Source organism: Phragmites australis, chromosome 3 (genome assembly GCF_958298935.1).
Source record: "Phragmites australis chromosome 3, lpPhrAust1.1, whole genome shotgun sequence".
NCBI lineage: Eukaryota > Viridiplantae > Streptophyta > Magnoliopsida > Poales > Poaceae > Phragmites > Phragmites australis.
Window position 1 is genome coordinate 45031820 of NC_084923.1, and position 71205 is coordinate 45103024.

Here is a 71205-nt window from a genome sequence, read left to right on the forward strand (position 1 = left end):
ATCGCGCGGAGATCGATTGCCGATTGCCGAAGCGGTAAGATTCCGCTGGCTCGTGGGTGGAGGGTGGGTCAAATGGCAGAGGAGGAAGATGACGGGGAGAAGACGGAAAGGGGGAACGTTTATGGGCTGTGAGCTCGGGACGGGCCCACGGATGACGTCTTTGGGCGGCCCGATAAGGATTGCACAAATCCTTTTTCTTTTGCAATCTAGTTTTCATTTTTATTATTGACACTGGACTTGTACAAAGGCTTTGTTTGCGTCTTTGTTTTCTTTTTTAAAGGTGTTTGTGGGAGTTTATGCTTCCTCAAAAGCCAATCTTTGCCAGCAAGCAGCTTCGTCTCAGCATTTCACTTCTGCTATGCCTAATAGATAAAATAACTGCAAATAAAGAATCAAACATGGGCTTGAGTGATCAGTGAAGTTGGTTATACCTTATCTATCAGGTTTGCTACTTGTTTATCTCACTAATACGAGATTTTTTTATAAGTGATATACCCGTCGATAATGAGATATCACATAACGTGTGAGGCCATCTGTCGGTGACACGGAAACCGAGGGTCTCCGAGTCCCGAGGTCAGGAAAGCAGAGTGCCACGTGGCGCCTTTCCTAGGGGACTTTTTCCCGAGATCCGAGAAGATCAAGTTCTGTGAGAGGGTGCTCGGGGCCATGAACAGTGGTCTCCGAGTACTCGAGTTTTCCGAGGATCCGAGAAGTACAAGTTCCGGGAGAGGACGCTCGGGGTCATGAACAGTGGTTCCCGAGCACCCGAGTTCCCTGATGACCCGAGCAGGCACAGTTCCAGGAGAGGACGCTCGGGGCCATGAACAGTGGTCCCGAGTACCCGAGTTCCCCGAGGATCAAGAAAGGGTATATCCGGAAGAGAGTGCTCGGGGCTATGAACAGTAGTCTTCGAGCACTCACAGTTTCCCGAGGACCTGAGAAGTCCTTCGCCGGTGGTCCCCACAGGGGCTCAGCGGTGAGGTGTCAATTGGTGAGAGGCCTGATGCTGCATTTAAGAGGGCGCGTGGCATGTCACTTCCAACCACTCCCCCCACGACTGCTGTTAGCCCCTGCTACTCCTTGGTATGAAGGTGTGAGGACATTTAATGCGGCAGGTCCCATCGCGCGTCATCCGGCGCGCCTCGGGATAACGTCGCAGGGCTTGAGGCATATCACCTGTCGCTCTGCTGTGTCAGGCTCGCTCTAACCGGGCAGGCACGCTAGGTTGCTCGGTGGCTGCCCGGTGGGCCCTCCCCGCAGCACCCACTGAAAAGCGGGATGATGACGACAGGATCGGACGGGGGTGCGTTTTCAACCCCCCGTCACATCAAACTGCAGCCCATGATAGTTGCTTTCCATTTATGATGCTTTGGAACTCGCGTCATCTTTTCTGAGCACGCTAACCGCCCCTGGCGGGGTATAAAAGGGGGGCGGGCTCCCCGGAGAGGCAGATCGAGTTCTTGAGATCGAGCACACGACAGATCAAGTTCTTCAGGATCGAGACAAGCTGATGAAGAATAAGAAGCACGAAGCTCTAGACTTAGACAAAAACCCTTGTAACACAAGAGATCCTCAGAGAGGCATTTCCAGAGCATTTATAACATACACACAGGAGTAGGGTATTACGCTCCGTGCGACCCGAACCTGCCTTAAAATCCCTTAAGCATTTATTTCCTCCTGCATCTGATCATCCAACCCACCTGTATGTCATTTACTCTCATTTATTTCACATACGAGGTAGATTCAGAATCATCCCCTCGGCCGAATCTCAAAGGGGTCCCTCCGAATCCCCGCTTGTGGAGTTCATCCTCCGACACCATCTCCAACGGAGACGGTATTTTTACCTTTTCAAGTGCTACAGTAGAATAGAGATGGATGAGAGCCAGCAAATCATCTTCGACAGAGGCTGCAAACCGTATTTTCCTTTGCTACAGTAAAACAGGATGTATGAGAGACACGGCAAATTTACAGTCAGAAAACGGCTCCCGCAATACTGTTCATATTGTATGCGTGTGGGTCGGAGAAGGAAAGGTAGAAAATATAGTGTCTGTTGGAGGCGAAAAAAATAGAAGATACTGCAATAGTGATAAGGGATGTTATAATAATATTATAGAGGATGCATTTTTAAAGTTTCTGTTGGAGATGACCTGAGTACGTAAGTGTTTCGCGTGATGTATTGGATTTCTAAAAAAACTGCAAATGAACCGTACCATCCACACTCAAGAGGGCGGAAGTCGGGAACCCCATCCCCATGAGAAAGGGGTGTTTCACCAAGGTCCATTCTTCCACGAACATGATTATCGAAAAGAAATCGGAAGAGCACGAAGAGCACGACCACCAGCAAGTTACAGACAACAACCGCTCCCAGTAGTAAGACTATCTTCTTTAGTAAGCATATCCTGGCAAAATGACATCATATTGCTACTATGTCTCATCCCAGAGTACACGAGAAGTTACATCAACATGCTTCTACATTTCATCCCGGAAACTACATCTAATTTTCCTACCAAGAGAAGCCAAGAAGGCAACACGGACGGCAGTGCATCATATGCTTCTATATTCCTACGCAGTCCAGCATTGCGCCACGCGGCTGCTGAAAACAGGGCAAAACAGGGGAAGATTTTGTTAGTTGTCACTGAACTGCTCTAGTTCAGTAAGCGACACTTGATGCTACTCAGCAAGTTCACTGGTGCTGCTGCAGCTCCGACGTGTTTCTTGACAGTCGTTGCGCAGGGGTTGGGCCTAGAATTGGAGGCGTTGCCCCCGTGTGGTTTAGCATATCCATGCGACTTTGCAAGATGATGGAGAATAGACAACCGCTCCAGGTACCCTAGCTCTGATTCCAGATCGTGTAACGTGGTTGCCTTCTCAGCGCTGAGATACACAGGAAAATTCATAAGAGTGACAAATCATGAAAGTATAGGAGCATCATTATTATTGCACTGATTGAACATCAAAATGGAATTGTGGAAATATCTATAGATGCATGCTTGCAAGTTAGTTATGACAAATTGAACAGCTCAAATGCTAAAGCATGCCCGTTGAAGTTGAACTATTGGTGTACCATACCTTGACAACGAACTTTCCAGCTCGCCAAACCTTGATTCAAAGGTTTCCAGAACTTCTGATAGAATTTTAGAGTCTTCCTTTCCTGAAGTGCTGGTCTGGTTCGGCAGCCTGGCCAAACACCACAAGATCAAGACTCAAGATCAATGTGAGATTGTAGTAGTGCCAAAATTTCACAGAAGTTAGAAATAAATCAACGGCTGGTTATGACATAGTTATAGCCTCTTAATTAACAAGTAATTACTTCTTTAGTCTTTTGTGTAACTCCTAACTCTGAAGACATTAAAACCTAGGAGAATGGCTTCAATTTTACAACCAGAAACCCATTCAAAAGAAAGAAAAAATGCTTACATGTTGTTATCCACAGAAGATAGAATGGCGTCACATGTGTCACTGAGTGCCAGTTTAGAAAGGTGGTACACAATGGTTTCACCAGAATCAGTAGCATTTGCCTCAAGAAGTCTAGCTGGCACAACAGGAAGGATACACTGAATAAGGCTAGTCGTCAAAACAAGTCTTTTCTGAGCTCGAGTCCCGAAGGTGCTACTTTTGATCGTTGCATTTTCACCATCTGCCTGCTATGCACAATAAATGTGTCAGATCACGGAAAAGAGATTTGCACAATAGAAGGGATTCTTACACAACATGGAGAAATCATATAACCTTCTCAACCAATCTTTTGGTAGCACGAGCCCAGTCCAACATAAATGTTCTACTATGCAAAAAGACACAACAAACATCAGCCCCCTAAAAATATGTATGTCAAGCGAAAAGGAGCTGCATAAACATTTTATATATATATATATATATAAAAAAGAAGCATGTCAAACTAAAAAACTCAAATGCATTGTTCATAGAAGGGTGGGTTCTAATTCAAAATCAACACCTTTTATGACGCATGCTCCCACACCCGATCATGACTTGTGCATGCCACGCTAAAAGATTTTCCGTTGCCCTTTTCCGCTTTTTTTGCTGTGAAACCACCTTGCCATGAAACTTGCCAGTGGGCAAAACACTTGAGTGTGAAGGTTTGCTTGCTGAGAGTATGATACTTTGCTGAGGACCAACAACCTGTCTATAATCATCATGTTGGCATATATCCGTTTTAATGCAGATATTCTCAGGAGCATTGTGTTCAAAAGACTTGGGCTGGGGGTCACCATTGCATTCAGAATTATCAAGTCCCAGGTGATTCTGGGTGGTACTGTATGTTGCTGTTAGCTCAACCTTCTTAAGCTCTGTTCCTCCAATATATGATGAGCTGGGGTCCTTGGACAAACTCAGGGAAGGCCCTTGAACATGAATAGTCTGTGTCATGGGTAGCTGCATGTCTGAATGTACAGTATTGTTTGAAGTATGTACACCAAAGGAGCAGTTTTCTATCATATCAGGTTGTGCTGACTGTACAGCTTTGGCTGCCATTGTCCCATCATGACATATGTAAGCCCCTTTTGGAAAAGATTGACTATCCAAACTAGTAGTGAACTCAAGATAAGGATTAGCAACACTGTCAGTCATTTCCAATCTAGTATCACTAGTGACACTCTGTTGTTGCTGTACTAAAGTATTGTCACTTGCGGGCAGCAAGGGACCTTTACCATTCAGGTTACTTTTTGAATTGGGCTCACTAATACTTTTGTGAAAACCCTGTAAAGGCAATCCAGAATTTGACATATTTTGCCACTGAGATGCTGAAGTGTAAAATAAACCACATGTTTGAGAAGTAGATCCATACTGTTCAGGAAAAGAAGAGCCATCAGATATAGCTGATTCGGGGGCCACAGTTTGCATATACGAGACGGCATTGATAAAGCATGTAGCAGAAACACTTTCCTCTAATTTGACCTTTCTATCAAGGTCGACGAAATTTTCACTGCATGTTAACACATTCAACATGATTACAATGCAATATACCAAATTGTGAAGGATGCTTAAGAACAGAGAATATTTTACTCAATAGAGATAGTGTGGACTATGTGCTAGTTTTAGTAGCAGAGTAAGCTACTATGGTCCAATCTAACTAGAAATAGCAAATGTCATTGGCAAATAAGTGTTTGGATCGTATATTTTTGTTACACACCAAAAATCTATCTATATAAACAGTAAAGACAATTAATATAGGTGGTAGACACCATCATGCTGATTCTGCTAAGACCAATATTAGTAATACAACATCACCAACTAACAGTTGTATCCATAAGTAGCACGACTTTAGATTTTATATTTAGAAGTACAATTCTAAACCTATGCATGGATTGCAGGTTTCTAATTTCAATTAAAAAATGAAATCAATGATATAAGGAAATTACAGCACTTCAGTTTACCTTTGCTGGAACATTCCATATGTTTGTGAAAAGGAATCAGTTGATACACCAAATGAATTTAGAAGCGAATCAATTTCCATTTGCTCTTCGCATTCATACAGAATGTGTGAGTTTTTTGAGCCACTATCCTCAGATCCATCCTTATTGTTCACAAATGAACTTGAAAGTTGATGTGATATATCATTTTGTCTGTTCTGCGTGCTTTGCATGAAACCAGAAGATTCTACCTGACCATGATTTGTTCCCCATTCAGCAGTTTGCATTTCATCTCGGTGTTCATAAACATGGCTTGTAGTGGACCCTTTCTGATGGGGCACTTCGAGCTCAAAAGATGGTCTGTGTTGCTCATTATTATTCATATTATGCGGGAGATCAGCAAAGCTCCGTAAGCCATAAACAGTGGAGGCATTTGTGAGGGTGGGCTCAGCATCTCCAGGGAAGGGCAAAAAATTTGAGGTGAAAGATGGGCTTGTTAAAGAGCCACTGTCCCAAACAACTTGATGTTGCGTGGTATTTCCACCTGAAAATTCTCCATGATTGAAAGTCAAGTCACTGCACTCTTCGTTAAGTCCATTATCACTGTTGGACGCTTCCAAAGCCTCTTGCATTTGCAAAAGAGCAGCCCAAGTCCCCTCCTGTGTCTCCGACATGCGGTTATTGCTTTGCAAAGGACTACTATGTGGGTAACCCGCAATTCCCGTGCTACAACTACTTCCAAATGAGATAGCTCTATCATCATTGTCAAAGGAAGTTATTTCGTCTGTATGATCAAGACAGGATGCATTGGAAGGTTTACGCCAGTGACCAATATTTACGTCAATATTTTGTGTTTGCATTCCTTGACATTCTCCAGGTCGAGGAGACCTCAAAAAGTGGTCAAATTGTTGGTATCCTCCCAGAGCAGGAGAATCATTATTCAGAACAAACTCTGGAGCACTCGCCAGAAAACCTTGGGATTCAAATCCCTGACTTGAAACTGAATAATTATACTGTAAAGCTCGGTTATAAAATTCCTGATTAGCATCTTGTGGAAAAACAAATGTACTTGAGTCAACTAACAAATCTTTTGCACCGGATCCATCTACATTTGCCAGAATTTCCACACAATTTCTAGACTGGGGCTGCAATTGCAAATAGGATGGGCCCCTAAAACTTGAAACAGGAGAGGTGTTCATGCTTTGACCAGCATCTGCAGACGATTGAACCGAAACATTTGCATAGAATAGTTAGAATTAAGAAGCTTAACAAAACCTGCACCAATCATAACACCCCAATCACTCATTTGCCATCTTATCACCTGCGAAAAAAATCACCTCACGTGCATCTAATAAGCAAGGAAAAGAGCAAATAACGCTTAACAAACTAGAACCGCGAGCTAGAAAATTATAAAGGAAAGCGTGCGCCATCCCCAACCCCAAGCTTCGCAACACATCACAAACCCCTTGAGCTCCAAAACGCACGATGGTGTCAACATTCGCACTGATGAACCAACAACTAGCCACCTCGAAGCTCAAGCTAATCAACCACTAGAACGGCTAGCTCAGCAACTAACCAACCACTATAACAGCTGAACAAGCCACCGACCGAAGTAAGCGTGCACGGGGAGCTGAAGCGAGGCCTTACCAGCAACGGGCGAGCCGGATGCGTAGGAGCGGAGCGCCGGCTCAGCGGCGAGCTCCTCGACCTGCTCCCAGCCGCGGGGCTGGCTCGCGGGGTTAGGGTTTTGGAGCTGGGAGCGGAGCAGCAGTGAAGGAAGCGGAGCGCAGTGGGAACGGGGAAGCTGCCGTGTGCCGACTCGTGCGCATTGACTTTCCTTTCAGTGTTCGGCGACCAGGCGGTGGGCCGCCCATCTGGGCCGTACCGGGCCCGGCCCAGAATGGTCCCGCTAATATACATATTTTTTTATCGGGAATATCTCTCCTCTCTCTTTTCTCTTCGATTTTTGCGTTGGATCTCCTGTGGGGGGGGGGGGGGAGAGTGTGTTTAGAGAGGGAGAGAGAGGGAGGGGACGTCGTCGGGTGGAGGGGGCGGGCGCGGGGGGCAGCGACCCGCGGCAGCCGTCGACTGCAATGTCGTACGCGCCGCCGAAGCTGTCGCCGCAGGACCTGCCCATCGACTACGCGGGCTTCCTCGCCGTCGTATTCGGCGTCGTCGGCGTCATGCTCTAAGTAGCGATCTCGCGCTACGCGCCTCCTCTCTCTCTCTCTCTCTCTCTCTCTCTCTCTCTCTCTCTCTACGCACCTATATCACTGCTCCGCTTCTAACGAAGTTTCATTCCGGGTACCGTGTAGATCTGGGCAAGTTAGCGGTAGATCTGTATGCTCCCTCGTGATTGCTTCGTTGCCTTGTAAGCGATGGATGGTGATGATGTGTTAAGGTTTACTGGGTGGGGCTGCGGCTATTTGGTTCGGTTGGTGTTGGTTACACGTGAAATTTGATCGGTATGTGTTTGCAGTACAAGGTGTGCTCGTGGATCGCGATCATCTTCTGCGCACAGTCGCTGGCAAACATGAAGAACTTTGAGAATGATCTCAAGCAGATCTCCATGGCTTTCATGTGAGTTTCCTTAACAGACATGGGGTTTATGCATTGAACTAGGGGTTTGGCTGGTAAGACAATCCTATACAGTTAGGATCTGGAGAGTTGTATAGCAACATATGCTACCTCAGTATGCCACTTGACCCTGACTGTCTGAATCATACTAAAAGCTAACCAATATATACGTCAGGAGCTCGTCTTTTACTTGTGTATACTTAATTCATTGTTAATATTTGTATGTAGCTTGTGCTTAAATTGTGCCCTATGAGCTCCTCAATTTGTGGGTTGTTTTAACGATGGATTGATGTGTGCCATATTTAAGTAAGAGTGTCTCCAACATAGCTATAAAAATTGCTCATGTCATCTATAGATAACACAATAGATAACCTTTCCAATGAACTAGCTATATCGTTTCCTCCTAATTTAATACAGGTCCAGATGTAATAGGGTATTTAAAGTATGCATGCGTCTTGGAATGCGCTATAGATTGACTACATGTTAGTAGCTAGCTTTTCTCTCTCCTCGCATTAACTCTCCTCCACATAGACAAAAATATGACGTGGAGATCCTTTTAGCTAGCTGACGTGGATTGTTGAAGACGCCCTAAGAATAACATTTCTGGCTATACAATACTGCTCTTGATGGGAGTTGGTGAGGATGTTATTGTAGGCATATTTTGCAAACTCTAGCATTTTTGTTGTTACTGATGTTAGAATGATGCTTCCTGACATCGATCTCACAATTACTTTTAACTTCAGCCATTGTGATTTTTACAAATTTAACACTCTACAACCAATAATGTCAATGTGTATTTGAGGGAAAATTTCCTGCCAGGGGCTGTCAGTTATGGCATCTCTGGAAGTTAAGGCCTCAGGTGAACGTGTCTCAACTTGTCCAATCTATTCTAAAATCTAGAGTTGCTGTGTTGCTACAAATTAATACTCCATTCAATCACAAGTTGTCATTTTAGAAATTCGTATGGCCTCCAAAACACTTTGGCCACCAATTTCTACTGTAATATATTTGTAAAACGAAAACTTAAGTAAGTTTGTAAAATTAGTATTTTTCTCAAGACAAATTTATTCATATAATTATGGTATGGCTGATCTAGATATTCACATTGGTCAAATTCAAAATAGCTTGACTGTGCACATTCTAGAAAGACACTTATTTTTTACCTAGGGAGTAGTAGGATTAATAACCTATATGTGCTTCACACTGTTTATCAAACTATCTTTCAACCAAAAGAAAGTATTAACCAGATGGGAAATCACATTGTGTTCTGTTGTTGTATGTTGCCTGAGCCAAAATTGAGCGACAGTTTGTCTTTACATTGCAAAAGAACTGTTATCAGCACCCACCATATATAGAGATTGGTACATATCATTGAACATTAGGTTATTAGTTAAGTTGGAGTGGTTGTTAGATTTCCCGAGTTAGCTTTATGGATATAATTTACTCTATTATGCAATCACAAACCGTTGATCTAATGCTTTGATATTACCATTGATCGTCGGTGTTCCATTGAGAGATAAAGAGGGGGGGGGGGTGTATATTACTGAAGAACGGTTACATGGCACAACTTAAATCAGCACTGTGGATTAAAAAACTTGGGCCTGTTTGGATTGCAACTATATTTGCCACGTCTAAGGTTAGCCAAGTGTGGCTTGCCACAAAAAGTGTGGCTAACAAATTCTTAGCCACAAAAAGTGTGGCTGTGGCAAAGTTAGTCGAAAAATTGAGTATATGACGTGTGGGCTAGGAGGCTAACAAAGTGTGACTTGCCACAGTTGTGGCAGTCAACTAAACAGTTGTCTAAAAATCTATGGTGTGACTAAGCTTAGGCGTGGCAAGATTAGGCTCAAACCAAACTTGAATTTTGACTGATCTGCAGTTTTTTTGCTCAAATTGATAGACATGGAAAGAACATGTTACGCTAGTTAGAATTAGTCTGACTTTATTTTTTGGTAACCACTGTTTATCAAACTATATATCCCAATGCTGTGTATTAATATAGTCACTTTATATTTTGCTAACCACTAGAAAATTATTGGTCAGTCCTGACATATGTATAGGTGATATGTTTGATTAATAGAGTAGATAAATGAAATATAAAGATTGCTTTCAAAAAGAATTGTCAAGCAACCAGATATACCTAGGAATAAGATAGGGAGGACCTACATAGCAGCACACTTTGTGTTTGCATGACTTTGCTTCTTTAGTTAGGATTTTACTTTCAAAAATAGTTTTGCTAAGATTATGCTTTTAAAATATTATATTTGCAGTAGTCTGTTTTCAGAAAGAGATCCCACCTGATCATCTTTCCTTAACCTAACTGCACTGCCAAACGTACTGTGCATGTATAATGCCATGTTAGCAAATCAAGAAATTAGTTATACTCCCACTGTTTCACAATATTATCCCATCCTCCTTGGAAGTGCGTTTCAAAACTGTTTGTCCATTTTAGAAAGCATAAGTGTAGTTATTTTAATATTTCCACTTTACCCTTACTTTAGCGATGTGAAAGAGGTAAATTGATTGTAGCATGTTGCTCAATAGGGTTATGTGTGGTCATTACTCATCAACCTTTTTTTAGTATTGATGTTTATATGTGCATGATGGGCATATACAGATATTGTGAAGGGGAATAAAGTACCTTGTTTTGCCAGTGAAAAGTAGTTTAGAATCAAGTTCGTCATGAAGTTAGGCTGCTTCTGTTTTCTACTTTTGGTCCTTAATTCCCTTGTATGTTCATAGATATTTTCTTTCTTTCTGAGAACCAGGATGTTTCTCTATGTAATTCCATATTTGGATTGAAAAGTTCACCAAAATTTCTAACATTTCCAGGTTCGCTGTTATGGGTTTGGTGACGAACTATTTTGCCCCCCCCCCCCCCCCTCGTCCAGGCAGTACAAAGCGCTAATCTGTGGATGCAAACCATGTGCCCCGTGAGACATCTAGTTGAATTTTTGGTACCTCAAGCTTTGCTTGCAATGCTCACATTTCTGAATGTCTAATTTGGGCACACATCAAATGTACCACATCAGTTGATGGACTGATACATGCATGATCCCCAATAATTTATTTGTGCAGCACTTGTTCTCCCAGGTATTATTTTTCTTGTAGATTCACTATTATCAACATATCTCCATGTGGTCAAAAGAGTTTTGGCGCCTTCCTCAGTATGTTGATCAATGCTTCTTGAACTTTCGGGTTGCTTCATGCCCCCTCCCCTTCTTTTCTTTCTTCTGTTTTGTTGGTTTCTCTTTTGTTGCTGCGATAACTCTCATTGCCGTCCTAAAAAAAACGTCCATTGTCATGCATTCTTCAATAGGTTACTTCTGATTTGTCGTCGTGTACATGCGTGCGCTCATGACCAGAGACAGTCCATTTCATTAAAAAAAAAAATCTACCTTGACTAATGTTTACATTATCGTTGCTATATTTCATTTGCTTTCTTTTATTGGATTGGACAAGCAATCACTTTCACTCTCGATCTTGCATGCTCAGTATTATCTGTACAGCCTCTTCCCCCCAGCTGCTTGGAAAGCATGAGCCATAAAAAAAGGTCATGGAAATCGCCATCCAAGAGAAGCGGTTTTGTCATTCTGGATACCGATGAGATCACAAGATATCAATCTTTAACCAAGAATCTCGAGACATGGCTACACGAGGTACTCTCTGTGAAGGCTTATCAGCTTAATAAGTACTACAAGATATCTCGGCAATCTCAGTATATAGTATATTGATTATGACCACGGGTAATTAGTAGACATTTTTGTTATGAATAGATATTTTTAGATATAACTATGTGATCAATTACTAAAAGTTATGTCTATTAAGAAGAGATATCTTCCTAATAGATATGTTTTTTTATCATATTTTTTCACCATATATAAGTATGTAAATACTATAATCAATAAATACAATAGTTCATTTGCTACTTTATTATCTCTCTACAATTCTACTTTGCAATACGTTATTAGCACGACCTGAGTCAATAAGTAATGCATCGCATTCAGCGATTCTCAAAATATTTCCTTGTCTCTTAGGAAGATTTTAGAAATATTTTGATTTCCTGTAGTGTAGAGTTTGTGGTGTATATGTCCACTATGTACATTTATTTCATCGGATTGACTCCTGTAAAAACCTATATATAGAATTGAATAATTTGATATGAATTTTTTTATCAGATATATAAAATATATACAAATTGTATGTAATATCATATTGGTGATACAATATTGTATTTTAATATTTAATGGGACGTAGATAATTTAGTATCTAAGGAATTGGAAGATTAGATAAGGTCTCCAAACATATCGTGTGAAGCAAATTCGATAAACATTTTTTCCTTACTCATGGGATCTTCTGGTTACAGAAGAGTCTGATTGTTACTTGGTTATTTTAGAATTTGTTGTGAACAACTAGTCTCCTTGGTGGAGTCAGTTTAAAGATTGAAGTGTGCTTTAAATCTTTTCTCTTGAACATGTCGGTTATGTTCAACAGATTACAAATACAGATCAACTAAATATCTTGAGTTGTGGTATTTCTTAGTGGAATGCTTGTAGCATACACACTTGCGACAAACATTAGATTTGTCAAGTTGTGAAAATGCACTGACCTTGATCCGGTGCGCAGTGCTTCTACTTCTTGTTGCGTTTGCGTTTACCATTGAAGTTCTTTGGATGACATCTAAAAGAGTCATCAAACTTGTTGTTATTCTGAATATTAGCATATACTTCAGGTAAAGGAGTAACGCAAATTAGACGCTAATGATGATTCCTTAGAAGGAGGTCATCATGCTTTTTGCCTTAAAGTAATACATGAATTAAGTGAGAATAAACTTAGTATTTTTGCACGGAATTGTTGCTGTAAGATCCTATCCCTGTGAAGCATAGTTGATAAAGTTTTATCTAGCATTTTTATATTTGTAGGTTTTTTTTTGCAAAAATCGTAATTTTAAGCAGATTTTATGAACAACATGATTGTGATTTCTGACGAACTTAAAGTCCTAGAGTCAGAGTTGTGTCAATGCATGACTTGCATCGGACAGAATGATTGCCTACTGCTGTTCATATCTGGTTTTGAGAGCTAGCCATATGGTGCTCCGATTTTCTTTTATCAGATACTCAGATTTGATATCCGGATGAATATGGTGTCTTATTATGTACAAAGCTCCATATTTAACTTGATCTTGTAGCGGTAGATCTCCCCCTTGAGAAGGTAGAAATGCTGCTACTATTATACGAGATGTAAGACTGACCTTAACATCTATTGCTCATGTTGTATAATTGTGAACATAAAATGCGAGTTCATCGAACTCTTGGACGGTCATTGTATCATACATGAATTTGACCATAGATTTGATTAATTTATTATAGGTAAATTAAAAATTATTATGGTAATGTTGTAATAATGATGCAAAATTTGTTAAAGTCAAGTTGAGACTTGAATTACATAGTGTAGATCTTAAATTATGTAGCTAACATGTTGAAGATAATCACCAAATGTAGTGTAGATTTTGCAGTAGTAGGAGACATAATTCGATATTTATCAGTAGATACCTATGTTCCTATTACCTTGTATTATGCTAAGTATAATATTTGGGAGAACACCTTGAAGGTAATCATTAAGTCAAGATAAAAAAAATGTAGACTTTATAGTAACGGTGGATAATCTGTAAATATGCAGTATATGTCATTGTTCTATTACCTTGTATTTCGTAAATATTAAATAGAGATAATCACATAAAAAGTAATCACCAAAATGGTGTAAACCTCAAAAGTAGTGATTTAACTCTTTGACGTTAGTCACCAAAATAGTGTAAACCATATAGCAATGGTTTAACACTTTGATGGTAGTCAAAAAAATGATGTAGATCGTATAGTAGTGGCGCGAGTAATTCACTGTTATGAGTATAATCTGTAAATATTGCAGTAGATTTCATAACATTCACGACCTTGTGTTATACCGATATTAGTTGAGGTAGTCACTTAAAATTTTGTATATTAATTTTGCTTGAATTAAGTACTTTTGAGCATAAAAACTCTTTATACTTAATTAAGGTGAATTAATATGTAATTTTGCAAGAAAAATCTTAATTGCAAAATTGTCACGATCGTTAATTCAATTGTATGTTATAGGGAATGCTTAATAGCTAACACATTGAACATTATAGATTTTCCATAAAAATATAGTCTGGAATGCATATTTACATGATGTAAATATAATACATAATACGATGTTATTCTCAAATACCTGAGGGCCTAGAGCATAATTTTATAGAAAGTAAATTAAGGATATCGTAGTTTGCACATAGCTTGAGGGCTTAGATGCAAATAGCATGTAATACATGCAATTGTATATGTCACCTATGCAATTCCTGAAGACATGAGGGTCTGGAATATATATTTAAATGAGGTAAATTGAGCATAGTGAAATATTTGCATAGTCAGAGGACTACATTGTAAATGACAGAATATGTGTCATTTTCTTTAGTCGGTTATGTATTTTTTGAGAAATATAGGGGCTAAAATGTAAATAACAATGAATTATTATTCTTGTTTATTCACCGACTTTACAATTAACAGAAATTTGAAGGGCTTTTATGTAAAATTGCCATGAGCCTTATCCCTAATCGAAGAGATGGAGGACGCGACTGGCGGTTGCTTGTTGCGGGATTTCTACCGTCGTTGCAGCCGAATGGCTGGTGTGAGCCTGGCCAGCCACGGATCATCGCTCGTTAGGCGTGTCCGACGTGTGCCACCGTCGTGTGGTGCGAGCCTTTGTTGGATCCGCCGATTGTTCCCGCAGGTGGGGTTGCTGGCTTTCGGATCGGCCAACTGGCACGCTCGGCAGACCGTTGGACGTCGTGCCGCTGCCCGGACGCTACCGCATTGTTGTCGCTCGGGTAGGCCGTCGCCGCGTGTCGCCTTGGAGAACCAACGCCGACGGCCACATCATTCGGGTGGTTGTCGCGGGAGGGCGTCATCGGTTAAGTGTCGTCGCCGTCGGATAGGGCACCGCCGCTGCCATCATGGAGGAGATCTGATATTGCATTTACAGATAACTTGCTAGCTTAAATAGCGCAACTCCAACACCACCACCTATTATTCTGAAACATCACATATATATGTATATGACCTTGTAGAATGATAGATCACATACAACTATCATATTATATTGATTCCATTGAATTATCAATAGTTATCTATGACGATAGTTCTGCATGTATTTGCTCAAATGAAAATAGGTTACATAAAGAGCAGTATAACCAAACATATTACTCATAAATTATTCTATCCTCATAATGGAGAGATAGAAATCTTGCAAACTAAGTCATATGATAATCTTGCTGATTTATTCACCAAGTCCTTACCAACTTCTACATTCCAAAAATATATTCACGGAATTGGTACACGACGACTGCGAGATTTCCAAGGTTCAGGGGGAGTTTATCTAAAAAATAATCTGCCTTTTTCCTTTATGAGTTTTTCCTATACGGTTTCTCCTATAAGGTTTTTAGTGAGGTAATATCTACACAAGATCATATATTATATCCCTTATTTTTTCTTTCGAGGATTTTAAAGGAGGTATCAAAGACATCTATTGTTTTCTAAACTCGCTTATGAGTTTTTTTAAAGGTTTTCTCATATGCGTTTATTGAGAGACAATAATCAATATGTGATGTACCATTTTCTCTTTATTTTTCTATTGAGTTTTAAAGTAGTTTTAACAGCATGTCACTAGTATTTCTCTTTTTTTTCAAGAGGTTTTTGAAGGTTTTATTATAATCTATAGATTATAATTATTGTTCTCTAAACTCATTAAAATAAGTTTTTCCAATTTAGGTTTCTTATATGAGCTTATAACGAGGCAATAATCAATATATGCCATGTCATTTTCTCCTTATATTTTCTATTAGGTTTTAAAAGAGTTTTAATGACATATCAATATTATTTTCTTCTCATATTTTTTCAACCGGATTTTTAGAGAAATTCTAACAATAATCTTATATTCAAGATAATTGATCAGGGGGAGTGTTATGAATAGACACTTTTAATATAAAAGTGTGATCAATTATTTAGAGTTGTGTTTATTGAGAAGGGATATCTTCATAATAGATATATACTCTCATCATATATTTTCACTATGTATAAATATATAAATACTATGATTAATAAATATAAAAGTTCATTTACTACGCTATTGAATAATTTTAAGAGTTTATTTACTAGGCTGTCTCCCGATGTTCATTTACTACTCTATTGAGTAATTTTATTGAAGGCTGTCTCCCGATGTCCTTGTCGACTTTTTCAACGCATGCGTATGCGTAGCAGATCAACACTACTACTTTTTTTCCTTGTTTTATTTGTTTGCGTGGAAGACCACGAACTGTTCGCTGTGCTTATTTGACGGATCCTGTCGCTCGTGCAGACGGTGGCGTGTCTTATACTACTTTTATTGCATTCGTGTAGTTATTAACTATAACCAAAGTTGTACAAATGGATTGTACGTGATAACTTTGTATCAACTTAGCCACAAACAGTAGCACACCGGTAGCTTGTTATTACAGTAGTCCTTTCGTAGTACTGAGTCCTGAGTGTAGTAATGGAGGATGGTGCGAGTGCAGGCCGGTGAGCCATAAATATTCTTTGCTCCTTTTCTGAGCTTATTTTCCTCTCCGGCTATAAGGCAGTGATTGACAACCTTCTCTCACCACTGTTCTCAGTGATTGCCAACTCACCACCTCTCAGAGAGAGAGAGAGAGAGAGAAGCGTAGCCATGGCAAAGGGACACGTCCTGGTGCTGCCGATGCCGTGCCAGGGCCACGTCACGCCGCTCATGGAGCTCTCCCACCGGCTGGTGGACCACGGCTTTGAAGTCACCTTCGTCAACACCGAGGTGGACCACGCGCTGGTGGTCGCTGCGCTGCAGGCGTCGTCGGGCGGCGAGGCGGCGCTTGGCGACGGCATCCGCCTGGCGTCCATCCCGGACGGGCTGGCCGACGACGAGGACCGCAAGGACCTCAACAAGCTCATCGACGCCTACTCGCGCCATATGCCGGGATATCTGGAGCGGCTCATCGCCGACATGGAGGCCGCCGGGAGGCCCAGGGTGAAGTGGCTCGTCGGCGACGTGAACATGGGGTGGTCCTTCGAGGTCGCCAAGAAGCTCGGCATCCGGGTCGCGTCCTTCTGGCCGGCGTCCTTGGCGTGCTTGGCCATCATGCTCAAGATCCCCAAGTTGATAGAGGATGGACTCCTCAACGACAACGGTAAAGCTATTGTTTTTACCTGTTCGTGCAATCTTTACTTTTTACCTGATCAGTTGTTAACGCACTAATCGAGGATAGATCAAGCTAGTCTCTATTTAAAATTTTGTTAATGATCTGTCTAACAGCAACACATGCCTAGCTAGTCTGACTTAATGCAACTTGCAACTTTGACATTTGTCGCACGCGCTTGTCGAGTCCATTCTAACGTGTCCGGGAACAAAAAAAAAAAAACGCGCGTACGTGTTGCAGGCCTGCCACAGCGGCACGAGACGTTCCAGCTCGCCCCGGGGATGGCGCCGCTGCACACGTCGCAGCTGTCGTGGAACAACGCCGGAGCGCCCGAGGGGCAGCACATCATCTTCGACCTGATCACCCGGAACAACAGGCTCAACGACCTCGCCGAGATGGTCGTCTGCAACTCGTTCCACGAGGCTGAGGCCGGTGCGTTCAAGCTCTTCCCGAACGTCCTGCCCATCGGCCCGCTATTCGCCGACCGGGAGTTCCAGAAGCCCGTGGGGCACTTCCTGCCGGAGGACGAGAGGTGCATCAAGTGGCTCGACGCGCGGCCCGACCGGTCCGTTGTGTACGTGGCCTTCGGCAGCATGGCCATCTTTGACCCGTACCAGTTCGAAGAGCTGGCCGAGGGGCTGGAGCTCACCGGCCGGCCGTTCCTGTGGGTGGTGCGGCCAGACTTCACCCCCGGCCTGAGCAAGGTGTGGCTCGCCGAGTTCCAGCAACGTGTAGCCGGCAGAGGCATGATCGTCAGTTGGTGCTCCCAACAGCAGGTCACCTTGAACCCATCTGAACCCACGCCACCTGTTAATGTTTGGCTCTTTGGTGACAATGTGATGGACGGCTCTATCTGCTTAATTGTGACAGGTTCTGGCGCACCGTGCGGTTGCGTGCTTCGTGTCGCACTGCGGGTGGAACTCGACGATGGAGGGGGTGAGGAACGGGATGCCGTTCCTGTGCTGGCCCTACTTCTGCGACCAGTACCTGGACCGGAGCTACATCACCAACGTGTGGAGGACCGGCCTGGCAGTATCGCCCGGCTCGGACGGCATCGTCACCAAGGAGGAGTTGAGGAGCAAGGTGGAGCAGGTCATCGGCGACGTCAAGATCAAGGAGAGGGCCCGGGTGTTCATGGACGCGTCTCGCCGGTGTATCAGCGAAGGCGGCTCCTCTTACGAGAACTTCACGAAGTTCGTGAACCTGCTAAGTGAATGAGGACCACTTTGCTTGTACCTATGTAGCACGGATTATGTCCCATACATGTGCCATAATGTGTTGGTGTTGTTCTGTTAATGGAAAGGGCATAGAAAGGGCATTTTTACTATTTTTGGAAGATTTTAAGAATTATAACTTGGGTGGTACCAAAATTTGGTACCTCCAAATATATAATTTGGTGGTCTCTCATGGTACCTCGCAAGAACCGTAAAAAGGCTCGCATAGGAAACTACTATATGGACAGATCCATCAAAATATGTACTTAATTCACAATCAATTATCAGACTGGCTAATTACAAGCTCATGCATCGTCTGTACTTACTTGATAGATCTAAGGTAGTGTTTGGTTTGGTTTGGTTTGGTTGGGCCATTTGTAACGTGATCGGTTTGGTTAGGGTATTTGTAACGTGATCTGTTTACAGCGTTAACCGATTCCATTAGTTATTGTTGGTTTCAGCCCAAATGTTATCGAATATCACGTAATCGGATATGAGCCCAATACGGCTCCCACCACAGCGTAATCAGATCTACCGTAGTCACCTCCTCTCCTCATGTTTCATCGTGCCCTCCTGTGCCGGCGGCCAGCACCTATTGCCTGGCGGCCACTCACCTCACCGCCTCCTCCATTCCCCACCAAGATCCCATCCCTTCCTGCCTCTCTTCCTCTGCTTCCTCCGCTCTCCATCAGCCCTCCGTCTCTGCTGAATCGTTTCCCACTCCTTTGCGGCGGCCGCTGTTGGTGAAATAGGATCGGGGGTTCCCCGATTCCCGGGGCCAGGTCAGCAGCAGTGCCACGTGGCGCCATGCCTTAGGGGTCACCTCCCCGGGAGGTCCCCGAGGGCCCAAGGAAGACAAGCTCCGGGAGACAGTGCTCGGGGCTGTGGTCAGTGGCCCCCGAGCACCCAGGTTCCCCGATAGCGAGAGAAGCTAAGTTCCGGGAGCGAGTACTCGGGGCCCGGGTCAGTGGCCCCCGAGTGCTCGGAGTCCCCCGAAGACCCGACATGAACGGTACCGGGAGAGAGTGCTCGGGGCCGTGATCAGTGGCCCCCAAGCACTCGGTTCCCCGAGGACCTGAGGAAGACAGTTCCGGGCGGCGGCGTGCTCGGGGCCACGGTCACGTGGCCCCCGGTACCCAAGCTCCCCGAGGACACGAAGTCAACAGTACCGGGAGAGGGTGCTCGGGGCCAGGAGTAGTGGCCCCCGGGCACCCAAGTCCCCTGATGACCCAAGATAAACAGTACCGGGAAGAGGGTACTCGGGCATAGCTCCCGGGCACCCACAGTTCCCCGACGACGTTAGAAGCCCCTTGTCGCTGGACCCCACAAGGGCTCAGCGGTGAGATGTCAATCGGTGGGAGGCCCATTGCTACCTCAGCAAGAGCAGAGGCTTGTCACTTCCGACCACTCCCCCCATGCTTATCGTCGGTCCCTGCCACCGCCTAGCAGGGAGGCGTGGGAGCATTCAATGCAGCAAGACTTATCGCCAGCCCCCTTGCTGTGTCAGACTCCCTCTGACCCAGCAGCGTGCGGGGTGGCTCAGAGGCTGCTCGGCGGGCCCCCTCCCTTGCGCCTGCTAAAGCTGGGACGTGAAGGCCGACGGGACAGCTCAGGGGGTGTGTAGTCAACCCTTGTAACATCAAACTGTAGCGTCAGGATAGCTGCTCTCTATTTATGTTTATGGGAACTTGCGCCCCCGGCGGGGCACGCAAGCCTCCCCCAGTTGTATAAAAGGGGGAGCACTCCATCAGGAAAAGAGAGATCTGGAAGGACACCTTCGGCCCCCGGACTCTCGGATTCTGACGGAGAAGACTCAGGCTCGCCCTTTCAGAGGAGAAGTTCGTCAAGCTCAGAGAGTCCGGCACTTGAAGATCTGGGCTCCAAGTAGATAGACAAGAGATACCATTGTAATACATAGCTCCCGCCCAGCTCCGGGGCGTTGGAGATCCAGAAAGGGCATTCCAGGAGCCCTCGTAATACAATAGCATGCACACAGGAGTAGGGTATTACGCCTCCGCGCGACCCGAACCTGTCTAAACACCATATAGTCTTCCTTAGTGTCCACCGGCCTGATCGGTTCCCACCTGTTTCATCATCCAAGGGGGATTCAGGATCATCCCCCCGGCCGAATCTCTAAAAAGGGGTCTCTCGGGATCCCTGCGACTGGAGTTATCCTCCGACAGCTGGCGCGCCAGGTAGGGGGGTTGCATCCCTGTTTCCACCTTCTTTTTCCAAAAAAAGATGGCTGGTGGACACCATCTTCTTCGACGCCCTGATTCGGGCTCCAAAAAAGAAGCGGGAAATGGGGCCCAGGCAAGGGCCCCAGCTCCGACTCATCTTCAACAACGACAACAGTCGGCCAGACGGGCCATCAAACCCACAGCAAGTGGCAGGCGCTCCTGCCGCAAGATCGACATCAGGACAACGCCAGGCGCCGGTGCGGCGCCGGCCCAGCTTCGGCAACACCGGTCCTGGGAGTGCTTGCGCTGCAAGCAAAGCACTCCCTGGGCATCCGCCTGTCCAGGCGGTGGGGCAGATGCCAGGCTCCAGCCGAAGGCTGCTAACAGTCCTGTGAGTTATCACTCGTTATTTATCACATCAGTATGAGTCTTTTTTCCATACGTCTATAGCACTCTAGTTCAGAGTTTTTCCTCTGGAACCCATATGTTTAATCTGCCTGGTGAGTTGCTCGACTCGTGCGTGAAGGCCAACGGCACAGCTCAGGGGGTGTGTAGTCAACCCTTGTAACATCAAACTGTAGCGTCAGGATAGCTGCTCTCTATTTATGTTTACGGGAACTTGCGCCCCCGGCGGGGCACGCAAGCCTCCCCCAGTTGTATAAAAGGGGGAGCAATCCATCAGGAAAAGAGAGATCTGGAAGGACACCTTCGGCCTCCGGACTCTCGGATTCTGACGGAGAAGACTCAGGCTCGCCCTTTCAGATGAGAAGTTCGTCAAGCTCAGAGAGTCCGGCACTTGAAGATCTGGGCTCTAAGTAGATAGACAAGAGATACCATTGTAATACATAGCTCCCGCCCAGCTCCGGGGCGTTGGAGATCCAGAAAGGGCATTCCAGGAGCCCTCGTAATACAATAGCATGCACACAAGAGTAGGGTATTACGCCTCCGCGCGGCCTAAATTTGTCTAAACACCATATAGTCTTACTTAGTGTCCACCGGCCCGACCGGTTCCCACCTGTTTCATCATCCAAGGCGGATTCAGGATCATCCCGCCGACCGAATCTCTAAAAAAGGGTATCTCGGGATCTCTGCGACTGGAGTTAATCCTCCGACAGCGGCCATCTCCGTTGGTGGTAGCAAGGTCGAGAAGGAAGGCTAAGTAGAGTGTTACACATTCTAATCTGCTAATTTGATGTGGAATTTGAATTTTTGACCTTTTGTTCATAATTTCTCACCCACCTTGTGATCTCGTAATTGGGAATTTTCCTCTTTGTTAAGCATATTTGTTTGCCTCGGATGGATGGGGAAAGAATTCTGTAAGTTTGATGGATTCAATCTGTTCTTAACTTTTATGGATTCAATCTGCTGAGAAAAACGTTTTATTCAGAATCGTTGCTTCAGTTGGAGTAAAGGCCATTAATCCTCATACCGTTACCTGTACCCCAACCAAACAAATCGCGTTTTTACCCATTCACTGTGTTATTTGATACCATTACCGTTTGCGTTTACAGATTCTAACCAAACACTACCCAAAAAGAATCGACGGATGGAATAGTGATAGACTTTTTTTTTTAACGACGGATGGAATCAAAATAACCAATGATGTTCTCCTAAAAAAAATCTATGATGAAGGACCCGTCAGCACGGTGTCCTCGACTCGGCTACGGCCCACCGTACTCGTATCACCGATCGGCACGGGGCCCGGACTGGACTTGGATTAGAGCTCCCGCTCTAGGCTCTAGCCGCCGCGGCGTTATCTGATGCCCGGACGCTAGCAGAACCCCTGCCAGGCGCGCGCGCGGGGCACGCGGACGCCGCGCGGCCGTTTCATGCACTCTCACTCACCCCCTCTGCATATGCGATGGGCACGAACGAGACGTGGCACTTGAAGGAACAGTTCAAGCTCGATCCGCTTCTTATCCTCCCTCCTCGCGACGCGTCCATGAATCCTTCCGAAAAATCTTTCGCTGGCAGAACACTCGATCCAGAGCTTTGGACCGTTGCGAAACGCTCCACTGTCGTTCCTGGCTTATGTAGATCTTGGTTTGATTACTCTAAGACGAAGGCTAATGAGGCACTCGCTTGCACAGGCAGCTAGCGGGTGGATCACGTACGGGGCATGTTTGATCATCCGCCTAAAGACTGCGCCCTCTCTCTCATACTGTCAACTGCCAACTTTTTATTCCCTGTAATGCTTCTTTCTCCTTTTCTTATTTTAGACAGGAATTCCCTAATGCCTCCTTTTCTTTTCTTTTCTTTTTCTTTTTTTGGGAGGTCTTTAAAAGCTTATTGCATACTCGACGGCGGCGGCACGGCCCAAATATCCCGGACACGAAGAGAAGCTCGCTCGATGCGCGCTGCCAGACCACCGCCTACCCTGCACAGAAGACCCGGTGGCCACCGCTTTCTCTTGCACAAGTGGTAGCGGCAGGCGGCAGGCGGCAGCCCAGCGCGCGGGTGATGATTCGCCTTGCGAAAACGACGAGCGCGCGTGCGGACGAGAGGAATGCCAGGAACCGCGCTCTTACTGCCGTCAATTCTTTTTCTCTAACTTATGTTCTTTTGGAGTTGCCATCACTTCCATCCACGTCCTTGATTTGTCTTCTTGGATGCATGATTGCACTTGGTCATGGCTGATTTTTGGATTATGTTCCATTTCCTTTGGAAATTGCTAAATCTCACCCCGAGCGTTTTAGAGGGCTCCAACACCTGAATTGAATTTTGGTGTCTCAGATTTGCACCAAGATTTGTGCTTTAGGGATTGTGGGTATAGTAGTTAAGAAAAATTGAAGTGTTTTATAGTCTTCTAACACCTGAATTTTATGTTACAGTTAGTTTATATTGTAATTACAATTACTTTACACATGAGTTATAATAATGTTTTGTGTAATTTTTTACTAATGATGGTGTAATAAAAATACGGGTGTTAGAGACCCAATAACACCTGATTTTGTATAAATCTAATCGGAGCCGGATATCAAAATTAGATCACTGAAAAATCTAATCGCACTCACCCATGAGGCACGATCACGTTTTTCGGTACCTGCTTGTCTGGTGATGGCAGGTACGCTTTGCGGTGATGTTCATCCGCATGTCGACTTAACAGTTCTTATTCTCTCAATCTCTATCTACTGTCTGCTCAAAACACGTCATCAACACTAAGAATCAATCACTGAGCATTTGGCCACATCACAAAAGCAAGAAGAAAGGACCGATCGGCCACCACCACAAGAACAACCAGAGAAGACTCTCTCAGATCTCTCTCAGATCAAGATATCTACGGGAGACAATCCGATGAAAGAGAAGATGTGCTTAGTAGATAGATGTACCACTAACTCTATACTAAGCGAGACTAAATATTTTCAAACTCTGAAAAAGAGTCAAGGAAATGTTTTGACAATCACGAGACGCGATGCTACGATTGTTAGCTCTGTTCGCGTCATAATCACTCTCCTTATGGGTACTAAAATTACAATCAACGATGCACTCTTGTATCTCGATTCAACATGTACCCTACTAAATTATAGAGATATCCGTCAAAATGGTTTCCATATCAAAACACATAATGACAACAAAGAGGGATATCTCCTCATTACCAAAAATAACAGATATGCCAAACAAATAATAGAGAAAAATCCATCTTTATCTTCAGGCTTGTACTATATATACATCAAACCCGTACCACATGTTGCGTATAAGGTAATTTTTCAAAATGTTGATATATTCTAAATATGGTATGATCACCTTGGTCATCCCAATGTCGGGATGATGCAAAAAAAAATTCAGCAGTTCAATTGGTCATGGGATAGATACTGCCAAATTCCCACAATCTTCGGATTTTGTGTGCACCGCAGGGAAATTGATTTTAAGACCCTCTTATCTTAAAATCCGAAGTAAAGCACTCAAATTCCTTGAACACATTCAATACGATATATGTGGTCCTATCCAACATTAACTGGACCATTCAGTTACTTCACGGTTCTCATTGACGCATTTACACGATGGTCACATATGTGTCTTTTGTCCACATGAAACTATGCTTTTACCAAAATAATTGCTCAAATTATTAAATTGCGAGCACATTATCTTGAACATAGGACACAATCCATTTGAATGGATAATGCGGCTGAATTCACCTCATGTGCGTTCAATAATTATTATGGCCCTATGAATTCAAGCCCAGCATTCATTACCATACGTTCATACTCAAAATGTTTTGATCGGATCTCTCATCAAGAGAATCAAGCTCATTGCACGACCATTATTACACAATTGCAACATATCAACTTCATGTTGGGATAATACAGTTTTACACGCTGCTGACTTAATTCAATTATGACACACTGCATATCACACTGCTTCCCCACTGCAGTTAGTACGTGGAAATCCTCCAAGTATTTTCCATCTGCAAAAGTTCGATTGCGCTGTATATGTACCGATCTCACCACCATAGCGTACGTCAATGGGCTCACACAGGAAATTGGGGATCTATGTAGGGTATAACTCTCTGTAGATCATAAAATACCTCGAGCCCCTCACAGGGGACCTATTTACAGCCCAGTACGCTGACTGTATATTTGATGAAGAGTATTTCCCGGCATTAGAGGGAGATTTCAAGTACCAGAAAGAATGCCAGGAAATCAATTGGAATACCTCAGACATTTCCTCCTCAGATCCACGTACTCAAGAATCCGAACTCCAAGTTCAGAGAATCATAAATTTGCAAAATATTGTAAATAATTTGCCAAATGCATTTACTGACAACAAAAAATCCTATATTCCTGCTAGAAATGTACTGAAAAGAGTGGAGGTACCAAACAAAATCACTCAACTCCCAAATCAAAATAAGAGGGTGAGAAGTACGATCACAAAATATAAATGTTCTTGCAAGCTACCACGGAAACAAAGTTATCTCTCCTCTAAAATAGTAAATGAAAATCAATGTCAAGTTGAAAGACACGCAAGGCATGTGGATAATATACATCCAGTGAATGTTCAACATCCACATCCCAGCATAACTGTGTACACAAATACTGATGCTGGGACATCGGAACACCCAGATTCTATTGTAATGGGAAAGCATGATGAATCAGAAAGGGTAAATGAAATTTTCATAAATTATACTGATTCTGGAGAATCATTTGACAGAAAGACTACAATTATCGACACATACTTCTCCTCAAATATTGCAAATGACCTTCTCAATGATCCAGATCTCAAGAACATGGCAGAGTGATGCAAGCGCTAGGACTGGACACAATGGAAAGATGCAATCTAGGCAGAATTTCACTCGCTCTCCAAAAGAGAGGTATTCACATCAGTAATACCTACTCCTCGTAACATCTTTCATGTGGGATATATGTGGGGTTTTCATACGCAAACGGAATGAAAACAACGAGGTGGGAAGATATAAAGCAAGGTTTGTAGCACAAGGGTTTACGCAGAGACCTGACATTGATTTCAATGAGACTTATTCTCCAGTGATGAATGGAATCACGTTCCGATATCTAATTTCATTGGTATTACAAAATCATCTATCTATGCAGTTGATAGATGTAGTGACCGCATGGGTCACTTGATTCGGATATATATATATATATATATATATATATATATATATATATATATATATATATATATATATATATATATATATATATATATATATATATGAAAGTCCCCGAATGACTAGACATTTCAAATCCAAACGTAAATCGCAACATGTATTGTGGAAAGCTTAAAAAGTCACTTTATAGCTTAAAGCAGTCAAAAAAAATATGGTACAACCGATTAAAAGAGTTCCTTCTAAAAAAAGATACTCCAACAATTATGATTGCCCATGTGTCTTCATAAAGAAATCCTCAACAAGATTTTGTATTATCTCTGTGTATAATGATGATCTGAATATCATCGGAAATACAGAAGATATAGATGAAGCACGCAATCATCTAAAGACAAAATTTGAAGGATTTTGGTAAAACCAAATTTTGCCTGGGAATACAACTCGAGCATCTTCCTTCAAGTATTCTACTATACCAAGCCGCATATACCCAGAAAATATTGGAGAGATTCAATATGGAAAAAATATATCCTTTCAAGACTCCCATGTTTGTTCGATATCTTGATATGAAGAAAGATACATTTAGACCACAGGAGGAAAGAGAAGAGATACTGGGACCCGAGGTTCCTGATCTCAGCATCATTAAAACGTTTATGTATCTTGCAAATTGCACCATGCCTGATATCATATTTGCAGTGAACTTACTAGCTAGGCATAACGCTACTCCAACTAAACATCATTGGGCGGGAGTCAAGAATATCTTACGATATCTCCAAGGCATTATAGATCTTGGTCTTTTCTTTCGAAGAAATCAAGATATGAATATGATTGGATACACTGACGTTTGCTACTTATCAGATCTCCATAATGCCAGGTCACAAACAGGCTTCGTGTTCTTAAATGGTAGAACAGTCATTTCATAGAAGTGTTCAAAATAGACTTTAGTGGCTACATCCACAAATCATTCTGAAATAATTGTATTATATGAAGCTTCACGTGAATGCGTATGACTTCATAGAATGATTAACCACATACAACAATCATGTGGTATTGGTTCTATTGAATCACCGATAATTATGTATGAAGATAATTCTGCATGCATTACTCAAATGCAAACAGGTTACATAAAGAGCAATATAACTAAACATATTGCCCCTAAAATATTCTATCCTCATGAATTGCAAAATAATAGAGAAATAGAAATCTTGCAAATTAAATCATGTGATAATCTTGCTGATTTGTTCACTAAGTCCTTACCAACTTTATTCCAAAAATATATTCATGGAATTGGTATACGATAACTGCGAGATTTGTAAGGTTTATGGGGGTTGATTCCTGAATAATAACATGTTTATATTATATTGCACTCTTTTCCTTTATGAGTTTTTCCGGTTTCTCATTAGGGTTTTTCATGAAGCAATATCTATTTTATTCCTCCCATTTTCTCAAATGTTTTTCGGAGTTTTTAATATGATCCAAATATCATAATTATTGCTCTCTAATCGCACCAATGAGTTTTCTCATATGACCTTACAATAAGACAATAACTGATATATACTATATCATTTTCTCCTTATATTTTCTCATTGAGTTTTAAAGGAGTTTTAATAGTATACCAGCATATAACATACTATTTCTTCTCATATTTTTCCTACAGGATTTTAGAGGAGTTTTCAACAAGAAGTTTACATACAAGATAATTGATCAAGGGGAAGTGTTACGAACTGACATCCTTTAGAATTGTAAATATGTGATCAATTAACTAAATAATTGCCATAGGTGATTATCATCCAAAGGACACCCGTTCGATGCTGAATGGATATGTTTGTATCCTTCGAACATGTATATATATATATATATATATATATATATATATATATATATATATATATATATATATATATATATATATATATATATAAACTCATCAATCACTAATTAACAGTTCTTATTCTCTCGATCTCTCTATCTACTGTCTACTCAAAACAGAGATCACATGATGCAATCAAGATTCAATTAAGACACAAGTATGGAGGCGCGCTCTTAATTTGATGCCAGCTCATGTGGTGAAGACATACCAACAGAAATAGTCCTATTAGTAGTACCAACCAACGAGTACTCACTCCATTCACAAATAAATATCATTTTAGATTATATATAATCAATTGTTGTAAACTTTGGCTACAAACTATTTTTTAATGTATTATGTTTAGATATTTAAAAATGATATAGGTATAATTATCTCTTAAATAGTACTTCCATAACAACATAATTTTGCTATGTTTTATAAATATGTTATAACAAGAAATAGTAGTAAAAGTTGTATTTTAAAGACCATATTAATATTAAAATAATATTTATTTGTGATGGAAGAGAGTACTATATATTGATTAAGACCACGAGTTATTGGCGACATTTGATTGATGACTCCCCTCTCCTCTCAGAGTCTTCTTTTTCGAAATAATATTATTTTATTAAAAATTATAAAAATAATATTCAAAATAGAAAAGTCACATAAAATATGTGCTAGTCGGCATTTCAATTGCCGACTGGTCACCTATCCGCAATCAGAATACCAACTAGTTTCTTGTGAGCAACCGGATAGCCGATATGTATTTCCTTAGGGACCTACCGGCACTTCAATTGCCAACAAGTCATGTGTTCCATAGATGATATTTAAAGAAAAATTTATAACTTTTTCGTATGATCTCAAACCGAGATGATATTTATATAAAAATTATATCTATCGATGATATCTATAATTTTATAGCTGAACACTTTTCTATTTGAATCTATTTATATGCTCATAAAATGGTTATAAATTTTAGATTTGGAATTTCTAGTCACTTTTTGGGTGTCTACATGGATTCAAATGGAAAAATATTAAATTGCAAAGTTGTATATATTGCTTATAGGTACAATTTTCATATAAAGATTATCTTCATCCGAGATCATATGAAAAGTTATAAATTTTTCTTACCTGTCGGCAATCAGGGTGCCGATAGGCCTCCATGTGTGTAAGAAATGGGATGCGGGTATTTCGATTGGTGATAGATAACTAGTCGGCAATTAAAATGCCGATTGACATATTTCTACAAATTTATCATTTTAAATAATTTTTTGTAATTTTTTAATAAAATAATATTATTTCAAAAAAATTCTCCCCGTTCATCCTTCTCAAAAACTGCTACACGTACAACTATTTTATTACAACTTAAATACAACTTAGAACCGAATAGTTAAAATCACTTGTATGAAAGCTCAGAAACGCATCAAATGGTGTAAATACATAGTTGTACTTAAATGGTTCTACGCATAGATTTACGCTGCTGCTGTCGCCATCTCCACGTAATGCGACTATAAAACCTGTGCTCCAGCTGGACAGAGCCAGCCAGTGAGGCAGTGACTACATACTGTCATTGAGTGACTGGCTGACTGCCAACTCGCCACTGCTCCTGTGCAACCGAGAGAGAGAGAGAGAGAGAGAGAGATGGCCAAGGCTCACGTCCTCGTGCTGCCGTTCCCGGCGCAGGGCCACGTCACCCCGCTCATGGAGCTCTCCCACCGCCTGGTCGACCATGGTTTTGAGGTCACCTTCGTCAACAGCGAGGTGTACCACGCGCAGGTGGTCAGTGCGCTTCCGGCGGGCGGCGCGGCGGCGCTGGGCGGCATCCACCTGGCGTCCATCCCGGACGGGCTGGCCGACTATGAGGACCGCAAGAACATAAGCAAGCTCATCGAGTCCTTCTCCCGGCACATGCCGGGGCACCTGGAGCGTCTTGTCGCCGAGATAGAGGCGGCCGGGAGACCCAGGGTGAAGTGGCTCGTCGGCGACGTGAACATGGGGTGGTCCTTCGAGGTCGCCAAGAAGCTCGGCATCAGGGTCGCCTCATTCTGTCCTGCGTCGGCGGCGTGCTTAGCCATCCAACTGAAGACCCCCAAGTTGATAGAGGAAGGGCTCCTCGACGGCAAAGGTACGTATGAAAAGCGAAAACTCCTTGTTTCTACCGGCGCAAAGCTGGTCTCTGTTAAAAAAAAAAAGAGCCAATAATCGAGTCAGTGCGTTAGCACGTTACAACCTGCAACCAGCCTACGGAATGGACAAGAAATTTTTGACAATTTGTCGAGTACATATTCCTAACCACGAGAACAACCAGCGCGCTTGCTTGCTGCAGGCTGGCCAGAGCGGGATGAGACGTTCCAGCTCGCCCCCGGGATGCCGCCGCTGCACACGTCCCAAATGCCGTGGAACATCGCCGGAGCGCCCGATGGGCAGCACATCATCTTCGACCTGATCACCCGGAACAACAAGCTCAACGACCTCGCCGAGATGGTGGTGTGCAACTCCTTCCACGAGGCCGAGGCGGGGGCGTTCAAGCTCTTCCCCGACATCCTGCCCATCGGCCCGCTCTTCGCCGATCCCCAATTCCAGAAGCCCGTGGGCCACTTCCTACCGGAGGACGAGAGGTGCCTCAAGTGGCTCGACGCGCAGCCCGATGGGTCCGTCGTGTACGTGGCCTTCGGCAGCATGGCCATCTTCAACCCGCGCCAGTTCGAGGAGCTGGCCGAGGGGCTGGAGCTCACCGGCCGGCCGTTCCTCTGGGTGGTGCGGCCGGACTTCACCGCTGACCTGAGCAAGGCGTGGCTCCACGAGTTCCAGCAACGTATCGCCGGCATGGGAACGATTGTCAGCTGGTGCTCCCAGCAGCAGGTAAGGTTGAACCCGGACCACTTGTTGATCGAATTGGTGTTATCTGGGGCTCAGGGCTGCATATTTTTAGTTCCACAGTGCGATCGACTGCTCTGCTTTAATTTGTTGTGACACAGGTGCTGGCACACTGTGCGGTGGCGTGCTTTGTGTCGCACTGCGGTTGGAACTCGACCATGGAGGGAGTGAGGAACGGCGTACCATTCCTTTGCTGGCCATACTTCTGCGACCAGTTCCTAAACCGGAGCTACATCACCAACGTGTGGAGGACCGGCCTGGCAGTATCGCCCGGCTCGGACGGCATCGTCACCAAGGAGGAGTTGAGGAGCAAGGTGGAGCAGGTCATCGGCGACGGCGGGATCAAGGAGAGGGCACGACTGTTTATGGATGCGGCTCGCTGGTGCACCGGCGAGGGGGGCTCCTCGCTCAAGAACTTCACTAAGCTTGTGAACCTGCTAAGTGAATGAGGATCAGACCCTCGTTGCGTGCTTCATGCACGCACCATTTCCACAAAGCTCAAAGGAATCGTCTGTTGATTCGCAGATACCTGTGTTGCTTGCTTAAATGCACAGATTATATTCTCCGTCCTGTACCATAATGCGCCGGGGGCGTTCTGTATTTCTGTTAATGGTTCACAGTAACGCCGAAATGTATCAATGGCTGCCTTATTTTGTAAGATCTTCTAGAAAAAGTAGGATTATTGAATGCATTATTTTTGAAAATAAAGTACTTCTAACGAAGGAAAGAAAAAGATAAACAAATGGAGGGAAAAGAGGAAATTAAAAAACTAAAAAACATAAACAAAAAGGGAAAAATCATCTATCTCATTTGCCCTCAGCCTATTAGCCTAGAGTAGTTACCAGCGTGGTGACCGAAACATGCCTGGACATGCATTGGCACAAGTACGGAAGGCCCAACAAATTTTCGGCCCAAATACCAACGCTGCCGTGGTGTATAACAATTCGGTACGGCACAAACAGACCAGACAAGAGGCAGGGAAAAACCAGGCGGTTTCCACATGCAAATGTGGCAGGGGACAAGCGGCAGGGCGACGGATGGTCATTGGTTTTGGCAGGCGGAAACGACTAGCTGGGCTGTGTGCCAAGAAGCAAGTTATATAAGATTAAGTAGGAAAGGTTTTTGTGAGAGCTATATCTATACTGTTTATTTTCTTTATGTGTGTTTCTTTGTAATAGAGAACGTATATTGAGATCTAACAAAAGTCTATAAATAAGATTAGATCTTATATAATTTGCTTCCGTGTACCATCGGTAGGAAACGTCATGCAGGGATTGCACTCACTTGTCGCCAATCGTTTCGTTTCTTTTGCTCTCGGTCTACGACGAGAAGTGATCCGATCTCGGTCTACGACCAGCCGGCAGGGGCTGCTTGTCATTTGTCAGCAAGGCCTCCGCATACAAGACATCTGGAGAAGCATTTGAAGAAGACGGCATCGATCATAGGATCACGATCTATATTCCAATTCCAGTCCTGTTGCTAACATTCTGGTATCAGATACTCTAATCCTGCAGCCACGATCTGGAGAATCATCACCACTTCACTAGATTTCAAAATAAGCTCGGCGCAATGGATCCCCAAACCAAAATCATTCTGGACGAACTAAAGAATTTGGGCGAGAGGTTCTTTGGATTCGAGAAGCACCTATGGACTCGAGCATTCCATCAGGGAGCGCATCAAGGTGGTGGTGGAGGCCACGTCTTCTCTGACCGCGTGGAAGCCTGACATGGACGCCACCATGGAGGATCTGCGCCACAAGATGAGTGTTCCTCGAGTGGCTCTTGATCAAGGTACGACTACGTCGGGTATCTTCTCCAGCCCTGAGATGGCCGTGGCGCTCAACTCTGCCGGAAACTCGATCGTTGGCCCAGGCGAGCACCACATCGAACAGCTTCACCGGGAGCATGCACACGGGTCGGTCACGACTTTTGCCCATCTCGTGATCAAGGGTACGTCCCTTCAATTCACTCCATTGAAAGCTTTTCTGCAGTGATTTCAAGTTCTCGCAGTCGAGTCGTTTTCCCAATTCGCATAGCAGTGGGTTCTCTGGTCCTAGCGGTGAACTTCCCAAACTGAATTTCCCCAAAATCGATGGCGGAAGCCCCAAGCTATGGAAATCACGCAGCGAAAACTACTTTGAGGGCGTAGCTATGCGTTGGATTCGAGTTGCTTCTATGCATTTTGAGGGCGTAGCTGCGCGTTGGTTGCAGTTGGCAGAACACCAGCTTCAGAACGTGAGTTGGGCGGAATTTTGCAAACTAATTCATGATAGGTTCAGTCGTGATCAACATGAATTACTCATTAGGCAGCTATTTGACATTAAGCACTCTGGATCCGTGTCGGATTACATAGATAACTTTGCAGGATTAGTTGATCAACTTGCTTCTTATTCTTCTGATGATGATACTGATCCTTTGTACTATATCATGAGATTTAATGATGGATTGTGTGATGATACTAAGGCTATAATGCTTGTTTAGCACCCTCATGATTTGGATACTGCTTGTGCCCTCGCTACATTGCAGGAAGAAGTTGGAGATGCATCCAGGCGACGGGAGTACCGCAAGCCTAATTATGGGTTTCAGTCCAGGCCTGCACCAAAAGGGACGATGCCTCTACCATTGCCACCAAGAAAAGACGTTCCTATGGGCTCGTCGCAATCTGAATACAAGCGTGGTACAGAAGCATCTCGCGCCCAATCCATCAAGGAACCCATTGCTTCTTTTCGTGCATACAGGAAAGATAAAGGCCTCTGTCACTGCTGCAGTGAAAAATGGAGCCACCATCACCGGAATATCTAACTATGATATATACTTATAAAGAGTACATTATATACAGATAAGATATATACGACGCATATTCGATAGCTCCAGATATCATAGAACCAAATCAACGGTACCTAATACATCCGGAATCAAGAAAATACATACCGGGAAGAATTAGATTGATTACCCAAACCGATACAATCTATATTCAAAACAGGTATATCTACTTAGATGTTAAGAAAAATAACTCTATATCAACTAAGGTAGAAAGGCTAGGAGGAGAGGACAACTACAACTAGAACAAACAAAGAACTGCGAACAACACGAAAGGAAATAACAGAGGGATTACTCGACGACTTTAGCCCTAGGATAGATTAGATTCAATCAACTTCTTCTAATAGTTTTAGCCACTTTGCTTATACTCAAGATCATCAATATAAGGTAGCAACACCTCTATAGGACGTAGGATATTACTCCAATCGGAGGTCCAAACCTGTATACATCATTTTGTTTCTCTTCGTGATTAATCCCTGCTCTTGAAAGTATCCTGTCAATTTATGGATATATTGTCGGGAACTAATCTTTGATAGTTGACGTGTCAAATATGGGTCTTCTTCTATTTTGTAAGATTAATCATGTCTCACACTCACTCTTACGTTGGATTTTCCGACACCAGCTTCTACGACTACTTCGAGTCAACCGAGGACGTCTTCGAGTCCCCTTCCGTCGACTCGGAGATTATCTTCAGAACTATGATTTTTCGTTGAGACGATCAAGGTGGACTGATCCACACTGGTACCCTCAAGTCTATATCATTGGATACGTACCGCGAGGTGGGACATCTCGAGTAGGATCTCGCAGAGGCTAATGTTTTCCACTGCATGGACACCGACAACGACGAGGGTGGCAACGATGACTCTAACGCTAGCCAGAGCAGCCGAACATATTGATTCGTGTTTATAACTGGAGGCGACAACCTCCCATCGGTTGACCTAATGATAATAGATCCAAACGCCATGGTCGATCACAGTGCGAAAATCCTTAAAGATCCGGTGATAGCAGTCGATCCCGATGGTACTCACGCGGAGTTACCACTTAAAACATATTTTAAGATGGTCTTTGCCTCTTTGGGGTTCAAATGAACAGAATATCGTGGCATTCCATGAGAAAAATTGTAATTTCTTAGTGGGCCGAATTATTATTTGGGCCTGCCCATGACTCCAGCCCCCTATTCGGGCCTCAAAATGTACTGCACAAAGGGGAACGTTTTGGGCTGCTTGTGTATCCTCCTTTCTTACGTGGGTCATATGGAGATCTCATGCTAATTTTTGGGCCGTGTTGATCTCTCGCTCGCACACAAAAAGACAGAAACTTTGTACGACGACCCGTCGCGCTCCTTGCCAAACGCGTGACGCGGGCTGCATGCCCACGGTGGCCCGAGCGGGCTGGGCTTTATTTTTTGTCGTGACTTTGGGCTGAGGACAGAGGACGGTGATCACGTGTCCTTTGGGTTAGGAAAGCTAGTTTTGTACTAGTTCACTTAATGGCTTTAAATGACCGTAACTCTTTAATTAGATATTTCATTTATCTCAAAATATATAATATTTTAGTCTTATTTATAATGTTTAAAATATATGACGTTCTACGATTTGAGATAATTTTAGTCTAAGTTTTTTAATCGTACTCCTTTATTAAATAACTTTATTTCCAATATAAGTCTTATTTCACGTGCAATAAATGGTACTCTCTTCGGTAAAAAATAAATGGTTTTTTGACATGGAGCTTTAATCATTACTTTATATTAGAATATAGTTATAATATCTAATAAAAATATAATAATGTGAAAGTATTTTTCAAGACAAATTTACATGTGTGATTTTTATAATTCCAAACTAAATATTTTGGAAGTTATTGTTGATCAAAGTTTTAAAAAGTTTGACGAGATCTTAGTCAAAGCGACAAGTATTTATGACCAGATGGAATATTAAAAGAGGGTAAAATGAATATTTTATCTTTCACTTTAATACTTATGCTTAACTCTAAAACCACAAATATTTTGAGACAGAAGTAGTATATATTTTCAATTCCGTTTATACGGTTGTGTTATTTGTAATGAATTAATAAAATGATATCTATATTGAATATTGTTTTGGAGGCACTTATGTGACTAGCAAGTTACGGGTAAACATGCTAGTGAAGTCTTCACCCATGCTGCTACCAAATATTTACTAAAGTTACTATATAATCTAAATTTACTAAAAAACTCATTGAAGTTACTACACAGTCTGCACATAATAATATGTTACTAAATATTTATTGAAGTTCCCTATCCTAACAGAAGTTAGGACTAAATATACACGTTGCTACTAGACTGTCATTAAATTTGTTACACGGTATTCACATAAGTTGCTATGAAATATTCACTCAGTTGATATCAAATCAATCACTAAAGTTGCCATCAAACACCACTGAAGTTTGCTATCAAATATTCATGGAAGCTGGCACCCGGACACTCGGTGAAAAATTATGGTCATTTGAAGTGATGGATGAACTACCCTGATGTCATTCGAGAATGACCTGGGCAGTCCTTTTGTGATTAGCGTGGTGCTAGCAGGAACCAACCAGCGCGGGTGTAGACGAGTGCAGGGGAACGCATGCAGAACATCCATGGTCACCAAACATTTTTTTGTTTTGTTTTTGAAAATCATTGGTCACTAACAAAAGTTGTATTCATGTTGTACTCGGGCAATCAAATGATCAATCAGCTAGGAGGTGTCACGAACCTCAATCGAACCAAGCACACGAATCCACTCACGAACACCAAAATCTTCCCAAATCAATATCTAACTTGCCACAATCAATTCAAGCACACAGGAACGGAGTGCAAGTGTGAGGGAGGGGTCAGCATGGAGAAAGAGGAAGGTGATCCGGTCTGAAAATGGAAGAGAGGGAACTGAGAAGAAGAGCTCGGGAAGGAGATGCCGATGGAGCCGAGGTAGAAGATGCCGAGGAGGAAGAGCTAGTTCGGTTCGGTTTCACCCTTTTCTGTTCTTTGACGCCCATTCTGGTGCCCCCCTCTTGCCTTTGTACCCTTGCTCGGGAGAGCCAGTGTCATACTGGTTTTAAAGAAATAAATCATATATATTTCACATGTATGTTAGAATAAATTATATATATATATATATATATATATATTTTGATATGATAAGTGAAATCATTATAATACCATTATATAACGATAAGATTCAATATAAAAGGACTCATATATCTTAAAGAAAAATACTAAGATAAACCAGAGGTAGCGAGTCTTCTATCAATCTATAGGCATTGTTTGGGAAGCGTCAGCCTAGAACATCTTCTCCGGTTGAAGTCTTCCTCCTCTTAGAAGTCATCTCCATCGTCCGAGAGATCCTTGAAGTGTTCACCTTCTGAGCATCATCAAGAAATTGGAAGAAAGCAAGCGTGAGTACATAGAGTATTTCATAAGTATAGGAATGTATGACATGAGGGCCTAAGATAAGAAAAGCTTGACTCGGATTTATGACATATATATCGTTCTAATATAGGACTCAAAAAGACTTAGCAGTCATATTTACTATGTGTGATGACACCAATATTAAGGAAAATAACTCATCGAATTTTATCCGACTACTAAATCACAAGGTATCCCACAACTTAGCTACCAACTCATCAAGTTACCACCACCCAACTACCAGAACCAACCATCCAAGATCCCCTCACTAATCATGAAGAAGTCCAAACCTGCTCTTGACTGTGAGCACGACTGATATATCAGTTTTACACTCTGTAGAGGTAGCACACTTTACCCACGAGTCGTGATTCTCATGTTGCTTCACACTTTCGAGGTGTAGAGTCGGGATCTCATTATAAAGCATTTACAAAATGCCTCCAAATCTATGTGCACCTACTAATGTTCCATCACTAATATGGATTCCATTCACTGTAGAGGCCTCCTCATGTGCCACTTAATAGCCAACTGATGCATACCGAAAATAAAGGACATCTAATTAATTGGTCAGGTCGTACTCATATAAGCCTCGTGATTGCATTGTCGTACCGAGTTACATGTTCATGAACTGATCCTTAGGATCTAAAACAGGTACTCGCACATTACCAATGCACACACAACAGCCATACCAACCAAACCAACCTATCTAGATCCTTATGATCCATATTGCTACAAATATTATCCAAACCGGTTCTTGTTGCATAGACCATTTAATAGATTAACATTTAAAATCACTCAACTCGACAGCACAACTAAGTATTTCTACCCTCGACACCCAAACTACGACCCAGACGACAAGGTTAATATAGAAAGTACTAATAAACTCTAAATACGAGATTCATATTGACAAGCATGCGACTAAAAGTAAAAGACACACTTTTCTACAATATGATTAATGTGATCAAGGACACTTTCCTTCAACAACGGGTTGCTCAAACTCTTTAAAAGTCTGGTCCCGCAAGCTCATGAACTGCTCGTCTCCTATTGCATTCGTGAACATCGAAAACAAGCAAATGAAAACATCTAAAAATAGTATACCAAACAGTAGCAAAGCATTATAAAAAGCCTATTAATGGAAAGTACTCACTGTTACGATTGTGTGAGCGTAAGAATCGCCTAAAACGGAGCTCGTATGAAAAAGTTATAAAGGTTTAAGCTATAGGGGTCTTTCTGCAAAAGGGCAAAGACTATTTTTGTAAAAATAGAAAAGTTCTACGGACTTATTTGTAAAAGTTCAAGGACCTATATGTAAATATATAAAGCTTAGGGGGCTAAAAGTAAAATAATCATAACAAGGGCATTTTTGTGAAAACCAAAAAGGTTAGGGGCTCAAATGTAAAATTACCAATTTAAACGAATTAATAGATTTATTTTTTATTTATAAAACCCTATTTACTGCGTCAGCATGCTGAATGGGCTCGGCCGACAGTGATAGAAACACGGCGGCGTTGCCACGGTCATGACCGGAGCATCGCTGGTGACACACGATCTAGCACTACGGGCTACCAAACGTGACAAGAAACGATGCAATTGAAAGACATGATGGCGAGAATTGTCATCGAGGGCTTCACGGCGGTCGGCGACGGAAAGAATAAACGATGGTGATTGGAGCTCGATGGGGCTTAACTATGACGATAGAGAAGCGAAACTGAGGGTCGAGGAGGATTCCTAGGGATCCTGCGGTGCCAAAGAGTCGGTTAGCCGGCCTCGGAGTGCAACGGGGAAGTTCGGCGACGGAGAAGTGGCGGTGAGACTCATCGGGGCTCGGTGAAAACGATCGTGCAGCGACGGAACAACGGCGTAGGAGGTTCCTCGTGCTTCTGTGAAGCTAATGGCATCTTCATGTGCGCAGGGGAGGACTCGGCTGCTGCAGCCAACACTCGGCGGAGCTCTTTGCCGCCAATGGCAGAAAGAGGCAACGGGGTTGTAGTTTCTCGACGTAAGAGCGGGATAAGAGCGATGGCGCGCTGTAGAGGTCACTATATAGGTTCAGAAGGAGAGCGTGTGATTGCAGGGTCGTGGGCGCAGAGTAAGACGTGCGCTGTCGGTTTCAGCAGGTGGCAGTTGCAGGCAGGCACGGCTGGAGCGGGATGACAGGAGCTCAGCTTGTCATCCAGAGAGAGAGGGGCAGCAGCTGAACTAGGCTGGGCCTTGGGCGCGGGAAGACGGGCCGGGCTGACAGCCAAGGAACGGGCGCCACACCCAGCTCAGGCCAGCTAGCGCCAGCCCTGACCCAGGACGGTACCTGACAGGAGGGTCATAGAGCTCAAGATATCCAGATCTCCTTTGCTGGTTGTCTTAAACCGTTATCACCACTCAGACAAGTTTTCGGCCACTGAGCCACATCTTGGTTTCGTTTCCAAGCTGCAAGAATTATCCACCTCCCTCATGGCGGCACCTCACGTCTTGGTCTTGCCCTTTCCTGCCCAGGGCCATATCATCCCTTTGATGGAGCTCTCCCACTGCCTCGTTGAGCACGGCGTCAAGGTCACCTTCGTTAACACCGAGTTCAACCACGGCCTCATTCTTGGTGCCTTGGCCACCAGAGAAAGCAACCTTGGTGGGATCGGCTTGGTGTCCATACCGGACGGCCTTGGCGATGGCGAAGACCGCAAGAACCTTAGTCGGCTCACCAACTCGTTCTCCAAGGTCATGCCCGGCGAGCTGGAGAAGCTTATCGGGAGGATCAATGATGATGCGCGGGGGCGCGAGAGGATAAGCTGGTTGATCGCCGATGTGAACATGGCGTGGGCCTTTCCCGTGGCGAAGAAGTTCGGAGTCCGCGCCGCCGGCTTCTGCCCGTCGTCAGCGGCGTCGTTCGCGACAAGGCTCAGGATTCCTGAGCTGATAAGGGATGGTGTCCTTGACGAGGAAGGTTGGCCCAGGTGGCGCGGCACGTTCCAGTTGGCTCCGGCGATGCCGCCCATGGATACGTCGGAGTTCTCGTGGAACCGCGCCGGCAACCCCAAGGGGCAGCCGGTCATCTTCCAGCTGATCCTCCGGAACAACGCGGACACGCACCTCGCCGAGACCATTGTCTGCAACTCGTTCCAGGAGCTCGAACCGGGGGCCTTCAGTCTCTTCCCCGGCGTCCTCCCAGTAGGCCCGCTCTTCGCCGACAGCGGCACGCCGGTCGGTAGCTTCTGGCCCGAGGACGCTTCCTGCGCGGCGTGGCTCGACGAGCAGCCGGCCAACTCCGTCGTGTACGTCGCGTTCGGCAGCTTCGCCGCCTACGACACCGCGCAGCTCATCGAGCTGGCCGAGGGGCTCGCGCTGACCTCCCGGCCATTCCTGTGGGTAGTCAGGCCGGACTCCGCGGGCGACGAGCGGTACCTCGAGCAGCTCCGCCGACGGGCCGCGCCGCGCGGGCGCATCGTGAGCTGGTGCCCGCAGCAGCACGTGCTGGCGCACCCCTCGGTCGCCTGCTTCGTGACGCACTGCGGCTGGAACTCCACCATGGAAGCGGTGCGGAACGGCGTGCCGCTCCTGTGCTGGCCCTACTTCACCGACCAGTTCCTGAACCAGAGCTACATCTGCGACGTGTGGAGGACCGGGATGAAGGTGCCGTTGCCGCCAGCGGCCGACGGGACGAAGCTTGTGGGGAGGGACGTGGTTCGTGGCAAGGTGGAGGAACTGCTCGGCGACGTGGAGACGAAGGCGCGGGCGCTCGCGCTGCGGGACCTCGCCCGGCGGGCCGTCGGCGACGGCGGGTCGTCGCGCCGGAATCTCAGGCGATTCGTGGACCTTGTCAAAGGATCGGCGAGCTGAGCTGAGCCTTTCGTGGTGATTGTGAACGGACGGCCTCAACGATTCGCCGGACAGCAGGATAGCGAAACACTGTACATTGATTCTGCATAGCGAAATTTCACTGTTTCGCATGTGCTGTAAAATCCGTGCCATTTACTCTGGTCCGTTAAATTCCAGAAAGAGTTACAAAATCATCGCTTCGATCGAATGTCAGTTAGTATCTTTAAGCGTAATGGATCTAGTGAAGCTTTTGTGTGCCAGGCAGCACATCTTACATGCAATAGGAAAACGTTCTGGCTCGTTTGCTATATGGATACACACACCTACGTACTCCTAGCCAAACAGCCAGTGGCAGATCAAGAAACTTAGCAGCGATTGTGCAAGAATCTAACATCTCCGATGAGCTCTCACCTGCTCATCGACGCCTCCCGCTGGAGCCTGGCGACCGGCCGCCGGTAACCCACCGTCTGCCGAGACGCCGAAGCTGCTCGCTCGCCTGCTCGGTGAGAGAAGCAGCCAGGGCCTCGCTGTGCTAACTTGCACACCCACGAGGCCAGCACCATACGAATTTTGGCCCAAATGCATAACTGATCTTTGTAAGTACAATTCTGAATTTCGGGCTAATCCAAAACAAATCTATACTCCTATAAAATAAACAAGTTAAGATAGATTCAAATAATCTCTATCGTACATCTTACATAATTAAACGATCCACCAATCAAAATTACTCAACATCTCCTCCCCTCTCATGTAATATGAAAAGTTATAATCAATTAACCGATTAATAATCAACCTACTCATCACGTGTCGTTCCTGACCGTCTCCCTTAATTACAATGTTATCTCTTTTCTTGTGTTACTCTATTTTCAAAATTTAAATTAAGATAAAGAATCATCACATAATGAAATGTCATCTCCTCATAACCATCCATCTCCGTCACATGGACACTAGATTCAATTATGCTATATGCAAATATCTCTTTTATACTATATTCTTTTACTTCTTTAAATTACAATATCCTAAATTAATTTTACGTATGTACAATATGTGTAGTTGCTAGTACGAAAATATAAAAGTACGAAAATATGAAAGAACATGTACATTTTGTCGCCGTTACTAGCGTAAGGCGACATTTTTGCCCATCAAGGCATGCACCAGAACAGAACAAAGTTTTGTCAGAATCTATTTAGGAACGAAACATATCGGGTACATAGTTGAACAATCCTTTTCGTCACCTAACATGCTCTGTTTTTTCGACCAAGGGAATTTCCTTATTATTAAAAGGGCCCTCCTAACATGCTCTGTATTATGCATCTGTTCTACATTGGCCACACAGATTCTTTTGCGCTGCATTTACATATGAACAAACATGAGTCCGTGGTCCCTGCTGGAATGCACTTCCACTGCTACCCCACATTTTATACCGACTACCATTGGATCCTCTTGGAAAACACTCCAGGAAGTCAGAGGGAGGAAAGTGTACATATGGTAGAAGCTGTCATTTTGAAACGTCCCGCAACATTAGCCTGAAGATTTTTTTTACGGCCTTAAGAGAACAGTACCAAGAGATAACAAAATTATAAATTGTGAAATACCAAAAAGATGCTATATCCCAATGACATTGGTATTTTCCAAGTCAGAACCTTTTACGGTGGTGCTGGCCAGTGACAAATAATTGGCGTTTTGGACAGCGACACAAAACAGACAACGCTAGGGCCGGCAATTCACTAAGACGAACATGTTCCGAATATTTGAAAAATAAAGGAGATACCGATCGATGGGCAAGTGGAGCACTAGCAGTACTAGACTAAAGACTTTGTTTATTTCAGTTTTGGAGTGTGGTTTTCAGTTTTTACAATTCAAAGATGAAACAAACAGATAATTTTTTAAAATTTGCTGGTTAGATTGTGAGAATCTGAAAAACTGATTTTTTTTTTAGTTTTTGATAGATTGTGAAAGTTTATTTTACTAAACTGTTCATCAAAGTTTTTTAAATCTATAATCTAAAAACTTTTTATAATATAACTTTTTACAATTTAGCTTTTCACAATCCAACTTTTCACAATCCAACTTTTCACAATCCAACTTCTATAAACTACTTTTCAGAATCTGTAGCTGAAACAAACAGACCCTAATATTCGTACGTACCATTCTTGCTGATGTATGATCTGACGCAACTGTATCGATGGGGTCGCTAACTCGCCATTCACAACTCACAAGCACACCCCGGATGGATGACCATGAACTACGCTCGCGCCTCTCTCAGATCTCGATCCACAAGGGACGGCAAGCGAACAAGCTCGGAGCCTCGGTCGGTGCATCTCGTCGGTGACTCCCGATCTCCGTGTAGCCGTGTACTACAACACAAGTACTACGACACGCAAACTACAGCCTCGCTCCATGGCGGCTCCTCCTCGGCCCCATGTCATGGTGCTGCCCTTCCCTGCCCAGGGCCATGTCATGCCGCTCATGGAGCTCTCCCACCGACTCGTCGAGCACGGGCTCGAGGTCGAGTTCGTGAACACGGACTTTAACAAGGAGCGTGTCCTCAAGGCCTTGGCTGGAGGAGAGACAGTATCAGTCCCCGCCGGGATTCACATGGTCTCCTTCCCGGACGGCATGGGCCCTGACGGCGACCGCACCGACATCGGCAAGCTGGGCGAGGGCTTGCCGGCGGCGATGCTCGGCGGCCTCGAGGAGTTGATCACGTCCAAGAAGATCAGGTGGGTGATAGCCGACGTGTCCATGGGTTGGGTGCAGGAGCTGGCCGCCACGGTGGGCGTGCGCGTCGCCTTGTTCTCGACTTTCTCCGCTGTCATCTTCGCGTTGAGGATGCGCGTTCCCAAAATGATAGAGGACGACATCATCGACGAAAGTGGTAAGAGCAAACTTCAAATTCCATCTTCTTATTTAGTTTAGATTTCATGTTGTTAAGATCAACCGCATGGCTTTTACGCACGCAGGGAGTGTAATGACGAATGAAAGGATCCAACTGAGCCCCAAGATGCCTGTCATGGACGCCGCTGAGCTTCCCTGGGCCAGACTTGGCAAGAGCCCGGAGTCACGCAGAGTCATTATTCAGGGCGTGATCAAGAACAACCCGGCAATAGCGCTCGCCGACACCATCGTCTGCAACACGTTCCAGGAGATCGAGTCCGAGGCGCTGGGTCTCCTTCCCATGGCCCCGCTGGCCGTTGGTCCCCTGGAAGCGCCGAAGTCGACGTCGGCTGGCCATTTCTGGCCCGAAGACCCGGCCTGCCTGGCCTGGCTCAACGCGCAGGCACCCGGTTCCGTCGTCTACGTGGCGTTCGGGAGCCTGACAGTCTTTGACGTGACACGGCTCCAAGAGCTCGCCGAAGGGCTGGTGCTCTGCGGACGGCCGTTCCTGTGGGTGGTCCGGGCGAACTTCGCCGAAGGTGTCGGCGATGGCTGGCTCGACGCGTTCATGCGCCGCATCGGTGACACGGGGCTGGTCGTCGGCTGGGCTCCCCAGCAGCGCGTGCTCTCGCACCCCTCTGTGGCATGCTTCGTGACGCACTGCGGGTGGAACTCGACGATGGAAGGGGTGCGGCACGGCGTGCCGTTCCTGTGCTGGCCCCACTTCGCCGACCAGTTCTACAACCAGAGCTACGTCTGCGACGTGTGGGGCACGGGCCTGAAGCTTCGCCCCGACCAGCGCGGCGTCGTCACCAAGGAGGAGATCAGGAGCAAGGTCTCGCGGCTGATGGGGGACGAGGGGATCAAGGCGAGGGCGCTGTTCCTGAAGAGCGCGGCGTGCGCGAGCGTCGCGGATGGAGGATCCTCGCACCAGGATCTGCTCAAGCTTGTGAATCTGCTGAAAGAACAATAATCTTTAGCTGCAATGAATTTTCAGACGCTGAGAAGTCAGTTGTTTGGGATTGTTGCAGAGTCGTATCAAAAGTTGGATAGACAGAGTTTGCTGAGATGCCAGATTAGGTTTTGTGTCAGCGTCAGTGTTACTCACTAAACAGCAAATGCAATGCACCCTCGTGCTGTTTGGCCACTGCTATGGGCCATGTACTGAAAGTGACACCGGACAACATCTTAATAAATTGTTTTCTTTATCTCTCAATCTGCCAAGTTTTTTTAATCTCTCGATCTGAAAAGTGCCAAGGGAAGTTCCAAAGAAGAACCAATTGCTAGATTAAGCATAGGAACGCTGAATGTCTGCCATTTCTACCAAGCCATTAAGCTTTATAACTAGAGGCATGTTCAGAGTTCAAACAACAATCTATGAACCTTTCAGCAGCCAGTAGCATATTCCTAGCAAAAAATGTTCATGTTGCAGTGTCACTATCTCGAAGGACTATCTCAGTAAGGAATTACACGGCAGAACAGATGCCGGCTTCGCGGAAAATAACTGAAGATACGTCGCTCCCACTCTACACGTCACGGATGCAATGGAGCATCCAGCCATCGAGGGGTACCCACCCAGGTTACTGCCCTTCAAGCTTAGGTGAAAGGCACAATCTGTGCTCTGTTTCTTTTCTGCAGAGAGAGAAATTCGCATTAGATTTATTCATAGATAGATGAGGGCCACCAATAGAAATCTAGATAAAGTTACACAGAGAAGATGATATGTCAAAATAATTTGATAGCTACGAAATTCATAACTGCCGAAGAAACTGGGCCTTTACATCGCAGCACGGCAGCATGACACCACGGCAGGATGGACATGTACCATTCCAGGGGAAACTATCAATATTTTAACTTTTGGAAACAGGGGATTTCTACTTTCCAAGGAGCATTTTTAGAGAGGTCCAACGAACATTAAAAGTTGGTTTGAAGAACTAGAGAGCTAACAAAATACTTGTTTTGACGTTCCCTTATTTTCAGATGAATTGCCTAGTGCTCACATTTAGGCTGTGTTTGTTTCTGCTTCTGAAACTGCTTCTGCTACTGGCAGAAGCCAGAAGCCAGAAGCCAGAACAAACGAGTTTCTGGAGAAGTGGCTTCTAGAGAAGCCAGAAGCCTGTTTCTGAGGAAAATGAACTAAAGCTGAGAAGCTCGCTGAGATGTGCTTCTCTGAGAAGCTATGTGCTGAGAAGCCAAAAATTTATTGCAGAAGCCAACAACCTATTTCCAAAAACAGCTTTTCAGAAAAACCAAAAGCACTGCTTTTTAGAGAAGCTCAAAAGCAGAAGCTCAAACAAACACGGCCTTAGTATAGTTGGTAGAAGCTCATCAGCGGGCATCTCAGTCAGGTGCATATAAGCAAATATGCTGCTCCATTTCTTGGAAAGCTACATCTAGAGTATTGCAACCAAAAGCATATATTATTTGCACAGCTACAACACTTTGTATACGTTTCCAATTTCGCTTGCCCGACAAGACAGAGACAACAAGGTGGTCAGCTACTCACGATAATTTAATGCATAATATCATGCGAATGATTACCAAGATAGCCTTTTCTTTGGAAAAGAGAAACCTATGGTTAACAAATTACAAATTTGCTGATGTAGCTTCTGACGCAGCAGACATGATTTGGCACCCTTTATATGCTCATCTGATGGACCAATCCAGCAATATCTATCCACAGGGAGCGGCAAGCTTTGATCTCACAAGCTGTTTGTAGCTATAACAGAAACAACCTTCATGGCTGCTCCTCCTCAACCCCATGTCATGGTGCTTCCCTTCCCTGCACAAGGTCATGTCATCCCCCTCATTGAGTTGTGCCATAGGCTCGTTGAGCATGACTTCAAGATTGATTTCGTAAACACAGAGTTCAACCATGATCGTATCCTCAAGTCCTTAGAAGACAAAGGGGCAATCCCAGAGGGAATTCGCATGCTCTCCATTCCAGATGGTTTGGACCCTGCTGATGATCACACAGACATTGGCAAGTTGGTTGGGGGTTTAGCGTCTGCCATGTTCAGCCCCCTCGAGGAGATGATCAAATTTAAGAAGATTAAATGGGTGATGGCTGATGTGTCTATGAGCTGGGCACTAGAATTGGCCAACACAGTGGGTGTACGTGTTCCCCTGTTCTCAATTTACTCAGCATCTGTGTTTGCACTAAGGACGAAACTTCCTAAACTGATAGAGGATGGTGTTATTGATGAAAGTGGTAAGTACGAGTCAAAGCCCCCTGAGAAAGAAAATTGAACACATTATGTTCCTCTTTACATCATAAGATTGAGTGGCCAAGAACACTGAATCTAAGCAGGGAACATGAAGAGGCACTAGATGATCCAACTGATGCCACCACTGACTCAAGTGAGATCCCCTGGGTCAGTTTGGGCAGAACATTGGAGAGACGTAAAGTCCACATCCGGAATATCCTTAAGACTAACCAATTGATGGCTTTAGCTGAGGCCATCATCTGCAACACATTCAGAGAGGTGGAGACTGAAGCGTTGGCTCTCCTCCCCAATATGTTGGTAGTCGGTCCGCTGTAGCGCCGATATCGAGGTCGACTGGTCATTTCTGGCCTGAAGACTTGACATGCCTCACGTGGCTTGACACGCAAGCCTCCAGATCCGTCATCTACGGAGGCGTTTGGATGGAGGCACAGGACTGGATGGGAGATGGTGGACTGAAATTTCGAGTGTTTGGTTGAGAGGCGATCCGGATGAGGGATGGTCAGTGGAGGAATATTCCATCAAAATGTGGGATGGAGCAGCCGATTTGGCTGGATGGAGGCATCAGTCTCGTGTTCGCAGTGAGTTGTGTTTTTTTAACGTAACTCATGATTTTATTTGAAAGTATAAAATTGATTTAAAAATTTTAAATATTTTTTTAAAGTAAATTAGAGTTCACTAGTAACCTATTTTAATTGGTTCGATAAAAAAAAGCATGAGCTAATATTTAATTAAAATTCTTAAAAAAACATACTTTAATCCTATCCAACTTATCCCACCAACCAAACAGAAAATTAACTTATCTCATACACTTTATCCCACCAACTAAACAGAAAATTAGTTTATCCTATCCATTCCGACTAAAAAAAATTGAATCATCCTATTCAGAAAAAATATAAATAGTCCTATCTCATCTAATCTCGTCCTCCAACCAAACACACCGTGCGTGACATTTGGGAGCTCCACCATCTTTGACGCGACACGATTAAAAAACTCGCCGACGGACTTGCGTTATCTGACCGGCCATTCCTGTGGGTGGTCTGGTCAAACTTCACCAAAGAGATCAAAGAAGAGTGGTTCAACCAATTCAAGCCACCGTGTTGATGGCAAGGGACTGGTCGTTGCTTGGGCTCACCAGCAAAGAGTACTATCATACCCTTCAATTGCTTGCTTCATGACGCGCTGTGGATGTAACTCGACGATGGAAGGTTTGCTGCATGGTGTCCCGTTCTTGTCCTGCGCCTACTTTGCTGACCAGTTCTGCAACCAGAGCTACGTGTGCAATGTGTGGAAGACGGGCGTGAAGCTTTGCACTGATAAGCTAGGGGTCATCACATCATCACAAAGGAGGAGATCAATAACAAGATTGTGCAGCTGCTGGGAAAGGAGGATTGTCAAGGCGAAGGCCATTACGTTGAAGAACGCAGCATACGCAAGCATCAAAGAGGGAGGGTCCTCGCATGAGAACTTGCTCAGACTTGTTAATCTGTTAAGAGATGGATGCTAATTCAGAAGTCAGAATCGGTTGGCATATAGTTGCAATCTCGCAGAGCTGTAATGGAGTACTGTTCATACTTAGAAGTCAAAACAGAATGCAGACCATAACGAAGATTGGCATGTATGTTTTGCTTATCAAAGTGCATAGCCAATTCATGGAGTAAATATTCTCTAGCAATAAAAAATTAGGAGCTTTGACATTAGAGCAACACATGCTATGCAGAAGCTCTCTTGCTGAATAGTATTCCCAATGTAGAATGGGGCAACTACTTAAAAAAAGTTCCGAAACTGCATTGTTGACCATTGTGCCCATATGTACTCCAAAGCGAACCAAGTGTCAGGGACTTGGTATGCACCGGAGGTGGGCCTGTGTCGTGGGCCGTGTCATTTGCTAACCACGCTCGGCCGTGGACTACAAAGAGCGAGCACGAGCAACTCAGGAAGGCATCGAACAGAATACCGGAACCGGCTTCTTCTTCCCCGAATCCCCGTTCTTCCTCTACTGTTTGTCTTCCTCCTCTAGATTTCCCTCAAGTTTCTTCCCTGATGTCTCTCTAGTCTTCCTACTTCGATTCCCTTCCTTTGCTACCTATCCCTTACTCCAATTCCCCCACATTTGTATCCTGAACTCAAGTGCTACTTATCAATTCGGTTACTAATACCAAGTTCAAGATTAGTAAGGACAATAACATACTAATGCATGCCGCAGAAGGAGCTCACTGCTGGCGCAAGAGAAGTGTATGCCGGAGTTCAATGAAATCACGCTCCACCGACTCCACGGCGGACACCACATCAAAAGTTCAAAATTGCACCATCTCACAGAGGTGAAAGGATCGCGGCGGAGGTTACGACTCACGAGATCCTTACCGCTCCTGGACCTAAGACGGCCAACCTGCGGCGTGGGGGTTCCGACGGCGGCCGACCACGGTTCGGCGCACAAGCACGGAGATCCCCCCCCCCACAGCGCCCGGGAGCACGACGAGCCGCGCCTCCTTTCCTCCTCTCGAAGCTCATGCGCGTTGGTTGCCCCGATCGCTCGCCGCTCCTAGTTCCTCCTGCCCTGCAGTTTGGATCCATCATCCATGGATGGAGAATCCGTTTCCACTCGGGCTCAGGTTGGGCTGGGCAGACGTCAGCTCAGCCCAGGCTTAAAAGGAAGTCCAGGGCATGTTGGGCTTTTGAGATTTTGGCTGTGAAGTTTCCCTAAAGAAAAAGGAAAGATTTTAGTGGTGAAGCACGCTTCGGCGACTTCGACCTTTTTTTTTTTGAAAGACTTCGACCTTCTTCGGTCAAACCATCGAGGCAAATATTTGACGAACTCTTTTTATATATTTTTTACGAACATCGAGCTAATTTCCGAGTCCAAGGCTAATATTCCCAATGTAAAAAGTTTGTTTGAGCATTGAAATACGTGACATTCAGCTTTGTAGATCTTTTCAATAGATTTATGTGTATAAGTTGGGTGTTGTAAAATGCGTGGACGTGCATGTCTGACTACGGCTAGGGTTTGGGCGACGGTCAGGCGACTGGACAACGCTGACCAGATCTATGAGTTGCCGGTGGCTAGGATGGATATTGACTCCGATCCGATGAAGGGGTCCATTGGGGATAGATTGTTGCTCCGGATGGCAAGCTGGAATCGTTGCAGTGTAAGTCTAGGAGATCGAGAATCTGTTTTGCGTAGGAAGGTACCTGAGAGTAAATTGATGCATGATCTGCCTAATGTTGCTCTCTATGACGCTGATCGGATAGAGTTGGAAACCAATTGTCACGCCTGGTTTTTCAAAAGAATAACCAGTGCATTCCACATGTATATCAAGATCAGTTTTATCATACATGCGGTGATATTATCAGTGATATACAATTCTATATTGAACAAAATAACTTTATTGAAATAGATACCAAAGTTTTTAAACAACAGCGGAAGAATAAGAGGGAACTCCAACGAAAGCTTCAGGGCACACCACAGACAATCGACTGGGGGTAACACGACATAGGATGATGCGTCTTCATTATAGCCTTTAGCTCCGTTGATCTCCTTGTAGTCTTCTTCAACTGAACAATATTTATTATTAAAAATAACAAGTGTGAGTACATATCGTACTCCGCAAGTGTAGAAAAATATGACATGAGGGCTTAAGTCAAGAAAAGGGTTAGACACTGGGTTACTGTATTAAGCAACCTTAATCTATAACTATTAGAAATAAGCATCCTATTTATTAAATGTGAAGACACAACTATAACAAGGAGAACAACTCATCGTATCTCATCCGACTACCAAACTCACCAGATATTCCATAGCTGGCTACCATAACTCACTAGATAATCCTATTACCTGGCTACTCGACCATCCATACTAGAACCCTGATCCCAACTAATCAAGAAGAGGTCCAAGCCGCTCTTGACCGTGAGCACGGCTGATCGATCAGTTTTATATTCTGTAGAGTTTGCACACTTTACCCACGAGTCATGATTTCATCACCCGCATTACCAGGTGACAGTCTCTATGTTATCGTGCCGGCCAAGCACTTACACATTTTCGAGGTGTGCGCCAAGAGATCACTACAAGGCCTTTACAAAGATCTCGCCGACCTGCAAGCATCCACTAAGGTTTAACTGCTAACAAACGATTACATCGCTGCAGAAGCCCCCTCTTATGCCACTCAACCGTCCAATGGTGCTCATAGAAATGGAGGGGTAGCTAATTAATTAGCCAGGTCGTACCCATATAGGCCCCGTGGATGGTTGCGGTTTAGCCTGGTTATATGCTTCAAGAACCAATCCTTAGGATCCCACACAGGAATAGCAACAAATTGCTGTGCAACACCACCTCAAACCAACCATCCAGCTAGGATCCCTATACCATATTGCTACAGAATTACCATACCTGATTCTTGTTACATAAACATTAGTCAAGATTAACTTTACCCCAACCAAGACAACGACTAGCATATCTACCATTTATTTCTCATGACTCATCAACGGCGATAAGAATAATCATACAAAATCTAGTAAACCCTAATCACGGGATTCCAAATTAGACAAGCATGCAAGAAGGATAAACAATTAATATAAATGTCCTAAAATAGGTGCAAGATGTTCAAGAACACTTGCCTGGTTGCTACTTAGTTATCTTCGTAAACTTGGTTCTGGCATATCTTGAAGTCTCGACCTTACAGATCATTGATTTCCAAACTGTTGCTCTTGGAGATCCTCGTATTGCTTTAGAATGTAGTTGTCTACTCGCAGGAACAACCGACAAAAGAGAAAACACAAAACAACTAAGAAACAATACACAAACAGAGATAACACATCATAAAAACACTATGGTTGGATAGGGTATGATATTTAGGCGAATTCATAGAGTGTTGCTTGGATTTAAATGAAATTCGCTGAACAAGATTTGAGATGATGAAATCTAGTTGAATTATAAGAGCTGGAACATAATTAACTATAGAAGGCATGGGCTAACATGTAAACATCCTAAATAGGAGATAAGGATATAAATAAATGATCTCTGGAGGTTTATTTGGGATTCTCACCAAGAGAGAGAGATCAAAGAGCAGAGCGGGGGAGTTTGGCATGGAGGAGTCGGCCGGCGGTGGGCTCTCGGCGTCGCCGGTGGGGGAAAAGGCTCGAGGTTGACGAAGATGGTGCAGACGGGGTCGCATTGCAGCCATGAACTCATGGAGGGCTCAGCTTGACCCGGGGTATAGAAGAACATGCACACCGGTGAGCTCAAGGCGGGGAGGTGCGCGATTAGATGGAGATAGCGGTGGCGATCACTGACGTCGATGTTGGGAAGCAATGGTGTTTCAACAAATCAAGGAGAGCACTGTGTAGAACAGAGAAGACAAGCTCAGTTTTATGATTGGTTTTGGTAGAGAGGTTCCAAGATAGCGGCAAAACAACGACAAATAGTCCCAGGTTTGGTGGTGGTCGCGCATAAACACATCGAAGAATATGTGTGCGTTACCGGAGATTGGTTGTGTTTTGGGGAACCACCTAATTTTTTTCCTTAGAACATGATGCCGTAGTGGTGGTTCAGACAGATCATCCCCATAGGGAGATCGATCGGGGACTTTGGCGAGATTGTGCAACGACGATGGAGGTTGGAATCGCGTTCCTGGGGGCGTCGCTGCAGATCCGTGGGGACCCTCATGTGTACATGAAGAATATGTGATGTAACACACTATGACGCAGTCGGTACATCAAAACCACTGCTAGATTGATGGGGAACGTGGACTAAACTTGTAGTGCACGCGCAGAACTTATCCAGACAGAGCAGCGGCAACACCGATATCGAGTACGGCTACTCTAGTGTAGATTTGGACAACCCAATTTGGGAGGATGTTAAGGACTATCAGAGGCATGTCTTGGCCAAAGGAATCAGGGATTGGAGTGCCGGTTCACCCGAGAACGCGATTTGAACTTGCGCTGCACGCGCAAAACTCCAGACTGGGGCAGTGGCACGACGATCGTGATCCCGGTGGCTTCAGGACTCTAATGGCCAATTGGTTTGGTGAGGGTGTGTGGGACATCCAGGAGCACGTTCTGGTCAAAGGGAATGACGATCCGACCTCTGATCAGCTGGGGAATGCCAATGCCATCCGTGACAGCACGCCTGTTTGCGATGGCGACGACTGTGGCGGTGCAGATCGGGCTTTGGCCGGGGTTGGGGGTTCAATTAGGGATAAAAAATGGTGTACAAACAGGGGAAAGGAGGAGGGGAAGGGGCTTTTCTGGGGTCCTCACTTTGCTACGACGATCGGCGAAGAAGGATTCACGGAGACTTTGGAATTCCGTCTCATGTTCCCATTGCACCGATGAAGATCTAGTCGATCCCTTCAGGGATCCTAAGATTCCATCGATGTTCTACATGGTGACACTAGTTTCTTAGCTGTATCTTCACTGGATCATCGGGAACGTCGATGGATTCTTCGGTTCGCGCCCTGGACGCGGCCAGACACAGAGCAGCACAGATGGCGACATAGATCCCGTCGTCGTCTGTCCTCCTCTGGACAAACTATCTTGGGAAATGGTGGGGGACAACTTGGGGCACATCTTGGAAAAAGATCAAGGTATTTGGCTGGATGGATCGCCGGGAACGCGGATGCCAACCGTCGATGACATGGATGTCCGCGACGGTGAATGGCGCCCAGCATGTCAGGGCGGCGGCTAAGGTTTGGTGGATGTGAGAAAAGGGTAGGGGAGGGTGTTTTGGTCCCTTTTATGGGGCTGGGAACATCGGGCTGGTAAGCCAAAGTGGGATCCAATCCGGCCATGGCCCATGCCCAAGTTGTGATCCGATTGCGCGACGCTAATTCACAGGCCTGTGTTCCGAGGATGATAACTCCACATTTCGGATACCAAATTGGACGTTTCTAGACTCTATCTTATAGTACTTGAAAAGGTCTACAACCTTGGTATTCATTGGAATTTCTGGAAACGCCGTCTTAATGTTCAAAAATGCGTCACAAGAAAAATTATTTGAATTCAGTCCAATCTATGCAGCACTGATTCCAGGGGCCATAAATCCTAGCTCCATTATGCAAATGGGGACTTCCATAGATGCAAATCAAAGCTCTCGACGAGACCTACAATTTTGGTATTGTAAAGATTTGCATTTGAGGCCATTTTAAACTCTGAATCTAAGTAAGAAGACGAGGCTGGCGACGAGAAGTAATTGGCAGCCGGCTTCAATTGCCATTATGGCCATTAGAGACATTTAAAGCAGAAATTTTTGTTATTGAATTGAGGGGAATAAATATTCGATTGATGTGGGGGATTGAATGAAGAAATGACAGGGGAGATAAGGGAGGGCAAGTGCCATGGAGATGGGCAACTGCGCGGTCGTGGCTGCCAGACGAATGGATGACGTTGTTTCGAGGTGGATGAAAATAATCAGGTACATGCACATGCAAGTGAGCTGGTTTGGGCTAGCTTTAGCACACATGTGGGCCGTCATGCTAGCAATCCAACGTGATGCAAGGTTGATGGCATATTTCTGGTCTTGAGCCAAAGGCTAGAGAGAAAAATATTAGGGAAAGACAATGCACATTGGGTTGGATCAAAATGACGTGAGATGAGATTGTCTATGGAGGATTTTTAGATGATATGGGAAAAATGGAACAAATATTTATCCAACCTTGAAATTCCTTAACTGATTCTAATATTTTATAAATACATTTTTCATCACACAAAATAAATTCTTTTTAAACTCTAAAAAATTATTTGAAAAGCTTTTAAATTTTAGGAAAAATGTTATTTTATTATTTTAAAATGCTCACAAACCAAAATCGGAATTTTGGGGTGCGAAACCAATCTGGTTGAGTCCTTAGGGATACATTCGTTCTAGCGCTGAAGATGGAGATAGAATCTTAACCAAGTTTGGATTGATGAACTTGTGCAGGAGTTATAAAAGAAAGGTAAGGGCTTTGGGTTGGACATTACAACAAATTCTTTTCGCCGTAGATCAAGGCTTCGACCCCAGAGACTAATACTCATCAGCTTGTGCCTGCTAACGATTGAGGTGAACAAGGGGATCTTGCTAAGGGATCTGCCCACTCGAAGTCATTTGGCGACGCCACGATGGGGAACTTGCTATTGACTGCGCCTGGGATGGACTTGATGTCGGAGGCCGGGGTGGAGCCTTCTACTGATTTGGTGCTTCGGAGGTCATCCAATTCGTGGGACATGAAGGAGAAGACTAAGTACTTTGTTGAGGCTAAGATTAATGCAGGTCCAAGTGCACATCTTGAGGGACAAGTGGATGAGGAAGTGGAGGATCAAGTGGAGTTTGAGATCGATGAGATAGAGGCAATTGAGGCGGGACAATGGATGGTTCTAGCGAGATTATACTCGCTGAAACGCCCAAATCTGGTAGCACTTTTCAATGATCTCAAGCGGGCATGGATGTTGCGCATAGATTTCAGCTTCAAGGCCTTAAAGGACAATTTTTTCATCATTACATTTGGATCGGAAGGTGATTTTGCATTTGTGTTGAAGGGGGGGGGGGGGAATGAGTTACAGGGAAGATGCGCTGATCGTTGCTCCTTTCGACGGTTTCACAAGGCCTTCGGAGGTACCACTCAATGCTATTCCGATGTGGGTGAGGATTTATGACCTTCCTCTTAGGATGATGACTAAGGTTGCGGGTGAAACTCTCGCAAGAAACTGGGTCGGGTGTTAGAAGTGGATGTGGAGGAGAACGACCGCACCAAGCACGGCTTCCTCCGAGTTAGGATTGAGCTACCAGTGGATCGTCCCCTCAAGGTGAAGCTTCTAACGAAGGTAAAAATTCAGGGTAAGGAAGCTGTGAGGAATTTCGATTTGCAGTATGAGCGTGTGCCGTATTTTCGTTTCCAATGTGGCTTTATGAGGCACTCAGACAGGGAGTGTGAGAAAACAGTGGATGGTGAATCCTCGCTGTGGTACTCGACAAAGTTGAGATGTTCTCCATTGAAGCTAACACAACGACGTGTTGGTCATGTCAAGGCGGAGTCTACCCCAACTGTCAAGTGCTAACTGATCTTTCAACAGGCAGGGAGTGCGGGATCATCTTCCAATCACCACCGAGACATAGCATAAGGCCCAAAGATAAAGGACTTGCTGGGAAAGGTCGGAGCCAGGGAGGAGGATGGTAGATATGTTAGGCAGGGAAACTCACTGGTTGACAAGGACCTTGTGTAACGAGTTTCTAATCTAAAGGTTGTCGGTCAGAAGGATGCGCAGCAAGGGGAGAATATGTAGCTGGATATAGAGGCTTTGCCTATGGGCCAAGGAACTGGTCTGCCACTTACCTCTAGTGAGATGATACCTGAGTGAAACCCGGAGCTACCAGTCTAGCTTTGTTTCTTACTACAGACCCATCCTCCCCCTGTTTGTTTTTGAAAACCCATTTGGTGCCTATAGTGTGAACATTTGGGAGTGGCTCTACAAGGACCCAAACATGGTTTCTCTCAAAGCTTTCTAACTCTTCATGCATGACATTGACCCAACTCAAATAAGATAAAGCATGTTCAACATTATGAGACTCAAAGAAAGCAACAAATGCAGAATCAGTGAAATGAGCATAATGACCAGATTTAGACCTCGTTGCCCTTTCATTGATATCGCCGATCATCATCTGTGGAGGGTGTCGCCGCTGAATGTGTTTAGGAGCTTCGCGCTGTGAGATGATCTTCCCCTAAAACACTGCTTGTGTAGGCTTAAAAGCAACTAAAGTGGAAGTAGAGGTTGCATGACACTCTGCTAGTGTAGAAGAGGCATGAACCAGCTCGAGAGCAAGTGTGGTAGTTGAAAGTAGTGGATCATCCTCGTCATTTCCAAAAGCTAAAAGATCGCCATCTACAAAGATATTTTCTCTCATCTTCTAGTCACCTGCACACTTAAAGACATGGCTAGCACAAGAGGTTGATTCATCAAAGGTCACATCATAGGACTCTATGATGGTATTAGAGTCAAGGTTAAAGACTATATTAGAATGACCATGAAGAGAATACCCTTAGAAAATACTATCAGAAGAACGCGGCTAGAACTTGTCAAGATTGTCATGTTTTAGGTTGAAACACCAACACCCAAAAACTCTCAAATGCGAAACCTTCAGCTCCTCTCAAAACGTAACTCATAAGAAGTCAAATTCAAGATTGAGCACAAAAAAATTCAATTGGAGATGTAGCATGCCGTGCTTATGGCGTCAGCCCAAAACTTCCTAGGAGTCATATGCTCATCGAGCATCGTCCTAGCTATCTCCACCAAAATATGATTTTTTCTCTCAATCATGCCATTCTGCTGAGGAATGCATGAGACAGAAAATTAATGCTCAATGTCATGCTCAAGATAGAAATCATCAAAGAGATAGTTCTTGAACTCGGTATCATTATCACTGCGAATTGCTTTCAATGCACCTGAGAGTTCTTTGAACAATCTCAAAGTCAAGCTCTAGAAGTGTGAAAATACTTTATCCTTGCTCATAAGAAAGAAGACCCAAGAGTAGCGAGAGAAGTCATCAATAATGATAAGAACATACCACTTCCCGCCCGCCGAACGACTCGGGAAGGACCAACAATGTCCATATAGAGAAGTTCTTCCAGTCATTCAATCATCACCAGATTAACTGGTAGGTGAGAAGTGACAACCATCTTGTCATACCGACAAGGAGCACAAATAAGGTTCTTCTCAAACTTAAGCTTGAACAATCCTTGGATTAAACCTAAGGCACTCAAACGAGTAAGCAAATCAAAACTCATGCGCCCTAGTCTCCTATGTCACTTCCAAAGCTTAGAAGAAGTTTGTGCAATCAAACAACGAGAAGAACCAAGATACTCAGAAAAATTAGCTCTAAAATTTTTCCTAACTTTGGAAATTCGGCAAATCAAAGCACTAGAAGAATCTAGAACTCGAGAAGTATAACGTTTGAAATGCACTTCCAAGTCCTCATCTAGCAACTGAGATACAGAGAGAAGATTATATCTCAAATGCTCCACCAAAGCCACATCTTTAAAAGTAAAACTCTTATTCACCTTTACCATACATTTATCCTCCACTCTTCCTTTCCAATCATCCCTGAAAGTGATGTACTAGTTCCGCTTCATCGAGGTGAGGTTAGAGAATCATGATGCATCTTTGGTCATATGGCACGAACAACCAGAGTTGATGAGTAACTTATTCTCTAGGCCTCGACCTGCCACATACATATAAGAAGAATAGTAGGTGGATGACTCAGTACTACGGTTAGATAGAAATCCCTTAGGAATCTAGTACTGGGTCATCTGCCCTGAAGCAGTTAAAGCAGGAAAATGCATATCAACACTAGCACGCTGAGGGTGAGAACCACAACGAGAAAAACATGGTCTGCCAAAGCGCTGAAACTCAAAGCCTCTTACACGTGGACCAAAACTATATGAGTCATGATAAAATCCATACCGGGCAACGCAAAGCTAACCCAGCCTTATCAGCACACATCTTGGTCTTGGCTAAGATCAAATCTATTTTTTTCTTACCTTCTGAGCACTTCTCCATAAGAGAAAGGAGGTACTTATTCTCAGCAATGAGTTTTTCAACTTTCCCTTTAACCCATCTAAGCTTGTCCTTAAGGATCATACATGTGGGACATTTATGCTACACATCCGTAGAACTCTCAACACTCTTCAATCTAGACTCTAGATCCTTTACGTGCTTGTATTTCACTTCATTATCCTTTGAAAGCAAAGGACAATTCTTTCAAGCGCTTAAGAGAGTATGTCTTGACTCCTTCTCAAGGAGCTTCTTCTCTGCAGTCTCAAGTCGATGGACGACTTGAGTATGCACAATTCGAAGCTCTGCAAGCTTACTCATGACAACCAAACAATTCAATACTCATCCTCAACCTTAACCCTATACCAAGCAACTCAATCTCAGAAGAAACAGACTCATACTTAGACCTAAGCTCCTTTAACTCATGCATAGCTTTCTTAAGTAACATATTCTGGCTAACGTGAGCTCATTTAAGGTATCGACTTAGATAGAGAGCTGGTTGTAAAAAGGTAATACCTTAGATGGATAAAGCTCGGGGTCGTTATCGTTGTTGTCATTCGCCATGAAATAGAGGCTAGTGAAGTCCTTGATCTTTTTCTTGTTCTTCACTTCTGGCTCCTCCTCCTCCGAGCTCTCCTTCGAGCTTGAAGAGGTGTCGATGTCGCTGAGAGCTATCACAAACGCTCTAGAAGCCACTTTGGCTGCCTTCTTGACCATCTTATCGCGGTTCTTCTTGAAGGACTTCTCGTTCTTCTTCTTGTCCTTGTTCTAGTCGTGGTCGCTATCCTCTCTCTTTTTAATCTTGGGGTGGTCCTCCTTGAAGTGAGTGGTATCACTACACTCAAAACAAGCACGAGAGCTCCCTCTCCTCCGGTCTCTCCTGTTGTTGTAGAAGCGAGTGAACTTCTTCATGATGAGACCAAGATCATCATCATCCAGTGCATCCATCTGCTCCTTTATGATAGAAACCAAGGAAGACAAAGTAAAACCACTCGGTGAGATGTTAGCACAAGAAAATCTAGCTACAGCCTGATTGCCACTATTTGGTCCGAAAACCAATACCATATTCTGAGATAGGGGGTTTCCGAAGTCAATCCGAGCCGCCTTGGCTATCTTGGTGAACTTGAGTTTACTGAAGAGTTCATCACAAGTTAACGTGTCGTAACTGGTGACTCTTCAATACTCTAGATCTTCACTTCGCATATGCTACGGTCAAGAGTATAGAGAAGCTTGATCGCCCTCTCATGGTCAGAGTAGGACAAAACACCAAAGGATATAAGGTTGATCATAATTCCATCAAAATGAGTAAACATAGCATCCAAAGATTCACCGGGTCCTTACATAAATATTTTGTATTCTTGATTGTAAATGATTTAGCGTCTGGTCTTAATCTGATCAGTGCCCTCATGAAAGACACTAAGAGTCGACCAGATTTCGCTAGCAATACGGAGGTGCTGAACTCTATCAAACTTATTACGACTTAGACTAGTGAATAATATACTGTGAGCCTTGTTGTTGGCCTTATATTGTTCAATCTAGGTCAGAGAAGAACGAGCGATATGAATAACATAGTTGAAGTCTATAATCTCTCATATTGCACTTCCTTGGCTTATGGGATAAGTCCCCATGCGCACTTTTCAGTATCAAAAATCTCGACCATCGAAAAACAAAATTTTTCCACTTCTCTCCATTGATGGATCACAAAGTCGGTTAAAGCCAACAAGTGATCAAATCAGCTCTGATGCCAATTGTAGGAACGAGATTGACAACTAGAGGGGGTGAATATGTGTCTCAATAAATTTCTTATGAAATCGATAGCCTTCTCTTATTTGGATCACCCAACAAACCTAAAAACTCAAGCGAAAGCAAAAATAGAGAGAAGTTTTAATAAGAAAAAAAATCGAGCGATGCGACTCTACAGATGGTATATGAACCATAGATTCTGTTTAAGATCAATACATGTGTTTTAGTACTCGAAAGATCATAACTTGCAAATAAACAAGAAAAGATGAACACCGAGCAACAAAACTCTCCAAATTGATTATCTAGAGGTAAGATAATTCAAGACCCTATCATATAAGCGTGTGTATGCAAATTTTATGCCTCTAACAATAAGAAGAATGACCTCACAAGATGCTGAAATTTCAGCCCAAAAATCAAATCTGGAAACCAAAAAATTTGCAAATTTACAAGAGAACGAATAGAAATAAACTAGAAAGATGTGAGAATAATAATATGAAGAAAAATAAATTTTATTACAGCAGATATCATCCCTATATTAGGTAGATTATAAAGATTTTTTCTCACAAAGCTCTCATCTAATTCATACGTTAAGCACTTATCTTTCTCTCATATAAAACTCTAGCACAAGGCTCTCATATGGATGGTAAAAGGGCTCAAAGTAGCTAGTTCAAACTCTCCTATAGTCATACCTATTTATTTATAGGCCTAAGAAACTGGATTCCTAAGTTTCTAGTTTGTTACCAAAATACGCTTCTCTTATAGTACATTCATACCTAACATTGAGGGTATTTTGGTCTATTTCTTGCTCCATCTATCGAACAGTCACGATGTCTTCACAACTTAACTTTGTCTCGATATAAACTTCACGATGGTGCCATATACTCCTCAAATCCTCCCGCGGTTTTGAGGCCTAATTGTAAAACCCTCTACACGTTTTTCAAAGCATGACTTACCACTTGCTTATACCTTAAGTAAACGTTCTGATGTCGATACGTGTACTTCGTCTTACGATCCTGACTGCCGGCAAGTCTCTCCCGCTCCCGATCCCTCGAAGTGTCTTGCCACTTGCACCAACATCCTTTTCATTTGATTTTGTCAACACGCCGTCTTCATCCTCCGTTTTATGTTTTGCTTAACCTACACGTGTATAGCTATGATCATCATTGACCCTGTTCGGCCTCCTTGATTGTCCGACACCAAGCACCCGCTTAGCCCTGATCACCCGTCATCGATTGTCAAGTTATATCTGTCACCTGTATACTATGAGACAAGCAAATATATTTCTCTAACTCTAACTCCAGTTAACCTATAATTAAAATGCTCAAACCAAATTCAAATAATTAAAACTTGACAAACCAAATTAATCACCTTATTAATCGCTCATAGTATATAAACTAAGATATATTTTAATTTGATTTTTTAATTCCGTGCCCACCCGGGGTCACGACACGGCAGGCTCTTCTGTCGACGTCTTAGCCAGGGGAAAGACGACGACGCGTCGACCACCGGCCCGGCGGCCACCCGTCTAAACCGGACACCGACGTGATGGGATCGTGGGTTGGAGATTTCAAGGCGATGGATCGGAGCTGCGCGGCAACTTCCAACGACCTGCATGTTGGGCGTCGGCCTCCGCTGACCTTCGAGACTCGTCAGCCGTTCTTGTTTCTCACATGCACGAAAACGTACTCGCATAATATACTTCTCTCTCGTAGACATTCTGCACACATATGTGCCAAATTGCTGCCTAACTGATCTTGCCCGGTCTCTGCTGCTTGGTGATGAATTCTTTGTTTGCACTTCCGAGCCATGCGATTACAAATATCCCAATTATCGACTCGAAGATCTTTTATTCTTTTCTGACAACGATTAAGAATTGGATACTGTGCTTGAATAGCCTCAGAAACAAGACAAGCTAGTGCAGTGCAGTCCAGACCTCACATTTCAGTTAAGAAGAAATATTTACGCAGCGTCGATACTGAAAAAAGGGGAAAAAAACATTTCAAGAGAGGCCAAAAAATAGCATTCATATCTAGCATCACTTTTCAATTCGATGTCGGTGCAATAATGCACAAGTAGTTTGGGTCTTCAATAGTGTCAGCTTCTCGTCTGCTGTTCTAATGGAGAAAGGGGAAAAAAAGGTCTTGCTCTTTCAAGCTGCCGCAAGAATTGTGAAAGGATATGGAAATGTAAGGTCCCTCGTAAGATTAAGGGCGCGTTTGGTTTGGATTCGGTTTCTCGGAAAAACGTTTCTCAGAGGCAGGTGATTCCGAGAATCGGAGAAACACCTCCGAAGCTGTTTCACGTTTCAACGAGAATCATCTCACCGTTTCAGAGAATCACCTCACCGTTTGGTATGTATTCTCGAAGAAACGCTTGAGAATCGGGTGAGAATCTGTAACCAAACGCGCCCTAAGATTGGTTTTTTGGTAAATGTTCAATGATAGATTTTAATCTGCTACCTTGTTAAAATGGAGAGACGGGAAGGGCAATGAGTTTTATTATCTATGTGGCGAGAATAAAACTGTTGAACATATTTTCTTCCAGTGTGTACTTACTAAGTTAATATGTGTGTACTTACTAAGTTAATATGGAGTGTGATTAGAGAGTGTTGTGGTTGAGTGGATCAATCCAGAGTCCTTGATGACTTTGCTCTCTGGTTGGTTCATACAAAATCTGAATATACTTATAAAATTATGCCTTTTCTTTTTTCAGGTCACAATTGGACGTTATGGGGATCCGAAAGATATTCTCCAACAAACCGATTGATATTATATCCAAAGATCTTATTTAGAGCTAAAAAATCCTGTTCAAGGAGAGCAACACAGAGATGCTTGACCCGGCTCTTGATCATCTTGTGAAGCGGTGCATCAACTTCCAGCTGAGTGATATTATCTAATCTGACGTTATTTGATCTGTAAATTATTTGATCTGTATACTCTGTGTATATATGTCTGTAGAACCCGAGTATGGCTGGTGTATCTTGTGCGTGATGTTTTCTATTGAACTAACGGCGGCATGGCGCTTTTGTGTATCTCTAGAGCTCCCAGCTTGACCGGTGTGCCTCTTGAACAACTTACTGATGTATCTAGTAATATGGTGGCTGTAAACCCGTCATTTTACTTTCAATAAAAACAGAACTCATTCTCCTGTCAAAAAAAAAAGGTTGCAGCAAGAATGATTCTTCCCTGCTGCCCGGTTAGGTGACCCTTCATGCCCACATGTTCGGTAGCACATCGTAACGTGCCCAAAGCAGACACAGGCCATGTTCGCCATCATTGGAGACCCAAAAAAGGTCCAGGAAAAGCGACCCAAAGGGTACTGAAGCTGTTGATGCGTGCCATTGCCATTCACCTGTGACTGCTCCCTCCTGGCTTAACCGATTAGTTTTTGCCGAATTGACACCCCTCCAAACTCTGCCAACCTCGTGACACATGAGCGTTCACTCGACGAGCCAGAACACTGACGGCCAATGAAACGAGCTCCTGAAATCGCAAGCCAGCTACACGTGCCCTCCTGGGTCATGACGAGGTGGTGGCCTCGGACGTTATATATATATAGATGTATTTATATATATCTAGCTATAGAATATGTAATTTTGTAGCTAATTTTGTAGCTATAGAATATGTAATTTTTATTCTTCAGTAATGTTGTGAAATGGATTATTCAGTGATCTTCTTAGTGTTAGTAGTAATCCCTTTCATATTTGAATAATCTATACGGGGAGTCCTGTTGAAAAAAGTTACTACAACTTGGATGCGAGATTTTGCTACGAGTTGGATTGCAATAGCACTCCTTTTATTGATCTAGTAATACTCTCTTTTTAGGGTACAATACTTGTGTCAGTCATAGTGAAGAAATTTTCCATATTTAAGTCGTTGTAAAATTGTGTCAATAGCTTGCAAGTCATACCAAGATTGTGTTAGTGTTGTAGTTCTTTGAAACTGACTACTGATAGTTTTTTCTATAATTGTTGGATTATGCTATCATTTGGCTTATATGATATAATAATTCCGTATCGGATTTTGATATGACATTATTGTGCTCATTGAGTGTGTGGCTCTCAGCATACCTCATAGTAGTGATGAATTAGTGTACTATTCATGATTTTGAATTAAGACTTAATTATCCATATCAAATAAACACATGCAGGCCGAAATAATAATGAACTGAATTAACTGATAAGAAGCACAGGAAACTGCAAAAAGAAAAAGGAAAAGAGACTCGCGAGTGACCATCTACTATCCAAAGAGTTTTGTGTAGTAGCCCAACATTTTCTTTTAGCTTTGATGTTCATTTGACTTGAACAGCTTGTACGGCACGCTATAGAGCTCTGCAATAGAATCAATTGGAAGTAGTACAAAAAGTGTAATAGCCCAACATTTTCTTTCTACCTCTAATAACAGTAAGACAAAGCCAATTTGCAACATTTCACTTGTTTTGCTCGGGATGAAACGGAGGTCGGTTCCTACCATTGCTCTTGTTGCAATGCTAGGAATCGTGCTGATAGATGAAATGTATAGTCGATTTCTTGAATTGCTCCTACAAGAGCTTTTCGACTAATTGATCATGCATTTTGTGATTTTTTAAGTTGTTTTTTCCTTCGCGTTTCGATTGGTTGGACAAAGCATAGAATTCATATGTGTACAAGCAAATGCATGACTTCGCACTTACTACGCTTTGTTTTGATTATTTTTTTAGATGAGTTATCCCCGACAATTGAAAGGGAGGGTCAAATCTTTCTTGGTAGAGACCACCAAAGAGTCATGGCACTTCGATGTGAGTTTGATCACAAGGGTCGCACCTACAGTGGCGCCTGTCCAAGGCCATGGGCAGCCACATATGGATCCCAGACCAGTGCCACGCAATTCTTCATGCGGTATATCCGTGCCTATACACGTTCCGAATAAAAGGGGACGTGCAGCTGCCACTTCTTCAGCCACTATGGACAGCGACGATGATGACTTCGTTCCTCCAAAGAAGCACCAAGTTTGTACTTGTCCTTGCAGTACTTGTGGTGAGATGCAAAGCAAAAAAACTTGTCGCTGATGCTGCGGCATCTGCCAAGGTATGAGGCCATAAGAGCTGTTGTCATTACATTTTTATTGAATTTGTGGTTTCCTAAACTCTTTACCTCCCTACTCAATCATATCCATATTGCTGCATTGTCCAATCAATAAACCATTAATCATGTTTACAAGATGTCCACACAAATATAATAGATATTTCACATCATCATGCACTATCGCATCAATTAATCATGCATCTTGTTTTTTCCATATCCTCAGCCTCCCCGTCACGCTACTAAATTTGCAAGCCTCCCTTCCGCTCGATGTGTGCCTGCTATCATCAATCAATTTATAAAGCACCTCACAATGTAATCAGGATCGCAAGATTAGTGAGATGGATTTTTGGGGACTCTTGCAGATTTCCGCTGATAGGTTGGAGAATAGTGATCTTCTAGTTTTTTTTATGGACATGTTGAATACAGATTCAATGTCTATTGATGTTGGACATGAGAATGGCCTGCAGATTAATCAAATGGTCATCAACAAGGTCCTCGGTATACCTTACGGAGATAAAGATCCACCTAGCTCAACTGAGGAGGATAATGAACGCGCTTTGGCTGAGTTTAAAAAATGTGTCCTTGTTGAACCAAACAGTTATGTGACACACAAGCATCTGCTGGGCAGTATCAGAAAATCTGCTATTGATGATGACCTGGCGGTTAGGATTTTTTTTTTCTAGTTGCATTCAACAAGTTGTTGTTCCTAGGCTCAGACAACAACATAAGGGGTCAGGACGCCTTCATGATCAAGCACCTGTCTGTATTATGGGATATTAATTGGTGCAAGGTAGTGATCGATGATTTGCTACAAGCTGCGTTAATATGGTGCAGTGAAAAAGACAAATCCATCCTTTGATGTGCACTTCTATTGCAAGTGAGTATTGTGGCACGCCCATGTAAGATTTTGTTGTTGATAGATCCCATAGCTTGATTAACTAATTGTGGTTTTCCTTTAAATTTAGACATTCTATTTGGACAACCTGCTTTGCAATAGCAATTTTGAATACCGGGCTAGGTTCTTTAATAATTTTAATATGGAAAAGATATTTTTTGGTGACAAGAGGAAAGACAAGGCCAGGAAGGAGACTTACGAGAAACTATTGGTAAATTGAACATTCCAGTTTTAGTTAATGTGTTTCTTACTGTATGGCCTTTTTTCACGGATTTCTATTTATTTTGATGTATTGCTTTGCAGCTCAGGAACATTGCAAGTACGTGCTACCAATTCTTTGAACCAGATACTAAAGAATCACCTGTCGTAGCATGTTCTACCTTGTCAAATACATTCCCTTCCATCGTAGGAGAGCTTGATGGACTTGTAACTCAGAGCCAGCACGTCATCAAGAAATAATGTATTTGAAGGAATGAAATTATTTGATACCAAAGCACACCAAGCTATCGAGTTGGTCCAAAGGGGTTCTCAAATGCATGTGGAGGCGCACAGCAAATTCATCAGTACCATCCGAAGTATATTGCAATCAGAAACAATTGAAAGGAGAATGAAAGGGAACAATACTCGTGTGTCTAGTCCTATGGCCAATGCCTTTGGTAAGGAGCATCTAAGTGGGTCAAATGAGGAGTCATATATATTTTGGAATGACGATTCCTTTGCTGTGCAAACAGATCACCAGCACCCGACCGCTCCCTCAAATGACATAAGTATGTCAAACGAGGACTCACATCAAAATTGTTGTGGTGATTCCCCTGCTGAACAAAGAGATAAGCTGCACTCGGCCGCTCCCTCAAATGAGATAAGTAGGTCACATGACCATCTTTTTTCTATTTACTTGTCTGTAACAAGATATTAATAATCCCTTTTCCATGCAAGGTCACAAGCCACACAACTCATGCAGTCACCACGGTGATGATGATGTCTTCTAGGAGGAGTTGCCTTCACATCCTCCCGTACAAACTCCCCACGATGGAACAACCCGGCGAATGGCTCCAGCTATGGTTAGTTTTGCACTGACATTGATGCAATCATAAGAGAACTTAGTCAAGCAGAAAAGATGCAACATGCTGCATCTGACCCCACTAACCACGACCATGGGCATCTATCATAGAACGGCGATGAGGTTTGCCACTCTAATTTTCATACAATGCAACGTACCTCTTCTGCACATTGCAATGTTTAAGTAGTTGTTAGATTTTGTGCAACTACCAAGTTCCTTTTAGTGTTGAAGTTCTTGTCAGTCGTTAGCCATTGAAACATTCATTTTTTAAAATTTTGTATTCAATATTGATCCTTATCGTTGTTTCTGACAAGTATTAATTTGCTAATGCCTTATTGTGCACATGATGCTTCTGTAGGATATGCTCGTGGTGTCAATTGATATTACTATACCACCAGCTCCTGCTCATCATGTTGGAGGCTGCACTAATCCAATCTATATCATGTTTGGTAATTTTCATATTCCATTTTATTAGTCAGATAGTGTACTTTGATTTTTATTTGTTTTGTTCTAACTTTTTTTAGTCAGATGGGACAGTGTGTGCATGAGGAAAAAAAATATGATGGTCTGGGTATAAAACTTGTGGTCCAAATATTTTTGCATGCTCATTGAGAAATGCCTCACAATTCTAGAAAGGAGTCTTATGGAATGCTCATGTTCAAAAAAATGGGGTATATATGGCGAGAAATATAATTGGCTGCGATCATCTAGTCTAGCTACATTTTTCTAGGATTTGTACATGCTTGTCAATGAAAAAAAGGGACCGTAGTGGACCTTCGGGATGGTACTAATGTGAAATGCACTTTTCATATATGTGTAGATAATAAGTTGATGAATATGTGGTTTGAAGTAATTCCAATAGTAAACAATCATTTTTTCATATGAAGATGGTTGTTTAATTTGGCAGTTAGATTCAAAAGGAACATATAGTTCACAATCTTTATACAAGATAGTTAATTTTATAGGGATTTTACCTATTTATCTACCTACTGTTTCGACAATACATGTTCCTCCAAGGGTGCGTTTTTTCTTATGGTTACTTTCTGAAAATAAGACCTTAGCTATGGATAATCTGAGCAAAAGGCAAGTGGTAAAGGATAAGACATGTTTGATTTGTTCCCACCAAGAAGCAGTACAACATTTATGTTTTGTATGTGTAGTAGCTAGATGTGGGTTGAAATATCAGAGATGGTTTGTATGCTAGTTAGCAGACCCTAATGAAAATGTAGCTTAGTTTTGGTTTAGTTATCAAAAATTTACTGTTGCAAATTTGTGTTTATTGTCATGAATCATAGAATCCATCCTACTAACCCTTATTTCATTTTGTTTTTTCAATAGGTCCCAATATTCATGGTGTTCAAGAGATTAGTCAAATGGCTCCGCATAGTTTGGACAATAATGTTGATCCTGCAGCTGAGGTTATGACTTTATCCATTACTCCACAACAAGACTAGTAAACTGGGCATGATCAGCTAGCGAAGGACAAGGGCGTGTTGGATGAATCTCTAATTGTATCAAAAACCATTACAGAGAGCGATGCACCTAATGTCAAGAAGGTGGTTATAGAATTAACGTTTGCTTCAACGCGGGATCAGTCAGGATATTGTATTCGTGCTAGACCAATGCTCCATAGGATTGTTAATGTCTCGACAAGATACAGATCTCCATTCAAATGTGTAACTTCTAGGCCACCATTCAACATGAGAAAGCTTTGGCTGTGAGGGAGAAATTCTGCACAGAACTGAACACCACAGAGTAAGTTTGATTTTATAATATCGAATGCTGTTATGTTCTTTCTATTTTAATTTGTCTTGTATGTGCTTCATTGTTGTGTTACCCATCTAAACAATACAAGAAGTTTTTTATATCAGGGTCGACACAAGTTTCCAGCGGCATTGATATAGCAGAATCATTCAGCAATGGAACCATCAGGTGGGATCGCTTCATGTCTTATTTTGTAGATTGCTTACGCACCGCCGACAAGTTTTATAGGCCTAAGTGTGTTGGGTACAGTGTTTCCTTTCAGTTGCTCTTAGGGTGAATCTTTTGTTTTTATTGTCATGAATCATAGAACCCATCATACAACCCTTATTTATAATATTCATGTCTCATTTTGTTTCTAATTTATGTGCCCTATTGCCTGATGATAAACATCCCTGAGATGTTCAATCATGATGAGGGACATCAACAAACAAAGTACCTAGATCTAGTTGCCTTGATCCGCCTAGAAGCTGACATTAACGAGCTAGAATTAAGTAAAGTTAAGCTTGTAAGTGGAGTGACTCCCCTTTCTATTAGTTTGACTTGTCACCGTTGCACATTTTTGTTATTGACATGTTCATACTAATTAATTTACAATAACTCTTTCAGTGGTTCATGCCAATACACGACAACGCATACTACATGGTTTACTGCTTAAACATGGTGCACAATCGAATTGATGTGCTGGACTCCAACAATGAAGACTTAAGTGCTTATCATGAGGTTCTCGTCGAACACATTTTATCTAGGCTAAATGTCATGTTCCAGAAGACAATGTTTGGAAAATTTAAAGACTTCTCTAGATGGAAAAGGTCGATAAGAAATTTTAAGCTGGGCAATAAACCAAATGAATTTTGTTTCATCTCTATGACATTAATGGAGTTCTGGGATGACGACAAATTACACTTGGACAAAGAACATATTAGTATTCAATTATGAAATTACCACCAGCTCTTATTTATTTTACAGCTTCAGTCAACAAAAACATTTTTCCTATATGAACCATGTACGCAAACTTATCGAATATCCGGTCTGAGATGATGTTTTATATGTTGTTTCATCAAATCAATCAATAGAAGTTGCCAACTGATTTAGAGGCTCTTAGGCCGCATGAGTCACCTATGATGATGGGCTCAAGGCAGCTAATGAATTAAATGTGCTCACCGAGGACAATATATCTTACGTTTAACTGTTCCACAACTTAATCATTGTATTGCATCTCACAAACCTCCCTTAGATAAAGCAAGATACTCGTGTAACTTTTTAGACCACTGTACTACGTATGGATCCTTTATATACTGAAATCTTCCAATGATGATTGCCAAACATGAATAAGGCAAATATTGACATGTCGAGTGTTTTGGTTTGCCTTGTGTTCTTTTTCAATTTTTTTTAACTAAGCCCTAAATACCTTGCTCCTGATTTAATTAATGTCCGAGCTCCCTCATTTTCCTTCTAAAAGTTATTTTTGTGGAGGAAGGCGCTTTTTCCTCGGTGCAGATCAAGCTACAGATGCACCATTCTTAAGAAGCTGCTAAAGATGAGTGTCACAAACCTCACTAGATGTTAGCTGTTTTCAGGGTTTCTCTGCATGCCACATTATTTACTGCCTTTATCACCATAATTTCTATATATTATTAGCTGATAATACGATGTAAGAAGTCAGTTGAAGCATAAACACAACACATTCCTTGAGATAGATATAAGGAGAAAGTCATGCTGCTTGATTGTACAAACTTTGAATTCCATAACTTACATGATGCCTAGTCATAACACTAATTCAATAAACTGGGCTTCTTTATGTAAGACTCGGCGGTCATTCAAATGAACAAACAAAATATTGTAAGCACTCTTTCTCCTTACACGTTCCGTCACAAGATTAGAACGAAAAAAGTCAGTATGTACAAAAAAACTAGTTCCTTGAGGTGAGGACGTAAGGACAATGTTCCTTATGAAGCACATATGGCTGGCTGACTGATGGGATCATACGTATATTAGGATCTTCTTATTTCTATTTGGTGTACCTTACAAATAAGCTCACTAATTATTCTCTGGACTAAGCCAATATTTCCTTCTTAATTTCCATGCAAGAAAATATAACACATTCTTGGCTACCTTCTCTAATCGGAAG

The 71205-nt window shown here is 43.4% G+C and overlaps 6 protein-coding genes and 2 pseudogenes across 12 annotated transcripts in view; 6 read left to right on the forward strand and 2 right to left on the reverse strand.

Annotated features, from left to right (window-relative positions):
* Positions 1 to 93, reverse strand: part of LOC133913344 (protein CANDIDATE G-PROTEIN COUPLED RECEPTOR 2-like) — a 7243-nt gene extending 7150 nt beyond the window's left edge. Inside the window, exon 1 of the mRNA XM_062356470.1 lies at positions 1 to 93. This exon is cut by the window's left edge and continues 379 nt beyond it. The gene's annotated coding sequence lies outside the window, so the exon portion shown is untranslated.
* Positions 94 to 2366: 2273 nt separating this feature from the next.
* On the reverse strand, positions 2367 to 7165 carry LOC133913345 (uncharacterized). Of its 7 annotated transcripts, none has more exons than XM_062356476.1 (7): positions 7014 to 7165; positions 5391 to 6579; positions 3953 to 4939; positions 3730 to 3778; positions 3418 to 3641; positions 3070 to 3177; positions 2367 to 2874 (listed from the first exon to the last, which is right to left on the reverse strand). In XM_062356476.1, exons 2-7 carry the CDS (start codon positions 6563 to 6565, stop codon positions 2646 to 2648), a joined length of 2772 nt encoding a protein of 923 aa, XP_062212460.1. In that variant the 5' UTR covers positions 6566 to 6579; positions 7014 to 7165; the 3' UTR covers positions 2367 to 2645. The 7 variants fall into 7 exon arrangements, with proteins under 7 accessions (XP_062212460.1, XP_062212459.1, XP_062212458.1 ...); XM_062356475.1 differs by having other exon boundaries at positions 3418 to 3644; XM_062356474.1 differs by having other exon boundaries at positions 3730 to 3781.
* Positions 7032 to 11571, forward strand: LOC133910776 (protein Asterix-like; annotated as a pseudogene).
* Positions 11572 to 11574: 3 nt separating this feature from the next.
* Positions 11575 to 18544, forward strand: LOC133913347 (UDP-glycosyltransferase 83A1-like). The gene is made up of 4 exons (XM_062356478.1): positions 11575 to 11602; positions 16663 to 17208; positions 17458 to 17993; positions 18088 to 18544. Exons 1-4 carry the CDS (start codon positions 11590 to 11592, stop codon positions 18433 to 18435), a joined length of 1443 nt encoding a protein of 480 aa, XP_062212462.1. The 5' UTR covers positions 11575 to 11589; the 3' UTR covers positions 18436 to 18544.
* An 11013-nt stretch (positions 18545 to 29557) lies between these two features.
* Positions 29558 to 31547, forward strand: LOC133913348 (UDP-glycosyltransferase 83A1-like). Its single transcript, XM_062356479.1, has 3 exons — positions 29558 to 30145; positions 30347 to 30882; positions 30999 to 31547. The coding sequence occupies exons 1-3, from the start codon at positions 29662 to 29664 to the stop codon at positions 31344 to 31346; spliced, it is 1368 nt and encodes a 455-aa protein (XP_062212463.1). The 5' UTR covers positions 29558 to 29661; the 3' UTR covers positions 31347 to 31547.
* Positions 31548 to 39494: 7947 nt separating this feature from the next.
* LOC133913349 (UDP-glycosyltransferase 83A1-like) lies at positions 39495 to 41127 on the forward strand. The gene has a single exon (XM_062356480.1). It carries the CDS (start codon positions 39580 to 39582, stop codon positions 40957 to 40959), a length of 1380 nt encoding a protein of 459 aa, XP_062212464.1. The 5' UTR covers positions 39495 to 39579; the 3' UTR covers positions 40960 to 41127.
* A 1987-nt stretch (positions 41128 to 43114) lies between these two features.
* On the forward strand, positions 43115 to 45031 carry LOC133913351 (UDP-glycosyltransferase 83A1-like). Its single transcript, XM_062356481.1, has 2 exons — positions 43115 to 43816; positions 43902 to 45031. The coding sequence occupies exons 1-2, from the start codon at positions 43339 to 43341 to the stop codon at positions 44786 to 44788; spliced, it is 1365 nt and encodes a 454-aa protein (XP_062212465.1). The 5' UTR covers positions 43115 to 43338; the 3' UTR covers positions 44789 to 45031.
* A 1479-nt stretch (positions 45032 to 46510) lies between these two features.
* LOC133911248 (UDP-glycosyltransferase 83A1-like) lies at positions 46511 to 48717 on the forward strand (annotated as a pseudogene).
* Positions 48718 to 71205: the final 22488 nt, after the last annotated feature.

Bases quoted from the DNA above. Each gene is read 5' to 3' on its own strand.
- LOC133913348 (XM_062356479.1), top strand. From the start codon at position 29,662: ATGGCCAAGGCTCACGTCCTCGTGCTGCCGTTCCCGGCGCAGGGCCAC. The intron at 30,146-30,346 runs GTACGTATGAAA...TGCTTGCTGCAG, and splicing joins AGGGCTCCTCGACGGCAAAG to GCTGGCCAGAGCGGGATGAG. The intron at 30,883-30,998 runs GTAAGGTTGAAC...GTTGTGACACAG, and splicing joins GCTGGTGCTCCCAGCAGCAG to GTGCTGGCACACTGTGCGGT.
- LOC133913351 (XM_062356481.1), top strand. From the start codon at position 43,339: ATGGCGGCTCCTCCTCGGCCCCATGTCATGGTGCTGCCCTTCCCTGCC. The intron at 43,817-43,901 runs GTAAGAGCAAAC...TTACGCACGCAG, and splicing joins CGACATCATCGACGAAAGTG to GGAGTGTAATGACGAATGAA.
- LOC133913347 (XM_062356478.1), top strand. The intron at 17,209-17,457 runs GTAAAGCTATTG...TACGTGTTGCAG, and splicing joins TGGACTCCTCAACGACAACG to GCCTGCCACAGCGGCACGAG. The intron at 17,994-18,087 runs GTCACCTTGAAC...TAATTGTGACAG, and splicing joins GTTGGTGCTCCCAACAGCAG to GTTCTGGCGCACCGTGCGGT.
- LOC133913345 (XM_062356471.1), bottom strand. From the start codon at position 6,565: ATGAACACCTCTCCTGTTTCAAGTTTTAGGGGCCCATCCTATTTGCAA. The intron at 3,645-3,729 runs GTTATATGATTT...TATTGTGCATAG, and splicing joins CCAAAAGATTGGTTGAGAAG to CAGGCAGATGGTGAAAATGC. The intron at 3,178-3,417 runs GTAAGCATTTTT...GTGTTTGGCCAG, and splicing joins TCTTCTGTGGATAACAACAT to GCTGCCGAACCAGACCAGCA.
- LOC133913349 (XM_062356480.1), top strand. From the start codon at position 39,580: ATGGCGGCACCTCACGTCTTGGTCTTGCCCTTTCCTGCCCAGGGCCAT.